This window comes from Camelus bactrianus, chromosome 25, assembly GCF_048773025.1.
Source record: "Camelus bactrianus isolate YW-2024 breed Bactrian camel chromosome 25, ASM4877302v1, whole genome shotgun sequence".
Lineage (NCBI taxonomy): Eukaryota > Metazoa > Chordata > Mammalia > Artiodactyla > Camelidae > Camelus > Camelus bactrianus.
This window is the reverse complement of record NC_133563.1, coordinates 34,532,327-34,604,415: the sequence shown is the minus strand read 5'-3', so window position 1 is coordinate 34,604,415 and position 72,089 is coordinate 34,532,327. Positions and strand designations below refer to the sequence as shown.

Below are 72,089 nucleotides of genomic sequence, written 5' to 3'. Positions count from 1 at the left end.
TCAGAGTAAGTCAGGAAAATACTAGATTATAACCTATTGGAAAAAAGAGGAAGCCATGGGTGTATACTGATGTCAATAGGTAAATGAATAACATTGCAAGTTTGATGAAGAAAGAGGTCTGAATATTAACGTACCTCCCCACAAAATATTTATTAACAAAAAGGAGAAATATGTAACTGCACAATCAAGAAACCTGCCAGACATCACACCAGTCCAGTGATCCGTGTGAAACTCTTTCGTCACTGGACAACACAGAATCACATGCTGTGTAACAGGATGCCCTGAGTAGGACTTGACTTCACTTCAGTGACATTCCTGCCAAAAAGATGCATAAACTGAATCTACACCTGAGAAAATCCCAAGTGCAAGTGGAGGAGCACTCTTCTAAAAATAAACACACACACACACACACACACACACACACACACACACACCCCGACCTACGATTTTCAGAAACGGCAAATTCGCGAAAGTCAAAGGAAGCCGAGAAACTCTTCCCGACTGAAAGAAGCTAGGACGTGACATGGCACCTATGTCATGCGCTGTGAAAATTAATAGAGAACCCTCATTAATACTGGGTCAGGAGGCCAGAAGGGGGAGCGCTCAGGCAGGTACCACTTCTTGTCAATACAGGTCCTGACAGAAGAGACCTAACTTACTACCCGCCTGCAGGAGGAAGAAAACGTTCCCTTTGCCTGGCAACGGCTCAGCCAATGAGAGACCGTCACAACTCAGCCAGTAGAAAACCACTATACTGCAAATTCTTAGTTTCCTCCAATGAACTTTTTGCTTAGAACAGCTCCTCCCAACTTCCCCTTCTCCTCTATAAAAGTTACCTTTTTTTGTGTGTTTTGTTTTTGTTTGAGTGACTTGCCATAATTGCATGTCCCAGATTGCAATTCTTTACTGTTCCCCAAAAACCCCATTTTTGCTTGTGACGTAAGTGGCTGTTTTTGTTTGTTTAAGGTTAACAGTGTGATTCTGGATGAGAAGATTTTAAAGAACACTGTTGGGAGGATTGGCAAAACTTCAGTGGAGTCTGAAAATTGAATGGTCTATTAGACGTAGAATGGGTCAGTGTTGCTTTCCTGATTTTGATCCTTGTGTTGAGGGTATGTAAGAGAATGTCCTTATTTGTAGGAAGTACATGCTAAAGAATTTAGAGCCATGGAACATCAAGTTTAGGAAAAAGAACATTATTTGTATGCACTTGCAAAGCTTCTGTACACTTGAGATTGCTTCAAAACTTAAAAATAAATTAAAAACATGCAATTTTATTTTAATTTGGTATAAGACACATTTCACATTGTAATACTAGTAGACAATCTTGTTCAAATCTATATTCTTTAAATCATATTTTATTTTTTGACCCAGAGATAGTTAATCATGAGGACAAATTTGGATCCTGATAAAAGCAGAAATACCGAAGTCTTTTGAGAAAACGAAAATTATGCTTAAAAGAAAAAATAAAATCCTCAGAGAATTCTCATTAAATTTTTAAGAAATTTAAAACAATGAAAATGAGCAGACTTCTATTAAGTATGAATCATATAAAATCCACCTACAGGATATTACAGATTCTTGATGAAGGTTTAATTACTGATTAAACCAAGAGACTGCAAAAGAGAACAATTCATGCCGTAAGTCTGACTTTCCCATTATAAAGTGAAGAAATGTATCCTTAGATCAGGCCAAAAAAATTAAACCACCTGGACTTTGTGACTTTAGTGGATTATGGTCCTGGAAAATGGCTTTCACATCCTTCTGATGGTGTGAGGAAGTTTCTAGAAAATGCAATCAAATTCTGATTAAAATTAGTGACAGAAAATTTCCATTTGTCAACCATGCCAAAAAGTCTAGTATTTAATTTTTTTTAAAAAAAGTGTTTTATTCAAATATAGAAAGTAACTGGCGTTTTAGACTAAGTTGAAAGACGATACATTTTGTTGTTCCTTTTACGTGTTTCACAATAAATCTTCAAGATTGACTTTCATTAATGCAGATTTTGTGATCCTAGATATTTGTGTGAAATAAAACACCCATCCAATTGCTAGACTAGAAAAACAAAAGACAGATAAATAGCAAACAATAATATTATTCAGCCAAGACAAGTAAATACTGATGCAGAACGTTGAATAATTCAAAGAATGACAGTCCTTAGCAGAGCATAATGAGGCTTTGTACGGCCCTGACAGCCCAACGGTTACAGACAACAATGGACAACTTCTAGGCTCAGTAGAACTGATTCTGAAATCTGACGTCAGAATGACCAAAGCTATGAGACGTGGGCTGGGAAGGGGGGAGGAAGGAAGGAAAGAAGGAAGGAAGGAAGGAAGAAAGGAAGGAAGAAAGGAAGGAAGGAGAGTAGAGAGAGGAAGAAAGAATGAAACAATGATTTCTATCTAAAATGGAAAATGCAAAATAGTATTAATAGTTTAGTGGTATTAACGTGAGACAAGAACTCACATATAAAATTTTAAAAGTAAATAATTTTCCATTCAAGCATTGTTGGTAAAGAAACTCAGAATTTTGGCCAAAATTACAAGCACTGTTTGGGCCTCACACAGTTGCATATTTTCTTATTAGAAGGCACCGCCCCAACTGTACCGACAGTGATAATATTCTTTGGAACAGTTAAATGATATGATATTTTCTGAATCTCTCCAAACCTTTTGGATGAAGTGTGTCTCTGATTTGGGGTTTCTTTTTTTGTTTTTTTCCTAGGCAAGCAGTCAAACAGTGAGGATGGCAACTAAAAGCTATTGAAGAAATAAGATTTCTCTTAGATGAGAAGTGAGAGAGTAGAGGAAATGAGCTGGCACGTGGAAGACTGGAGAGAAGGAGCCAGGTGCACCTGGACAGGACGAGCCAGGGAGGTTCAGGAAGCCAGCGCAGCGTGGAGCTCGGGGTGGAGGGGCGGGGATGCAGACCTCGCATCCTCAAAGCGAGGCCAAGAAGAAGAGAAAAGCTGGGGCTCCCTGAGAGTGAGAGGCACCCCCGGAGGGTTTGCAGCAGAGAATCAATGTGGTCTATTTATATTTTAAAGGATTCCTGTGCTGACCACGCACTGAGCACACTGAGCATAGGACAGGGGAGGGTCTGGAGTCCAGCATGGCTTGTGGCTTTGTTGTACCGAGTCTGGGTTCTCTTATCTCAGAACTCCCTGTGATGTGAGAAGGAAAAAAATAATAATAAAACAAAACAAAACATTCCAGCCCTCATTAATGAAGCCATTGTCTTTTCATCTTAGTCTTCTGCTGCCTCTCTCCTTCCCGCCCCTCCCTTCCTTCTCCTTCTTCTCCGCCTTCACTTCCGCTCCGGCCCCTGACACCCTCCTAAACTCCAAAAGGAAGAGACAACTGGCGTGAGGCTGACAGAGGAGGCAAGTGTCATTAACAAGAGAAAAGTAGCAGAAAAAAAAATTCTGGGAAGGGAGATGTGAGACAGGGATGGGGCGTCTCGGGGAACTTTCCAAGGGGTTGGAGGGGCAGGAGGAAATGAAGGCGACCCATGTGTGAGCGATTACAAGGAGCTCTGCCGTCACCCCAGGGGGTCCTCCTCTCCCACCCACCCGTTCCAAGATGTCTGAGGTTTCTGAGAAGGCAATGAACAAGACTGAACTCGTTTCTCAGGATGGTAGCTGGGAGTGTCAAGGGCAGACAGCGGGAAGTCAAGACCGGCATTAGGCTGTGGGAGGGCAGGTCCGGAGCCCCAGACACCATAGCATCATTGCTGGCTCCATTTTAGTTAATTCGAAGCTAGAGAAGCCCCGAGAAAGAACACCGATGGAGAGCTTGGCTCTGGAAACCATCCTGACCGGACAGCTCCAGGTCCTGTGCTGCTCTGTGACGCACAAGCTGTGTGGCTGTGGACCAGTTACTTAAACTCTCTGCGTCTCATCTGGGGATGATGATCCTAAACTCGAACAGCTGTTTGTGAGGACGGGACCGGGCACAGATGCCCCGAGCCCAGTGCCCAACACGGTAAACGTGACTGTGAGGGAGCTCTTCTTAGCCAGCGAGGAGGTGGACTCTTTCCTGTCCTGCAGAATGTGTCTCAGATGTCTCCTGTGCCGGGAACCTTCCCCTGAACTTTGCGTCCTCAGATAAAGAGTCTCCTTTCCTGCACCTTGTCTTCGTTTGTCTCCGCTAGCAGATCTATGCATTTGTTCCCGACTTTACAGAACTGCACTCCACAGGGTGGTGCTGTTTGTTAGACGATTGCATGAGGGAACCATCTGGCTTCCAAATTCCCCCACATCCATGTAACATCCACCTTATTTCTCCCTATGCCTTTAACTTTGCATTATTTTTCTGTCTCCCTCCCTGCTGTCTCCTCCTCTCTTCCTTCTCTGTAACCCCTTCCTTTCTCTTCTCTTTCTGTTTCTCTCTCTTCTCCTCCCACCCCCAAGGACCGAATCATAAAATGAGGCAATGCGTCAAAATGATCTTAAATAATGGGTGGTGATCGGTGTGAAACTGTCTTACCCCACACGCTGCATGCCCGTTATGTGCGATTAATCAACAGCATAGGACTGCTGGGAGAACGCAGCTCCTGCCAAAATACTCTTTAATTTAGCTGAAACAGAAACAAACAATGTCCACGGTGCTTATTTGCATAATAAAGAGCTATGTAGGGGTGAGATTTTAAAAAATGCATCTAATAAAGAATGCCTTCGTGGGACTCCCAGTTAACCAGATTCGGGTCTAATGATAATAAAGGAGAGAAATGGGACCAACCGCCACGTGGGATCCTTTTGACAGCTGCCTCCACCACTGCCTGCAGCTGGAATGCCTTCCCTGGGCTCCGCCACTCTGATGGTCTAGGGAGCCTCATCACGGGGGCGGGGGGCATCCAACTCATCAAGGCAGGGAAGAGAGACTGGCATTTCTAACTACCGTCCCAGAGGAGTCTCCCTCCACAAATAGAATTCTTGAGCTATTTTTAGGAGATGAATGTTTAATGAAGACCAGCTGTGCAAAATGTTAGCATGGGGCAACGAAACTGAGATGGGATTTTCATTCAAGAGGAATAAAAAAACAAAAGACACATCTTTTAACAGTCGTCTTCCATTAGGAAAGTTTGCACCATGCCATTCTGGAGCCATTTAAAAGGATGATGTCAAGGGTTGAATTGCACCACAACACCCTCCCCACTCCCCCACAAAAAAAGTGTGTTGAAGTCCTAACCCCTGGTATCCATGAATGGGACTTTACTTGAAAATAAGGCCCTTGCTGATGTAATTAAGTTAAGAAAGTTCATACTAGATTAGGGTAGGGTTTCATACGATGACTGGTGTCCTCATAAGAGGAGAACTTGGACACAGAGGAAACAGACAGGATCCATGTGAAGACAGAGGCAGAGACTGGGCTAGTACACCTGCAAACCAAGGACAAAGATTGCCAGCAACCACCAGCGGCTGGAAGAGAAGCATGGAACAGACTCTCCCTCAGAGCCTCCAGTAAAAACCAACCTGGCTGATACCCTGATATCAGCATGACTTCCAGATTTGTGACAGAATAAACTCTGCTGTTTTAAGCCACCTGGTTTGTGGCACTCCATCATGGCCGCCGAGGGAACTAACACAGATGGGTAACCTCACACATTCAATTTAATTTAATAAACGTTTTTGGAGGCCGTACAATTTCATAAAATTATGAATATATTCAAATGGGTGTAGGAAGAAACATTCCTATTCAACTGGAACCAACGCCCTTATTTGATATTAAATTTGAATCAGAGTTTCAGAGAGGTTATATGCACCTAATAGTCCACATTTTGCAGGTATTTTCTGGGCTCTTAGAATGTGCCAGACTCTGCTGTGAGCTGGGGAGACAGCACTGAGAATCCTGTCCTCGTGAAGGTTACAGTCTGGCCAGGTTGTAAGTAACTACCGTGAAGTGTGGGGAACGTCATTCTCAGGGGAAAAAGAAGTGGGTTATAGAAACAGACAACAGGGCTTGTATTCAAAGACAGTCTCCTTGGTAAACTGATTTGCAAAGTTTAGTGTGACCTCTAGGATTCAGGCCAGAGCCTCAGTGACATCCAGCTGGGTACAGACTCTGACGCCCCAGGGAAGATCTCTGAGTAAGGGGTGCCCTGAGTGACAGACTTCCACCTGTACATGCCATGTTCCCAAGGAGAGCGAGTGACTCTGGTTCTCGCCCCTCTGTCTTGCTGTTTCCAGATCATCATTGAAAAACTGGACCCTTTCTTTGTACTTTTTTGATTTTCTCTAAATTTCTAAAACCTTATGTGTAATATTATTTGTGAGCAGGAAAACAAAACCAAATAAAGTTGATAAAAAGTTTTGGTAAAAGAAAAAAAAAAACTAACAGAGACCTGATGTTGCCTTTTCACACTCACCTGCTATTTTTTCTCATGTAGCAAAGTAAAAACGCAGGACCTTTCATATCACCACTCATTATTTTCAAATGGAATGCGATACAGTACAAGCTGTTTCCCCGGGAGCGTCTTCTACTATGCAGCAATATTTTGAATGAAAGCATTTTTAAATCATTACTTTTTGCCCCCAAACGGCTGCTTTATATTCTCTATTTTTTTAATATTCCGAGAGATGGATGGCTTTCTAACTTTTTCTGAATTTATATTCTTTTGAATGTATACAATTGATGGCCGGCAGAATTCCCATTAATTCTCAACAATCACTGAGTCATTGAGTCATGATGGATATCTATCAGAGGTCCTGGAATAAAGTAGGGGCTCAATTAATATTCTAGAAGAGGAGGGAGGAAGGAAGGGAAGGAGGGAGGAAGGAAGGGAAGGAGGGAGGAAGGAAGGGAAGGAGGGAGGGGGAGGGAAGGAGGGAGGGGGGAGGAAGAATAAACGATGAAAAAAGTGGTTAGATAACATGAGATATCAACAAAAGGTTTTGGAAAGCATCCACAAAAGCATCCAAAAACAACAGAGTTGTTCCTCATGAGACTTGCATTCAAGCCTTACCCCTGACATGAAATCAACAACATGATAATGGGAAAGCCTTTTGGTCTTTGACTCTGTTCTCTCCTTAATGAAGTACAGATAATAGATTAACAATAAATTTATAGACATGCTGTGACTATCTTGAAAATGCTTGAAAATGCAGTTTTTGCAAATTATGTGTTAATATTATAAAACTGATTTATCCAAATTGGTATTTTCCTAGCCCAATGCCTGGTATGTGGTAGCTGTATACTCAATAATTGTACACCTAATAAGTGATTGAGGGGGTGAACGAAAACTAGAGAGATGACATACGTTGCTGAAGCTTTAGAAACAAAGAATGTTGAAGTCCAGATCTCCGGCTAGAGTTTCAGTGTTCTCTCCTGTATGTTTGAAGTCTGTGATCTCTGTTTATATCCGGATCCTTTTTGTGTGGAGACTTTCATGCAAATATTTGGAAGCCTGAATATCAGATTCAAACTTTTACCTTTTACATAGTCCTCATTAATTGCAGTTCTCATTAATTTCAAGTCAGAAAAGATGAAGAGATGCTGTTCAATTGGGTTTCTTTTCTATAGAATATATTCAATAACGTTCATCTAACTTTAAGCTCCATGTTTATCTCATACCATACCTCCCCACGAATTTAAATAAAGTTATCAATTCAGTGTAATTAAACATTCATTTATTTAGTACTTACATTGGACCATCTATTCTGTTATTAATTAAGCAATTAATTAATTAATTATAATACATTTATGGAATACGTACTATATGCTGGGAGCCCAATGGAAAAAGCAGGCTTGGTTGTGACTTGCATTTGACTTAAAGTCTAGTAATGAGAAACAATTAAACAAATAACTATTAGAGAGAAACTTGTAGTCCCTGTCCCACTGTCTAAATTTAGGTTAAAACCTTGCTTATTATTTTAAAACCATTATATTATGTCATCTCCTTATTATCACTTATTTTTTTTTCCTTTATTCAAACCACACAGCTCACATTGGCATGGTAGAATGAGCAGTTATTTGGGATCTAAACATAATTGATGTTTGAATCATTACTGATGAGGTTTTTTTTTTTCTTTTTTAACTTGGGCAAGTTAATTCACCTCTCCAAGGCTTGTTTTTGTCTTTGTTTGAAATAATGCCTTCTTGCCAACTTGAGAAAAATGAATTGTTCCCTGAGTTCTACTTAAATAGTTGTGAATGTCCCTTAAAACATGGGACCCAACCAAACATGAGTGTCATTTAATATCATATATAGCGTTTAATTTTGTACAGATTCTTGTCTTCTCTCACCCCCTGCTCATCTCATGAAATTGTGACCTACATTTCCCATAGGCATCTCCATGTCTTTCTACCTTTTCTTCGCTGCTGGAATGTTCTGTTCATTCCTTCCTCCACCTCCAGAAATCGCGTCCATCCCACAAACACCGGCTTAGAAGCCACCTTCTCATCCATCTGTGCGGGAGGTCATTTAATCCTCACAGGAACACTGTGAACTGGGTGTCACTGCCATTTCCTCATCTTACAGATGAATGCTGAGGCAGAGAGATTAAGGAGCTAGTATAAGGTCACGTAGCTTAGATTAGTATTGGAACCTGACCTACAGTCTGTTTCCGGAAGGAGCAAGCATAATGAATGATGGAACTGGTTGTGACTAAGCTGAAGTGACTTTAGGATATAGCTGTTAAGAAACTATGTGGTCAGTACTCAATCTGAAAACAGGTCTGAGAGTTCCAGCTGAAATCCAGTCCTGTCTAAGTGAGATCAGATCAGATAAGGAAGGGTATGATAAAAACGCACTCTGTGTTTGCTTTAAAACCATGATTTCACCAGTAAGAGCATAAACAAGGTCATAAACATCTACTAATAGACCATAAGATCCTTCTGTGCACTGCAAAAAACCCCAAATAAATGCCTGCCTTACCTGTGCCCCTTATAAGCAGAAAACTCTCTCTTTCAGGAACTGATACTTTAACATGCTTATGGCCAATTTTTTAATCAACCTCCAAAATTAGTTTTAAAGGTGACCAATATTTAATACTTTTCACCTACAATTACTGCATAACTAGAATTTCCTGAAGACTCTAATTTAGTATTCTAACAACAACAACAAAAAAATTGGAGTTGCCATGCAATGCTTTGTGTGAGATACTGCAAACTTCCTACTGTGCATACACAATCAGAGATAATTAGGATTCTCATAATTTTGCTCTGCAGTATGTCATCGGTACTGTCTTGGGTTGGTCAAGAGTTTTGATTGCTGCTATTTTGGTAGTCATTAATAGATATGGCGGATGACGGCTGGGTTGAATTTTGCTGATCATTTCATTCTTGTGTAAATACTGTGTTTTAAGGCTCTGGGTCTCATTTGTTATTTTCTATGTCTTTATCATCATTGAGTTGCTTCCCTTTTTCCCCCCACATCAAAAGTGGAGAAGAGTCGAGGAGACCTGTTTCTTGGGGCTGATGGGCCTGTTGACTGTTGTCAAGGCCATTTCTCTTCCTCCTTCTTTGCAATGGTGCCTGTAGCTTAAGGCTGTTGTCAGGGTTAAGCACTTGCCAGGATTAAGCACTTGCCAGGATTTTGAAGCCTTCCATGAGAAACACCCAGTTAATATATTCTTTTACTCCCTGGCGTTGAACCGCTGTTGGGAACCGACTCTCGTGACCTCTGCAAAGAGTGTAAACACTTAACGTGACTTTCTCCCACTGTTTCTCATGATCAACGGGACCCTACATAAGAGTTCCATTCTTTCTTTGGATGCTTATTTTCAACTATTTGAGGACATAAAATGGTCCCCCCATTTCCCAACTCTTCATTGTTTTTGTTTCTAAAAGGAAATCAATTTGTGTAAACAAGGAGGTGGGAACAAACACTTGCCAAGCTCCCATTGCCTGTTAGGCACTGTAATTAAAAAAAAAAAAAAATCTTCCTAATGTATTTATTTTCTCATTGAGTCCCTACAACAACCAAATGAAATAATTGTTACAACAACTCAGAAAAATGAGGCAAAGAGAAGGGAGTGTCAAGGTTTTTCATTCAGGTCTGTCTGACTCGAGTGCCCGTGATCTTTCTTTTCCACAGTGACAGGAAGTCAACAGACCAGGAGCACCGCCATCCACTCTGTCCCATTCGTCATCATCACACGTGCGGGGCACCAGTTTGTGCAAGGCCCATTTAAAAACTCATTTCAACTGAGGAGAAGCATAATGGGGGTGGAAGAGGTCAATTCAGGCAAACAGATGAGGCAAGCATCGCCTGTGATATTTTAAGACGATAATTAATCACCCTTAATATCGCAACCATCTAAATGTTGCAGGCATTTGCTCTCCATCCTTATCTAATTCTGATTACCTCTCATAAAGAGATTCATTTTGAAAATGACCGTTTCCTTAATGTAGTGGAAAGACATTTCCAATTTTATTTCCACCTCCAACACATCCCTGATGAGTCTGAGATTTAACTTAGTCAGTTACTGAATGGGGTAACCAAGATGGATGGATTGGAAGAAGTGGTTCCCTCACCATGCCTTTCCTTTTGGCTTAATTACTAGAATTAGTCATGAGCTCTCCACACATGTGAAAAATGAAAATGCGGAAATTGGCTCCTGGCCAAAAAGAAATGAAGCAAAGTGTAGATGGAATTGGGCAGAGGCTTGAAAGCACCCACTGTGATGGTAAGTTTCACTGAGGCCCTGAAGGAAGCACTTGGAGGTGGGACACGTGCTTCCCACTTTATAAAACAATTAAAGAAGATGTAATACACACACATACACACACACACACTGGAATACTACTCAGCCATAAAAAGGAATGAAATAATGCCATTTGCAGCAACATGGACTGGCATGGAGATTGTCATACTAAGTGAAGTAAGCCAGAAAGAGAAAGAAAAATATCATATGATATCACTCACATGTGCAATCTAAAAAAATAACACAAATGAACTTACTTACAAAACAGAAGGAGACTCACAGACATGGTTACTGGGGGTGAAAAGGGGGTGTGGAGGGATAAATTGGGAGTTCAGGATTTGCAGATACTAACTACTATATATAAAATACATAGACAACAAGGTCCTACTGTACAGCACAGGGAACTATATCCATACCTTGTAATAACTTATAATGAAAAAGAATATAAAAAGGAATATATATATATGTATAACTGAACCACTGTGCTGTACACCAGAAACTAACACAACATTGTAAACTGACTATACTTATTTAAAAAAAAAAAAAGCAGTGTTTTTTCCCAAATCTGTTCTTGTTGAAACCCCACCAGTCCTTCCAAATTCAGCTAGCCAAGGAGCTGGCTCAGATGCTCAGCCTGATGGGGGCTCATGGCCTTTTAGAAACAATACACACAGAACGTGTCACTCTGTATTGTGGGTGTCTGTGCGCCATTCTCTCCTTACTAGTGCTGTTTGTCACCATATCATCATTCCTCCCACTACATGGCCATCGTATAAAAAGCCCAAGCTATTCAACTTTGCTCTCCTGAGTCCAGCATGGTGAAGCTGATTTCTCAGTCATGGTTGAATTGCTCTATTCTGATGATTACCATCCTATCTGCCTTTCTAAGCCAGCCTGCAGATATGTCCATCAGCTCTACAAGAGGAGGGCGTGAGGGTGTGGTGCCCAGGTCGGGGACCTGGAGACAACGTAACCCAAGGAGAAGCCAGTGGAGCCTTAGCTAATGTACAATCAAAATCAGGGGGATGGAGGAGAGGACGAAATACGGTGCAAGGGAGGGGAGAGAAGTGGTTCAGAATGAGGACCACAGGTGTCAAAGGTGGACTGGGTCCTCCTCTTTCAAAAAGTTCCCTTCCTTGTCACGGGTGCAAATTTTATCTCAGTTAATGCACCAATCAGTGTTTCTTGCTTAGCAGACAGCGAGCTTCGTGAAGCGGGGGCATTATTGCTTAGTGATTTCTTGTCCAAGTGTCCAGTACAATGCTGAATGCACACAAGGATTGATATAGAAAAATTTTAATGCAAGCAAACACTATTACGCACATGCAAAAACAGTCATATAGCTTGAAAATATCCCGACTCTGTTTCCTTAGATGCTCTGGTAGCGCCTTGCATATAAAATCCTTTCTTGAAAAACACAGTAGTTCTCTAGAGAATTCAGTTAGAATTAATTATTATCAACAAATAGAACCTTCAGAATCCAAGGTCCCTGGACCTTCTGCTAAACCGTGGCTAGAATGCCAGTCCAAAAGGTATTCAACAGAGAAGCACTTCTAAGTCTGTACGCCATCCCCATGCTTTTTTGGAAATTACACTGAAATTTTTTAGCCAGTCCATATTTCTTGAATACTATTTATGACATCAACAGCCTATTTCTAAAGTTTCACATGCTATTTCTAAATCCATAATTTCACCATCAATAATTTATTTCTAACATTCATTATGTTAATTAGCAAAACTGGTGTTGACCAGGGTTGCAGATAATTGAAACCCCCAGTTGCCATCTGTGGAGTGTATTTATGATTAAGACAAGAAATAACTTCTACAATTTAGTTTAAACTATAACATATATACCACCAAACTTCATGATAAAGGATTCTAAAGAAAATCATTGACTTTCTAACACCGCTAATCCCATCCTTTTGTGGGTATTTGGAATTCTATCTGAGCAGATCTTTCTGTGCAGCTGACTAAAGCAATCTTCACTTGGTGGTCACAATTTTAATCCTTAGATTTAAAAATGCATAGGTTCCAGACTCACTCCCTAAGGTGAGAAGTAGCAACTTAGACCTTTAGACGTATCACGCCCACTTTTGTTTCCTAGGACAGTGATGAGGGGGAAAGATGCTAAAGGTTCTAGACCCAATTCCAGTGTGTGTTGGGAGTTGGGGGATTTCCAAATCATTAAGCAATTTTGGGCGCCAGTGGGTGACCCACAATTCAACTCGCTTCTGACACTGTCTCCCGGGAGAGAGCCCCAGATTCCCACAGGTTAAGGGCTCAGTCCTACAAGACTGTCCCCCTGCATTCAGATGCCAATCACAAGTCCAGGTCATCACCTGTGCTTCTGACAGACCTGCTTCAGGTTAGAGAGGCTAACTAGTGAACTCACTTCTGCTTGTAATCAGATGCGTTTTTATGGGAAATGTCAATTTTTAAGAAAATAGATGAATTTTACAGCAGCAGTGGGGGGGGTACCCCAAACTGTACTTGCTCACCACCTCCTTGCACCCTTAATTCCTTACCCCTGCAGGGGGCTCACTCAGGAACCTCCGCAGCATCTTACGGCTCTCGAGGCTCTAATTAAGCACCTTTGCTTTGGAATCAGTTTTCTCAAAGAGTAAAAATGCATTGAAAACAAGACGAGCCTATCCCACTGCCCTAGTCCTCCCAGCCCAGTGACGCCTTTCTAACAAGGATAGAGGACAACAGCATTGTAGTCACCAGCTCTGCAAACAATGTTCGAGCACTTACTGTGTATTCCACACTGGGCTAAACTTTTACATATTTATTTTATTGAAGCCTTACCACAGGCTTGTAAGAAAGACACTGTTTATATTCCTAGCACAGAGATGAGAAGACAGGTCCAGGAAGGGTAAGTAACTTGCTGGAGTTTCTGCATCTTGAAAGGACAGAGCTGTAGACCGAGTGGTTGTAGAGACAATGTGCTGCTGGGGTCAGGTTGGTTGCCAGTGTTCCCTCTTCTTCAGGACCTACCACTCAAGAACAAGGCTGAACCTCTCACTTCCTGCAACCCCTCGCCTCCCCCAGACCTGGAGGAGTTCTCAAAAAAGGAGGAATGTTCTAGGGGAGAGAGCTGGGCTGGGAATTCCTACAAAGACTCTTGGCCCTTGCTGTGTGACTTTGGGGGATGTATGCAAGGTCTCTGAATTCCAGCTCCTCATCTCTTATCCAGGAAAATACTCCCTCTACCCTGGAGTGTTGAGGGCACTGAGCAGGATGGCTTGTTCCAAATGTCCAGCTCATTTGCAGCCCATGTTTGCCAATGAGAGCCCCGCACCCTCTGCCTCTCAGCCTGGGCACTCTCCCCAGCCTCAGCTCATTAGTATGTGCTCAGCAAGCAGCTCATTTGGATGCTGCCACCTCAAATCAGATAATAAACCGCACGACACCATCTCCATCGCCACCTGTGCTTTGCAGAAATCACATTCCGTTCAATTAAGTTAAGTGGACGCTGAAGTTGAGTCACATGCTTCTACCATTTGCCTGATTTGAAGGAAGAAAAAAGGATGGGGTGCGGGGGGCATGTGCATTCTGGCCTCCGGGACCCTGAGGTGAGGACGCAAACAGGATGCTGTTTCAGAGGGAAGTTTGCAGCTCTCCTGCGGTCTTGAAGTTTCAGTCCTTTAAGCCTGTTCAGGGTGCCAGCCCTGATGGTGAACTTTTGGAAAGCTGGGAGAACGAAAGTAGCCACCCTCGGTGATATCGCGGGGGCCACGGGGGTCTGCAGGGGGACCACCCTGTCAGTTACCCGTCAGCAGGCCGGTCTTCCTTCCATATCGTCTTTCAGCACCCAGGACAGTGTCTGCTCCACATCTCCACCCACTCTTCTTTATCCATAGCGAAATGGGTGAGGTTCTGCTTGGTGCACGGGGCGCCGATGGCTGCCCTGTGGTGGCGTAAGCTACACTCCAGGGCTCCCTCCAGCATCTACATGCTGGACAATCTGAAGCTGCCACAAGTCTCTGAATATCAATGCTCTCCTTTTCCAAATGCGTGTGGCAGCTGTAAACCCTCACCTTGCAGTGGGGTGAACGTCAAATCTAAGAGTGTCTGTGAAACTACCTTGTAAATTGGGGGGCACTGCACACTGCATGTCTCTTTTTTCTTTCAAAATATGGAGCTTTCATCAAGAAAGGGTGTATTGGTTTCCCACGGCCGCTGTCACAGATTGTCACAAACACAGTGACTTAAAACAACAAAAATGTATCGCCTTTCAGTTCCGGGGTCAGGTCTTGTCAGACTGTGGTCAAGATGTCTGAAGACACTTCCTGATCACTCCATCTTGCAGTTAATGCCATGTGTCCCTCAGCTCGGCCACCCAACCTCTGGAGCCACCAGCCCCCACTCCGTCCCTGTGTCCCAGTTTTAGAAACTGTCCATGTGTCCCCGTTTTAGAAAACAATTGACCTGACTGGTGAGAGACACTGTTTGCTCTTGCAAGAAATGACACACAAATCTAGGGTGCTTTTGAGTGTGTAGTTACCCTTGGTGTGGAGAGCTACTGAAGAGGAAAAATGTCTGCAGACTCATTCCATCACTATAAGGCCATGCGTGACCAGCATCATCTCCGTCCAGGGGAGTCCAGAGGACAAGTGACTGGGCCAGGGTCACCAGGGAGTTTGCCACATGTCAGGGCAGCTCCCGCTTCTGTTCCCTGTGCACGTCCTCGAGGGGTTCAGCTGTGACAGAGAGGCCGTCTCTCCCACCTGACAAGAAAAGCTGCCCTCTGTGTCAGGGCTGCTCCCCTCCTCAAGACTGGACGTTTTCCAGAACTGGTGGTCAGGAGGCCTTTTTAACGGGAGCAGGACAGTCGCAGAAATGCCAAGTGCTGACTTGTCTCCTCCCAGAACCCGGAGCAGCACCTTCCAAATGTCGGCAGCTCAGGAAAGGACAATGTCCAATAGTATAAATTCCCTGCCCACCTCCGTTAAGGGTAACCATTTCAAAGGATCTCAATGAAAATGGGAGGTGAAGTTTATTTCCTTTATGTTTTTAACCCCTGTTTGCCAGAGATGCTTGCTGTGTGTACCCAGGACAGGCTCCCTTATGAACTGCCTCTGGGCTTTGTCACATGCTGGCGCTGGTTCATTGTTTTAGGAGCGGCTCCAGGAAACCCTTAACTTGTAGACTAATAAGATAAGGTTTCTCTAGGTCAGGCTTACCTGACTTTGCCCATTTATTATCTCGATGTTCACAGAGCAGCACACAGAATTTGTAAAAAAGCAGTGGTTGTTCATCGGCTATTAGTCCAAAAGATGTAGCAGAGAATAAGTGAATGGTAATTTCCAGGAACAGGAGGTCTAAACAGAAGGCTGACTCGGCTTCCGGCTGTTCTGCAATGAAAGCACAGCTCCTGCGTTTCTCAGTCGTCTTGAGGTGATGTAACAGGGCGTGGTCATTGGATACATTATTCAGCCTTTGGAAAGAAAAAAATCACTGATCTTTCCTCCCTGCTATGGGTGAGATGTTTTTTTCTTCTTCAGCACACTTCAGTACCAGGAGAGCTTCTTGTCCCTCTGCCAAACAAGGACGCCGCCAGTCCTGATGGGCTGTTCGTGACTTGACTTGTCACACCCTGGAGACAGCATCCCTGGCTCCCTGAGGTCGGCCCCGATCCACCCGAGCCAGAAGCGATCTCTCCCACTCTCACTAGTTCATTCATTCATTCACAGACTTATTAACCAAATATTTATTGCAGCTCCACTATGTGCCAGGCATGATGCCAGGCATGGAGGAAAAATGGTGACCAAAATCATACATAACCTTTGCTTTCATGGAATTTTTGGTGTGGTTATCTTGAGGCTGCTGATATGCATTGAAGTCTAGAAGGAGTCAATTGTTTTAACGTCTCCCATCATCATATGATAGTAGTCATCTCAGCCTTTGCTCATTACCAATATATGGTTTCATTTTTGCTAGTTTGCAGCTGGCACATGGAATAACATTGTGATGTTAATAAGAATTTTAGTAAGACTTGGCTATATGTTTTTATTAATTTTAAACCAATGGTGTCAGGGTGCTTTGTGAAGAGGCAAGTCTGTGTTTGGCATCCAGAGTTTACCTATGCCTCCAGAAGGAAGCCCAACATAGTTGGAAACAAACAAACAAATAAACAAACTTTTCTGGCTTGCAGCCATGGAACAAAGGTGGTAGAGAATGCTGGCCATGAGGAACATAAGACTATCCTCGCACAGAACACAGACAAACCCAATTAATCATCTCTGTTAAAAAAAAAATACAAATTTTGTTAGATACCCAAATGTTTGATGTAAAGCCCCAATACTAAATTTTGTGATTAATTTTGGACATAAGCAGAATGCAAGGTCTTCAATGTTTAAAATATGGTTTAATTTCAGAAATTCATATATTTACTTTACCGAAGACTTCCTGTGTTCTAAGCACTATACTTTCCATTTGACACACAGAAGTGAGGCAGACATGTGTTTCTCAAATTTCTCATCCTCTAGAGAGATACAAAATTCCAACAGCACTGACTCCGTGGTGTGAAATACGCCATCATGCCCACACACACCAGAGCACCTCGGGAACAGAGGGGGAAACACATCATCTCTGTTGAGGAGAGGAGGCCCAGTAATTCTAGAAAAAGACAAATTTAGTTGAGAAAATTCTTAGGGGATGAATAAGAATTTACTATGAGGTTGAGGATATAACAGACGTTTCAAGAAAAAGTAATGACATTTGTGAAGGCACAGGAATGCGTAAGCTGCCTTTCCATGACTTTACTTTCTTCAATATGGCTATATTGTAGAACTCAAAAATAAAAATATTTAGTGACCAGTATGGTGAAATAATTACGTGGTAGTCTATAAAGACACTTCTTTTGAATCTTAAGGAGCTGGAATTTGTCATGATGACGACTGTGAAATCTGAAGTAGCTTCAGATAATGAGGTTTCTATTTCAGGAAGATCTTTATCTTTGCAATATTGAGAATTAACTGCAAGTGGGGAGGTGAATGAGTAGAGAGATAAGGAGTCACAATAATATCCCAAACATCCAGCAAAAAATGATGACAGACCCATGAGAGGACTGTGACAGTGAGATTGGAGAGCTGTCCGTTATAATTACGAGATGTTAGGATGCACTAGTCAGTTTTTCTAGGCTATACTTCAGTAACAAAGCACCTCAATGTTCAGCAGCTTACAAAAATAACTTATTTATCACTCATGTTGGTGTCTATATTTGGGGCTTTGCTCCATGGCCTCATCCTTGGGCACAGACTGAAGGACAAATCCTACATGTCACATCTATTATTATGGCAGAAAGGAAAAAAGAGAGAGTGGCCAAAACGTTTAAGGGCTCAGGGCTTTTGCACAGGTGTGGTATATGTCATATCCTTTCACAGCCATTGGATAAAACAACTCACATGGCCACGCCCAATGGCAATGGTGATTGACAATCCTCTGGGGAAAGTGAATGTTTGAGAACAAAATTTAATCTGTCACAGAAGGCCAGAGGAACAGAATTTAGAAGTTCATTTGTTGGAGGGCAAGTGTGGGCAGGGCTTGGAGAAGGATGATCAGAGAGATGGAGAAATCTAGAATGACTCCTATGGCCCTTGTTGGGCACTGGCTGACAGAGAAGTGTGCTAGTCATTAAGATGCTGAATGTAACAGTTAACCAGACTCAGAATCTGTGTCAGAGTAGATTGGACAGGGAAGGTAATGAGTTCAGCCTTGAAAAAACTGACTGTGATTTCAAGGCGGAGTGGTTCAGGATGCTTTTGTCCTTTGGGTCTCAAGCTCAAGCGAATTTAAATCTACTGACAGAGGTCATCAAAGTTTATCAAAAGTGATAACTACCTGCTCTTTGTTTACAATTCATTGAATTTAATTTCCGTAGTATTAAAAGTGGTAAAATCTGTTTTTAGAATTTAGCCAATTTCTTTCTTAAGAAAAACAGCAGAGAAGCCGTAGCTTGGCCTAGTCTAACAAAAGCCCCATCCCGTTCTTTATTTATGATATGTATTCTACACGCTTTCAGACCCACTCCAGGCGGAACGTGGAGACAGGCGCCCTGATCACTAGTCCCTGTAAAACTTCCCCCTAAAGTCCTGCTGAGATATAATTGGCATATTGTGTAAGTTTAAGTTGTACAATAAAATAATTTGATATACGGTTGACCCTTGAACAGCACAAGTTTGAACTGAGCAGGCCCCCATTTTTTTTTAAACTTTTTTAACTTTTATTTTTTTGGTGAGGGAGGTAATTAGGTATTTATTTATTTATCTGGAGGTCCTGAGGATTGAACCCGAGGCCTTTTCCATGCCAAGCATGCGCTCTACCACCGAGCTATATCCTCACCCTCTTGGGCCCAGCTGCACGCGGATTTCTTTTCAATAAGTATGTCCTACAGCACTACCCGGCCCATGTTTGGCTGAATGAACCCACACACGCAGAACCACAGACTGAGGCCATCTGTAAGTTACACTCAACGTTTCACCTGCGCGGCACGTGGGTGCCCCAAACCCTCGCGCTGTTAAAGGGTCAGCTGCATTTTTAATTGTAAAATGATTACCACAATAAATTTACTTAACATTCAACACCTTACGTAATTACAGTTCTGGGCGGGTGGGGGTGAGCTGCTATCAGGACCTCAGTTTCTCCATCTGACATGTCAGAGCTCCATGAGGAAAAACACTTAATTTAAGCTGTACACTCATGTATCAGTAGCACGCAGCACAGTCTGACAGGCAGTCAGCATTAGGTAAATATTTGTTGAATTAATTGGATTGAGAAACCCTCGGTGCTATGATTTGTCTTATTTATCTCAGGGCTAAACATTGAGGCTTATACTTGGTGGTGGGTGTATTGATGAGAGTTGCTCGGGGCTTTAACTCTCGTGCTCAGTAAACAGCGTGCCCTGGTAAGAGGAGAATGCCTGAGAAGGTCTTCAAGGGAGGTGGGCTCTGAAGCATGGGGGCGTTTCACCAGACAGCAAAGAGTTAATAAAAATGGGCTCGTAAGTATTTGCTGGGTTTGTGCACATTTGGCACAAGCCACGCTCACCTCACGCACTGCCTGGTCAACTGAACGCACTGAGGGCTACAGTTTTAAATAACAGAGCTAGACATTTGGATTTATGAAGCCAGTGTGCAGTGGGATTGCACGGAACGCTTAAGCACGCAATTTCCCAGGTCCACTTTTGCATTTTGATTTTTGTTGCATTCCTACTCCTGCTTTGTCAATAAAGTTTCTCAAATGAGTGCACTTTTATTTCCCCAGGTTACTACTCTAACATTAAATAAAACCTGTGCCGGACCTAATCTTTGCAGACCTTAATCTCAGCTGCTTGGGCTTTTAATTATGCCACTTGCCATTTTATTTTGCTGAGCCTACATGGTGGAAGAAAAATGGGGAAAAAAATGACGAACAGTAAAAGGAAGCATAAGCGCCTGTTCAGGTACATATATACGTGCGCAAGGCTCACCATCTAATTAGCCCATGTACCCAAGTCGGTGGAGGTCTGCTGCTGACCTTGGTCTCTCCTGGGCTTAGGGAATCGGTGCGCACTTCATTAAGCAGACCTGAGAAAATGCCACAATCCTCATCCTTTACGGATCCCTTTCTCTCAGCACCTTGATCTGTTCCGCATCATTTGTACCTCCAAAGTATCTCTACTAGAAAGGCACTTCTCTCCCTCCCTGGCACTACATCCTCTTCGAAGCATTTTCCTTAGATAATCTGCCTCTCTACGTCCTGGAAGGAGCCGTCAGCATCCTCCACGACTTTCCCATTTCACTGGGTGGGTATCAGTGACCTGAACTGGGGGAATACGATTCACTGATTAGGCTGGAAATTTGTGTTTTTTTCCTCTCTTAGCAATGGCAGAAATGGGATATTGAAACAGGTTTAATTAATCATAGATTCCACACTAGATGAAAAGACTCACGCAATTCAGGGCTGCAGGCAAAACTGGGGTTGCCAAGGCGGGATGCATGCCAAAAAAAGAAGAGGAAACGGTTGCAAAGAGAAAATTATATGCATCATACATAAGGAGAGCTGCAGTGTTAGGAGGACAAAAGCATATTGATTTTCCATTGTTGCTGTAACAAATTACCACATATTCCGTGGCTTAAAAGAGCATCAAAGGGTTGTCTCACAGTTCTGGTGGTCAGAGGTCTGACACGGGGCTGACTAGGCTAAAATCAAGGTGTTGGTAGGAGTGTTTTCTGGAGGCTCTGGGGGAAAATCCACGTTCAGTTCATTCAAGTGGTTGGCAGAATTCCACTCCTTGAGGACGGAAGGCTGAAGCCCCTCGTTTCTTGCTGTCTGTCAGCAGGACAGAGAGATCTCGGCTTCAAAAGCGTGTGGCTTTCGGTTCCTTGGCTCGTGGTCTTCTTCTTCCATCCTCAAAGCCAGGAGTGGTGAGTCAAGTCCTTCTCATACGTCAGATCTCGCTTCCCCTCCTGCCCCATCTCTCCTTTGCTTTCTCCTACGGCCACATTGGTCCTACTCCAGCTTCATGGCATTGGACTGGGCCCATCCAGCTCATCCAGCACAGTCTCCTTGTTTTATAGTCTTCAGCCTTACTTATAACTGCAAAGCCCCTTCACAGCAGTACCTAGATTAGTGTTAGACTGAATAGCCAGGGGATTGAAGCTTCAGAGGACCCTCTTTAGATGCCTGCCTCCTGCTGTGAGAGACAGAGTGAGAGAGACACAGAGGCAGAGGCAGGGAGGCAGATGCTTAGAGGAGTTGGTGGCTTCCTGATAACATTTCAGTCCCTGGTTTAGATCCTTCCTAAGGCTTTAAAGCATTTCCTTTCCTGGGTTTCCAAGAGATGCTCCTCTCTCCTTACAGTAACCTCCCTGCTTGCTTAAGTTGACCTACAAAGGTCCTGTTAACAAACAAGCAGAACGCCCCCCATCTAAGGCCTTTTTGTCACAATCAAAATTTCCCAATGGTAAATAACAATATAGTGCTTAAGAAAATGTGTCCTGGATTCATTATGCATGGATTCACGATCAAGCTTCCTGTGTACTGGAAGTTTGATTTCTCAGAGCCTCTGTTTTCTTATCTGTACAATCCAGATTAGGCAGAGGTTGACTCATTGATTTCCCATAAGGATTAAAGAGATAAGATGTGCAAAATCACCCCTGGCAGCAACGCAAAATAAAAGCAGACGTGGTAAGGTGAGTCAGTCAAGCTTCTACATTAATTTTTTTAAGTGACCTCATACTTGGTCAATAAGAGATAGAGCAGGCAAGCTTGGTTTCCCCAAATTCTTCAAATATGTAACAAAACATTCTTGTACTGTATCAGTTTTCTTTTCTCTCCTTTCAAACCCATTCAGACTCCAGACAGATTCCATCCTCGTCCACCAGTGAGTGGGACTAGCGAGGCCAGAGTCTACTACGCAAAATGTGTCTTGTCTTATTAACATGATATTAACATGAGGGGTGACATTTATTGTGGAGGAAAGGGGAAATTATGGGTTTTGAGCACTGGGGTCACGAGATACGGTTTTCTGAAACATCTGCTTAGTGTGGAGAATGTTTTAGAGAAATAACACTGGACAGGACCTGGGAGACCAGTTGCTTAGATGGAGGCATGGAAGAAATGACCACAGGTTTGCAGGTTTGATGGGAACAAACATGGAAGAAGTTCCTTTCTGGTAGAGGCTCTTGTGCCTATGGAAGGACGTGACATTGTCCAGTGGAAACAGAGGAAACATTCTAGGGTGTTGGTGGTCAAGGTGTCACCAGATCAGAGAGTTTGAAATGGTCATTGCAAAGAATAGTTGGCATGAGTGGGAAATCCCATTAGGATTTCCTGGCATAGTTGAATCGCAGACAGCACGGAATCTCTCAGGGCCATAAGGAGGAAATAAGCATCACTACCAGAAGTCAGGAGACACTGCTCCAACTCCACGGGGCATGGCAGACTGGCTCTAAAAAGATGGGAAGGAGTTCGCTGCGTGAAGAAGGAAACACATTCCAGATAGAGGACCTGGTGTTAGGACCACAGTGGGAAGGCTGCCCCGGCCAAGCCTAGAATGTGCATGGGAAAAGGCAGCAGGAAGGAGTCAGAGACAAGGATCCAGAGTCAATTCCAGACTTCTCTCTGCCTTCTTAGAATTACGGATGCTTTTCGTAGACACAGAGATGGCAGAGGGATCCAAGCACTGGTCGCATGATTCTTTGTCTCTTCATCTTTTATTCACTTATTCCACAAATATTTACTGAGTCACTATTAAGCGCCAGATACTCTTTTTAGGGACACTGATAACATTTAGAAAGGTAAGTGTAATAATTCTAATAATTATTATTAATAGCTAACTTGTGGAGGGCCTGCTAAGCACTAGGTACTGTGTAAATTTTCTTCTAAGTAATACCACAGAGCAAGAAGCAATGCTAATGGCGTCCTTTCAAACAAGAGAACAGAGGTACGGATTAGTTGGGGGACCAAAACTAAAGTCGCATCGCTGTGGGTGGAGGCTCCAGAATCTGAGCGAAGGCAATGTGGGGTCAGAACCTGAAATCTCAGTGGCCTGGCTTTCTGGAAGAGGACCTGAGGGAGGGACTACAGGCGGGCGGGGGCTTCTGCTAAGAGTTACTGCTCTGGGCTTTAATTTGTTGTTATTTTTCTGGTGGGAGGAGGGAAGCAGAAGGATATGAGGGGGCCGTCAGGAAAAATCTTTGCAGTGTCGGAATGGTGTTTTATGGATATTTCTTTGTCTGGTATATATGGTCTCCATCTGAATGGTTCAGTTCCCTCAATGGAAAAATCTATGTGGTTTTACACACAGTTCTCTCAACGAGCCTGGAGATCTGATGGACTGTAGCCCATAAAACACTTTGTTATCGCCTGCGGTTTCATATAGCTCATTAAATTAAGATTTCCAAAAGAGAGTGGATGTCCAGTTTACAGCAATAAATTGAGATTGTACATAAGAGTTTACAAGGGTTAGGAAAGCTGGTTGAAAAGCTTGTTGTATGTGGGTTTTTATAACTGGAGCTAATAAAATTGACATAAATCAAGAGTTAATAGGTATTCCCTAGGGAGAACTTCCAGAAATTAAATTAATGCTTAAGCAATATTTGTAGGCATTTATAAAAGGTTTTGAAGATGAAAACTCTTCTAATTTTTCAGCTGCTTTACTATGTGAGATGAGATCAATTTCTTACAAAGTCTTCAGGATAAGTTAAAAATGAGAAGGTGGTATAATTATTACTCAGAATTTCTTCAAATTGGATTAATAGTATGATTCTTTATTGTTTCATTTCATGATTTTGTTTTTTTACATCCAAACACTTAAACTTAATGAAATGCAAATAAAATATTTGACTGTCCCTTCTCTTACTTTCTATCTATCTATATATATATGAGTAACATATGAATATCTATAGGTAAGGCAAAGAACTTGCACTGACTTGTAAGTGTTTCTTTGTTTTCTACTTTTCATTCCTTCTATATCTAACTCCCAGTTGATCTTTTACATTTGTATCAGGAATTGCTTTTCCAACAAGCTTTCTTGCATTCCTATCTGTTGTTGTTTTGCCCTAATAGTCACCACATTTGTATTCAAAATATTTATCGACATAGTAATAACCTCCCAGCCACAGCCCCCAGCAATGGACTGCACAGAGTGGATCCTGGATGGTTCTTGCATTGTTACTGCTGCACTGAAGTTAACTGAAGTGACCTGGCGGTGAAATAAGTAGCTCACAGATGTAAAATTGTAATTAAAGTTTCAGTCTTCAAGCTTTAAATTCTCTGCTATGAAGCAATGTCAAGGCTCCTACTCAGGGCATGTCATTAGTTACCTAGTGAACATTTATGTGATTATGGGTTTTGTTAACGTTCTTTGCGGGAAGAGGTATAAAGCAAAAGTCACTATGTTACTCTTCTTCACGGGGCTTACACTCTAAACCCAGCCAGGTTCACTAGGGTATATTCATTGGACAGGAGAGAATATTATATTTCGAGAATCCTTTTCAAAATTGAATAATAAAAATTAGACAGGCAACTGCTCAAAACCTACTTATTGCTCAGTAAATTTATATTATCAATTTCAAGTAACATCTGTGATACCCAGCTGTCAAAGCACGATGATCTTTATAGCTCAACGCAGTTTCTCCTCCCTAATAATTAGGGACTTACATATATTAAATGTGGATCTCCTATGTTTCGCTTGGGATTTACCTTTATATTTCACTGCAAATGCATTTTTTCCCAATAGAATATTAGTTGATAAATGTCCTTTTAGGATTAGATTCTCTAGTCTAATTATTATTCTTCCAAGATCTTGGATCTGTAACTTAATCTCTCTAAGCTATCAGCTTCTATTTTTTTATTATAGCATAATACTGCTAAATTCCTTAAACTCCTACTAACTTTATAAGGATTATCAGAAGATAAATATTAATAACAATACACTGAATTAGCTTTATACAGTACAGGCCATTTTTGCCTTCCTTATCTCATCTGATGGCAGTTTTTTGGTTTTTTTTTTTTAACTTACATTTTTGTCCTGGGTTTGTAATTAAACACTTCTGGAAATTCTGTAAATATAAAATTATCATTATTTACTACCAATATACTCAAGAGAGGGGCTAAATATTCTATCATATAAAACATAAATCAGCAAAGAAAACAGATACAAAATCAACTCTACCAAATAGGTAGATAAGTTATCAACTAGATTTGCACCCAATTGAAAAGCTGTTTGGAAGGATAATTAAAACTTACCAGGAACCAAAGAAAGTCAAAATTATAGCAAAATTATAGGCATTTCATAACCTACAGGCAACCTAGTTTAAAGATGCGATGGTGCTATTAATGAGAGTGTAATGAGAAGTCAAATAAATGAAAACAAAAGAATACATGATCCCAGCAAAAGTCCCGATAGGACTGTAACGCTTAGCATAAGAAGTTTGGTAAGAAAACCTGAAATATGAAATAAAGTACGTATAAGATCATCCTGGAAATATTCACACGTTTAACCTTTGTTTCTTCCAATTTAACCTAAGGGAGTAATACAGATCTGCGAAACAGTGAATACATCAACATACTGGAGGGAAAAGAAAATTTTACCTCTCTCCCTTCTTAATGTTTTTCTGGCTGGGCCTGAGAATTAAACTGACATAACACAGATTAACCAGGGAAAACACACAGATTTATTATAAGTTGTACCTGACAAGGGAGCTCCCATAAGGAAACGGTGGAACCTACAAGCTTTCTCTACTAGGCTGAACAAAGAAAAGTAATTGTGGAAAAGCAACTAAAATTTGTGGGGAGACTAAAGGAAGACGCAAATCATGCCAACAGGGTCGTACAGAATTCTCTCGGCCTCAACTTCTCATTCTTGATGATAATGTTACTTTCCTTCTAGTAGAGGGAAGGCATCATTTATATGAGTGTTTTCATCTCCTCTTCAAGAGGAAAAGAGGAGATTAGACTGTCCTTGCATCTGCTGTTTTTCAAGTGCCTTTAGCTCAAAATAATCCATATACAGAGGTGGCGTATTTTGAGATGGCCTGTTCTGCCTCCCTTGGATGCTTACCACTGCATTACCTGTAGATAGCAAATAGGAAACAATGCAACATTGGAGTATTATGTGAGTTGTTATGATCCATTATCCTGGTAAAATGTTATAAAAACAAGAAAATGTATCATAGTGCTTACAGAGGACACAGAGCATATGCTTCTCTGCTATTTGTAAAAAGATGATAAGGGAATGCTATGAGCAACTCTATACTCATGAATCTGATAAATTAGATGAAATGGGCTAATATGTTGAAAGACAGAAACTCCCAAAACCTGTACAAAAAGAAAAACAGACCCTAAATTCATCTACGCCTATTAAAGAATCTTCTAAATCTTCCAAAAAAGAAAATGTCCAGTCCAGATGGCTTCACTGATGAAGTCTATCAAATATTTAAGGAAGAAATAATGCCAGTGCTCCACAATCTATTTCATAAAACAGAGACAGGAGGAGCACTTCCTAATTCATTTTAAAGGACTACAATTATCTGAATACCAAGCACTATAACCAGATACAGATATTACCAGGAAGGAAACCTGTAGCTTAATACCTCTCATAGACACAGCAAAAAAAATCCAACAGAATAATAGCAACTTTAATCCAACAACTTATACAACTAAGTATACACCACAACCACGTGGGATCTATCACAGATATGCAAGATTAGTTAAATATTTGAAAAATCAACCAATGAAATCCATCATGTCAACACATTAAAGAAGAAAAACCACTTGATTGTATCAATTGATGCAGGAAAATCATATGACAAAATCCAACACTGATTCATGATAAAATTTTTTAGTACTAAAGGGAAACATCCTCAACTTGATTAAAAAAATCTATAAGAACCCTACTGTTAACAGCATACTTAACTGTGAGAGACAGGGCACTTCTCCCCCAGCATCAGGAGGAAGTCAAAGGTTGCTCTCTCTCACCCACTAAATAACATCCTGGGCATTCTAGCTAGCACAGCAAAACAACAGGAGAAATAAAAGTTGTACAGATTGGAGAGGAAGAAATAAAATTGTCTTTATTCACAAATGACATAGTAGTCTATGTAGAAAACTCTGAAGTACTACAAAAATTTCTGGATAATACTAATAAACACATATTACAAGTTTACAGAATACAAGGTCGATATTAAAAAGTCAGTTGTTTTCCTGTATACCATCCATGAGAAATTGGAATTTAAAAATTTTAAAAAGTGACATCTTCCACGGGATGAAAAAATATTAGGACATCAGTAGGAACTCATGTTTAGTTTAACACAGAGACAACATAGATATAAATATAGAAATATTTATAGATATATGTATTCATGTGGGTTAGTATACAGCACTCACATTTATTTCATTGTTCTATCAGTCAACAAAACACCAGTAGCAATGAGCATACCTAGCATTCTGATCTTGGTTTCTAACATTTCTCCATGAAAAGAAACCAAGATTCCTTGGGAAAATGGCTGATTTGAGAATCTGAGCAGTGTACATCCAGAATTATAATGGAGCATGTTGTAGTGAGGAAAAGTAAGGATGCTTAACAAAACAGAAAAATTTTAAGTGTTGGGCTTATTTCAAAAGATCACATGGTGTTTCTGGCATAGTGTGGGTCTAACAACAGAAATTGAGGCTTTGTGGCAAGTAGGATACAAAAATATATCTTCTTTTGCCCCATACAATTGCAATTAGCAAGAGAGCTTCTCATGTCTTCAGAGACAGAACACTGTTCAATATGCATTCAAAACGTAGCAAACAAAGACAGTGGGAATGCACTGGAGATAATTTTCACAATTAATCATCCAGTGTCCTCCTTTACCCATGGTGTTTCAGGATGGACTGTGTGAAGTAATTGGCATCAAGTACGATATCGTATCCATTCTGGAGTTTTTAGTAAATGTGCTTTCTCATGATTGGAGAGAACACATTTTGTTCCTAAAGAAGTCATCACTGTCCATGTGAACAGGCTGCTAACTGTCAAAATGCACAATGATGTTCATTACGATGTTTCTAGTAATTTTCCAGGGTTTCCATGACCAGCTACACAGATGAGGTGCCTTCCACAACAGAAATGTATTTTCTCACACTTCGGGAAGCTTGAGCTTCAAGATCCAGTTGTCAGCTAGCTTGGTTTATCCTGAGACTGTTCTCCTTGGCTTCCGGATGATCTCCCCGCAATGTCATCACAGGCTTTCCTTTATGTGTTCACACCCCTGGTGTCCAGTTCTTCCCTTTTATAAGAACACTGCTCCAATTGGATTAGGGCTCACCCTAGTGGCTTCATTTTAACTTAATCACCTTTTTAGAGGCCCTATCTCCAAACACAGTCACATTCTGAGTTATCGGGGGTTAAATCTTCAGCATATGAATTTGGAGGGGACACAATTCGGTCTATAATGATGCTGAGTTTAATAAAACAATAGAGATTTTCTAAATATGCAATATAAGGGAAATGATCAAAACATTATATGATATGCACAAATTGAACATAATACAGCCATAATATGTATCCATAATAATAAATTGTTTTCATGATGACTGTACTTCCATGGCAACATAATATTATCCAATATAGTTGCCAACTGGAATTTAAACAAGTTTAATAGCACAGGAAATAGCAGTACGCAAGCTTGGGTGTAGAGAACGCCCAGACTCTGTAAACAGAAGTGCAGAAAGAACGGTGCTTCACCAGGGATTATAGTTAGTTATTCAGTGTAATTGGTTTTTATTTCTTTCCAAATGTGTGCATCTTGCAGATTTTTGGTAATGAGTCTGTATTATTTTCATAATGCCAAAATTATGCTCTTTAAAACAATATAATAAAATTCATTAATTTAAATAAGAATGAAAATTATCCAAACACCCTGGCTATTTTGCAGAGGCTCCTCAGGGTGCGCCACCGTCTGGGCCTCAGAGAAACAGGAAGGGGACAATTGTGTTTTCGGCCCACAGCACTGCTGTGATTCATGCTCTTTCGGAGCCATTTTCTTTGCCAAGGAACGCAGATGAAATGCCAGCGAAGATGTTGGTGCAAGGAACTTCACATTGTTATCTCTCATGAAAGAAGTGATAAAATAGGGGGGGAATCGACTTTTTTGGTACAGTCATCCCTCCGTATCTGATGGGGATTGGTTCCAAGATCTGCGGATACCAAAATTCACAGACGCTTGAGTCCCTGATATAAACCTATGTATATCTTCTTTATACATTAAATCATCTCTAGACTGCTTACAATACCTAACACAGTGTCAGCGCTGTGTAAATACTTGTCAGCCCACGGCAAATTCAAATTTTGCACTTTTGGAACTTTCTGGATTATTTTTCAAATATTTTTGATCCCCGGTTGCTTGACTCTGCAGATGTGGACTTGTGGATCCAGAATCCAAAACAAAAGATACAGAGGGCTGACTGTAGTCTGGATATGAATCAAAAGCTTGCAGCCACCCAAGGAACCTCTATTTTATTTAAAAGAAAAAGAATTTTTAAGAAGCCAATTGTTGGTAAGAAGAGTGAGCTTTGTGGCATTTTAACCTCCTCCAGCTCTGTCTTAACAATCTTATGTAAGTGATAGCCATGAACACAACAATCGAGTTAAGGGAACATATTCTGAGTTCCCTGGCCCGGAGGGGAAGAAGGGGCCTCGAGACTGGAAGGGGGCAGGGCACAGCCATTCAAAGAACAACACAATTAACACCAGGATGGCTGAGGGTTCAACCCCCAGGAGGCCTTGAGGCTCAAGAGGGTGGGAGATTTGACTTCTAGCAGAACTTGAGCTTCATTATATGTCCACTGTAATACATTAGCATGGTCAATAACACGCCCACAGTCGCCATGGCAGTCCCAAGGCTGGCCACAAAAGGTCAAAGAGTGGGAAATGGCCAACTTCCTGGGAATTCCAGCCCCTTCCCCAGGGTAGTTAGAATGGTCCTTCCACTTATTAGCATAAAAAGCCACTGAGCTCATAAAAACTGGCAACACAGCACCTTGCTGCCGTCCCCCTCTCTCCCTCTTCAAAAACAGCCCGCACTCTGCCTATGGAGTGTGTACCTACTTTTACTCTAATCTGAGCACCCAACCCCCACACCTCGTGGCCTTCCCCTTGCCTTTTGATGTATCTCTAAATAAATCTACCTTTACTCAACTGTGGCTCGCTCTTGAATTCTCTCCTGCGTGAAGCCAAGGACCCACACTTGGCAGGGCACGTCCCAGGGGCTCCACCGAAGCTGGGACACGGCCCTCCTCATGCCCCACATCCGCTTTTCCTCCATCAGCCTCATTCACAAAGAAACGTTATATAAACTTTTTGTTCTGACCTGTCTGAGGGCCCCTCGTTAAACTGGCTCAAATGGACTGTCATTATTGGGAATAACTTGCCACTGGCTCAGTGCCACGGGACCTGTGGAGTGAGAGGGGGCATTCGCGGAAAACATTTATAGGCTGCTGTCCTAGCTGCCTTGCCTCGGGGGACACACAGCACTCGGTGCAACAGCAGATGAATCAAAAAGCCTGGGAGGAAAGCTCAGGGGAGGAGGTCTCTGAAAGCATTTTGAAATGTTCCCAAGTATCAGGAAAGACTTGAGAAGACCTGAGGCTTGCACCTTCTGCTCACCTTGAGCTCTGCGGGAGCAGGGAGTGAAGGCTAAGATGTGGGAGAGGACGCGACTGCGGCTAACCTGAGAACTGGACCTGGGCAGTCAGAGGCTCCTGGGCCCTCCCCGTGAGGGAGCAGGAAGTGAACTCCCCTGACGCTAACACTGCTTGCTGAGTCTTTCTGACTAAGAAAGCTTGCAGTTTGCTTCCTCTCCCTTACTGCTTCAGTGCTAAGCTACCCCCAGACTTCTCCCTGACACTTTGCAATAGTTTTAACCCAGAGGCTGCTCTCCAGGAAGAAGGTAATGGGCCGATAGTCTCAGAAGGATGGACAGGCCCTCCCGCCACAGCTCCCCCAGGACGCCAGGAAGACTCACGGAGGCTGAGGAGAATGTAGCAGCACCATGCAAAGTGCCCTGAGATCACCTTTTCTGTTCCTTTTTTTTTCTATAAAACTTCAAGACCCAACTCCGGGATGGATTCACAGTCTCTAAGGCAAGAGCCTGCTGTGACACCGCTTTGCCTGGCAAAGAAATAAAGCTGTTCTTTTTTCCCCAAACTCTGCCTCCAAGTCTCAATCTGGCTTTCAAGGAGCAGAGGCCGACTTTGCAGTAACAACCTTGGTGACCCAGCGTGGGACGCGACCCCCTTACCTCTTTCTGCCCCGGGACTCCTCGGGTTGATCGATGTCCTGAGGGCAACCCCTGCGCCGGCCTCCCTTGGGACGGTGGAGGGTTGGGGGGAGCCCGGGCCGCCAGACCTCCAGGGCAACCTGCAACCGGAGGGAAGATCTGTGTCTGAACCACTGGGCTGCCGTAAACGAAAGGCGGGCCTCCGCGGCGGAAGTCAAGAGCGGAAGTCCATGGGAGGCGGAAGTCCGTGGGAGGCGGAAGTCCGCGGGAGGCGGAAGTCCGAGGCCGGACGGGAGCAGAAGGGCTGCCAGCAGCAGCAGCAGCAGCAGCAGCAGAAGAAGCAGCAGCAGAAGAAGCAGCAGCAGAAGAAGCAGCAGAAGCAGAAGCAGAAGCCCTTTTTGCTTGGAGACCCTTTTCCTTCTTCTTCCAGCCTCGGTTTGGACCGCTGGTGCCGGAAAACTTGGGAGGAAGAAGAGCGCTGCGGGGCCGTCGCGGCCCCTGGGCCAGCGCTTGGGTGAGCTGCCCGGGGGTGGCCGAGGACCCCAGGCCCCTCGGGGCTCCATAAGGCTGGGGAGGCCCAGGTCGCTGGGGCCCTTTCCCTGAGTGAGCTCCCGCTTGATAGGCTCCGGCTGGGTAGCGGTCCTGGGCTTAGTGAAACTAGGAAGCTGTTGTTCTGACTTTGAATTTTGCCCTGTGCCTGCTAGGAATTTTGAGGCTTCCACTTGCTGGCCGAGGTTTGAATTTTGTGTTTGGTGTGCAGAAAGGTGAAAATGGGCGGGACTGCTTCGGTTCCATCAGACAAGTCAGACTACAGACTACGTGCCTTTGAGATGCAAATGTTCTGCCTGGCCTTCTCTGAGAACCCTGATCTCACCATCTTTTTAAAACGCAGATCTCGAGAAAGGGAGTAAATAATTTGGAACTTGACTTGTTAAAGACAAAAAGAAGTCTTGTCTCTTCGTAAATATTCATAAAAATAACTAGAGCCCTTTGTTTTGTTTGTGTCACAAGTGTATGGTATTTTCGAAATTAATTTCTAATTGGCTTAAAGAAAATCAAGTACTTATATGAATACTCAGAAATATAAAGAAAACTGATCAAAATAAATTTCAGGTTCACATGACTGGGAAATATTCAGTACTAAATCGGTATCTGGTACTAAAGCCAGCTTAAGCTTATTGGTTTAACTAATATAGACATGTCTTTAGAATCATTCTGTTGCACCTAGGCCGACTGGAAGTGGAATAAGACGTTATTATATCTGTTGCAAATTTGTCAACAAGGAAAATAACTCAATGTGAAAAAACTTTCAAGAAAAGTAAAAGTAAATAAAATAGGAGTTTTTAGGTAAATTCTATAGGAATAATTATGTTTTGGGAATGCCTACCTAAAATTGTCTCTCCAGATTGTGGTAACTTAAAACTACATTAAATGAAAGAACTCGCTAACTGTGTCATTTATAAAACATTGAAACGTTAATTGTTGGGCCTAAGTTTACCTACTTTGCCTTCTTAGGAGGGAAAAACGAAAGCATATGTTTCCAGTCAGGAAATGCTGGTATGACAACCAATTCACAATTACTTGCTTCTTGGTTTTTGCCAAAGTTAAGGTTTTTAAGGGTTAAAATGATAATACAAGTAATTTTAAAAGCTCCTTAAATAATAAGGGACAAACTCATAGAGATACAGAAAGTGATGGAAGGTTCATAAAAGAGGAGCCCCGAGAACAGTTTTATGTGTAATCTGGATTGGCTAAATTTAAAATAAATTTAGTTAAACAAATAAATTTTAAAAAGAAGCTAATGCAAAACTGGAATTTGATTCTCTCTGCTAAAAGGACAAATTTTTCTTAAAATGTTAATCTGTTTTTGGTAACAGATTGTAAAGTTTTGTTTTACCCCTTAAGTGATCTAGTCCATATTTGCCTTTGAAATATTTTATTGTTATCTTGGGAATAAGTATTGTTTCACAATGACCTGTGATCTTATCTGACCAAGTGTTTTAAAACTTTTTTACAAGCTCCCCAAATGCCAAACTTTGATTAAGTTTCTTTTGGCCTCCAGCTAATTTTGGGATGCTTCAGAGGGCCTCGGAAGCACCCCAAAGAGAGGTATTAAACTAATTAGGTTCATTTGGTATGCTAAATTGCATGCAAAGTGTTGTAAATAAGTAATAGATCTTCTTAGATTATGTTGTATGGGAAAATGTTATTAATATAGATATTCTAGAAGTTATATGGAATTCCTAAAAATTTGGTATGTCTGAAACGTTACCAGTTATAATTCTGGTTATTATAACCAGGATTCCTCATCGATTACAGCGTGACCAGGTGTATAACCATGCTTTCAAGCCCTTTGTCATTTATAGACGGTTATTGTTTTACTCTGATGTTTTTGCAAAATGCTTTCTCTTCAGGAAGATTTATTTAAAAAACTTTTTGATAAGTACAAGTTTCTGATCACTTTTGAATCATACTGCTAAACTGGGTAAGAAATTTAAAAGGTCTAATGGAAACTAATTTCATAAAATTCTTACATGGTATGGAGTAAACCGATGAATATGGTTGTAATTTTTGGTTCTGTCTGAAATGTTACTGGTTTTTAATCTGTGTTTTCCAGATATTAAAAAAAAAAGTCCTCAAGCTAATTATGACTTATAGCAAGTTGGTAAACTATACATTTATCTTTTTCTCTCTGCCTGATCCCTCGAGAGACTGGAAACTCTTGGGTTCCCGGTACCTTTATCAGGTAAATTAAGATTATCTCCTAACAAGTGGAAAAATCTCAAGGCATTTTAGGGACCTCAAAAAAAAAAAAAATAGGAGAAATTTTATTTGGCTATATTTGATTAAAAATGAAGATCATTATGAAAAAAGATCACATTTCAGTGGATATTAAATTCTAGTTTTGTTAATTGAGGTCTGTATTTAACTAAGACTTACTTCCCAGACCATTCCTTGCTGTTATATTGTTGCAAAGTTTAGTTGAATTATTAAAAGAACTCTGGGTTTGTTTCTGAAGCAACAAGAAGGAATTAGCTGTGACTCCCTTTTGCCTGGCAAAGCAATAAAGCTGTTCTTTTTCTCCCAAAACTCTGCATCCAATTCTCAATCTGGCTTTTGGGGTGCAGAGGCTGTTTTTGTGGCAACACCCATCTTTGGAATGTACGCTCTGCCCACCATCCCCACTGTGGGACTGTGTACCTGACTGAACTCCATGAAGGCCTCTCTATAAAGATGCCAGGGGGCGGTGTGGAGATCTACTTGTCTTGAGTCTGGTCTGCAAGTTCCATGCTTAGTCAACCTGCCACCTAACTGATTGCCCCTTTCTTCCATCTCTCCTTGTCTTCCATAGATGGGGACCAGTTTGTGAACCAACAATTGATGAGCTGGAGAAATAGGTCTTGGGAAAGAAGCCTCTGAGGGGGAAATCCTTGTGTGGGGGCCGTCAGCCTCTGTGTGGGGATGGGTGGCCCAGATGTCAGATGCTCATGGATGCCACGTGAGTGTGGGGACTCCTGGAAAATGCCTGCTGGTCTGCTGAGCTGTTTGCAAAGCCACATGGAGCAGCTGATGCACAGACAGGAGGTGAGGGCTGTGCAGACAGCTGGCCTCCATGCTAAGGGATGGGGTCCCTAGGAAAGCAGGGAGAGCAGAGAGGAGGGTGTTGTGGAGATTGACCTTGAAATGGACCACACACCCCGGGCTGTCCGACCCCTAATACAATGGAAAGAAAAAGTGCAGCCATGACAGCCCCAGCCAGTGGGCCAGCCCCCTATTCAGATGATTTATTGAATTTTTTTTTTACTTTTTTTTTTTAGGATGTTTATTGTGGCTTTATTTGTATTTTTTTAAACAACTTTATCGTGGTGTAATTTCTGTACAGTAAACTACACATATTTCAGATGTGCAATTTGATGAGTTTTGATAGGTTGTATATACCTGTGAAACCACCGCCACGAACATTTCTGAAAGAAAAGGTAGCTGATAACCAAAGAATTCTGTGTCTGCCAGATCTGCCCTTGAAAATACAGGGAGCGTTTAAGACATTCTCAGACAAAAAGTGAGTTTTTTGTTACAATCAGACCTGCCCTACCACCAGTACTAATGGAGGGCTTACAGGCTGGGAAGAAGGGACACTGAGCAAGAACTCGAGTCTACATGAAAAGATAAAGAACACTTGGAAATATAGCTGTGTAGTCAGGTTTTAAAAAGAACAGTATGAATGTATTTTTGCTGCTAATTTTTTTTGGTTCTTTCTTCTCCCAAAACTCAGGATTTCAAATTTTGTGCTCACTTTACTTCCGACTCATTATAGGTTTCAAATATTGTGAATCCTCTTGTAAATCCTAAACAGCCCTTCTGTGAATCCTGTGCTCCAGGTAATTTTAATAATCCATTTCCTTTATACATTTTTACAACCTGGTTTCTCATTGTTCGTGACTTTGCTCCAACCAGGGTGAACCTAATAGACTCATTTGGGAGGTATTACTGGATTGTTAGCTCAAGAATAATGCTGAGGTCCTTGTGCAGTTTTCAGAGTTTTTTTAATTCTTATTTTTTCTTGAAGTGTAGTTGATTTATAATGTTAGTTTCATGTGTACAGCAGTGCAATTCAGTTATATGTACGCATACATATATATATTTTTCAGATTTTTTCCCATTACAGCTCATTACAAGAAATTGGATTTAGTTCCCTGTGCTATACAGTAGGTCCTTGTTGTTTGTCTATTTTATATATAGTTACGTATATCTATTAATCCCAAACCCCTAATCTATCCCCCCAACCCTACTTTCTCCCCCTGGTAACCACAGTTTGTTTTCTGTGTCTGTGAATCTATCCCTGGTTTGTAGTTAATTTTTTTTTTTTTAGATTCCACATATAAACAACATCATGGGACATTTGTCTTCCCTCTCTCTGACTGACTTCGCTTACAATGATAATCACTAGGTCCATCCGTGTTGCTACAAATAGTTAGGAATGTCTCCAATTATCTTATTTGTGCATATAATGCTAAAAAGCAAAGCAGGCAAATACATCTTTTTGGGTGAATTTTCAATCATTGGGAAGTTCTAATCCCTGGCCCTCCATCACACAAAATGTGCAAACTAATAATTGAGAAATTCGCATGTACAGTAGGGAAGTGACAGGCTGGGTCACAGGCTGGGAAGGGTTAATTGTGTGGCGTGGTTCTAGGGGGCTATCTCTCCCTTGAGGAACAGTTGAAGAGATGGATAACATTAATCTTAGAAAAGAAGAGATTAAAATAGTGCTTTTCAAAATGGCTTCTAAATTACTAAAAGACTTTGATTTTGTGACAATGAAAATCCAAAATCACGAAGCTGATAAGAAGGAGAGCTCCTGTGGCTGAAACAAGGTCAGAAACCATAGGACCAGAAACCAGTCTCTGGAGCTTAACTCTGAGACCCTTTATCTTGGGATTCTCCCTGGGGTTGTGGAAAAGCACTTTTCTAAAAAGATAGTTTTAGATACCTTACTATATAAGGTACTATAAATTTCTTCGTAAGGAATAAAAGTAAGGATAAGTTGCATTGACCTGAAAGAGAGTTTCAAGACTACTTTTTAAAAGTATAACTGGATTACAATAGAGCATATGGTATAGGATGTGATAATTATTTTAATGACAATGATGATTTCTACCAGTAATTGGATTATTTCTGTGGTTATGAATCAAGACTTATAAACCTGAATCCTCGCTGTGTGCCCTTGGGCAAATAACAAACTATCTTTGACTGAGTTTCTTCATCTATAAAATAGGCATACAGTGTACCTTTGTCATCAGTTTTTATGTCACATTACTAAACAATTTAGTATGTGTGTTACATTTAGAAGATCTTAGCACCCAGGTAGTACTAGTTATAGTTCTGACACATAGGTAAATAAGTAAGCGAGGCACTGCATAGACAAAGCAGACAATCATTGAGCAAAAAATTACAGAAGATGTTGTTACGTGGAAGTTAATGATTTGTAAAATTGAAACCTTAGAGGTTTAATGACTTATGAGGGTTTGTTTAAAACAAACCTGCTTAGCTAAAGAAACAAAATTTAACATTGTGTCTGATAATGAATTGTGGCATTCTTCATCAGTACACTGCTAATCATCTCAAGTGTCTTCAGAAAAATTGATAGAAATTTGATCTTACGTAATTCTTAGGTTTAATTTCCCAGGAATATTTTGTTCAAATGAACCTCTGGAGTTGAAGTCCTGATGTATCTGGGTTTGTTTCTCACACACGGTTCAAAGAAGACCAGCCGTTGTGGCGAGTGGGTCTGAGCAGGAAGGAGTCAGAGTCCAAGTGAAACGCCACAATCAGGAGAACGCAGGTACCAGCGCAGATGTTCCCAGGTCCCTGGCAGTCGTCAGATGGGTCCCTTAAATTACGGAGAGACCTTGTAAGATCAGTAGCGCAGGAGCTGGGTTTAGGGTCCTGATGGTCCCCACGGGTGCCCTCTATGGGAGAGGTCATTTTGGAAAGTTTATGGAAATAAAGCTTCCCTGTCATAGGACGCCCCTGCCCACACCTTCCTTCCATCGTGACGCATTGATATGAAAGAGAGTGCACACGCCAGGTGTTTTATTCTCTTAGGAATATTTTCCTGTGAAGTGGCTTCAGGGTAGGAAGCTCAGATTGTAAAGCCCCCGGGTAAGAAATGCCACTTGCCGCTGCCCCTCGCCCCCACCGTCTGCGGGTGAAAAGCAGAAGGTCCTTGTGACAGGCTTCTAAGCTGCTGCTTTTTGAGTGTCTGGAGACTTCCCGCCTGGCTTTCCCAGTAGTGCTATTAGAGCCTCAATTCTAACAGATGGATTCTTGGATTAATAAGTGGGAAGGATGGGCTGATGATGTGTTGGTTCAGAGTGTTTTATCAAATATAAGGCGTAAAGAGTTGGAAACAAGTGTGGTAATATTTCTGACCTAATTATTATCACCTTAGGGGACACAGAAGCTATCAGATGGTTTAAAACAAATAGAAACTTTGATTCTTCATCAAAGGTTAGCAAACTCTGATGGACTAAGACAATTGTCCTAACTTTTTTTTGAGAGTCTGTGGTAGGAATAAAAAAGCAGTATTGAATAGTGAAAACAAAGCACAACCACTGTGTCTGTGAGGGAGATTGTAACCATGTGGATGGAAGAAGTGTTTATTCATTGATTTGTTGGGTTGAATGATGGATTTGTATATTCAGTCACTCAGCAAATGGTTATTAAAGCCTGCAAGTTTTCCTCAGCCTCCGTTTCCACAGTCATCTAAGCTCATTGGTGTTTGCGTGTCCTGTGTTCTGACAACAATGAGTTAATTACAGTTCCTAGAAATGCCTTGTTATTTTTCTGAACAGCTAAGTACATATTAATTTGGAACCCTCATTTTTCTACCTAGGATTTTCTGAATCATTTTTTATGGACATGGTTCAAATTTTACCCCTGTGACATCACCTAAGACTGGATAAGGTAGTTAGTGTACCTTTGGAAATGTTCCTGAAACCTCTGACTTTGCAAATGCAACTATGATAGAGAACTTGAGAGGAAAGTCATGTAAGTTTCCTCTGTGCCAGCCACAGTCTTGCAGAGACACTTGAAAGAAGACGGAAGAATCCATGATGGAAAAAATAATTTTGGAGGAAAAAAAATAATTAAAAAGAAAATTACAAAGTTCAGCTTAATGCCCCCCAGGATTTTAGGGAAGGCGTCGCACCTGTAACACAGAACTGGACTGCTCAGCAGAACAGGAGGCAAACGTTGCGAGAAGAGGAGTGCTGAGTCAAGGTGAATGGGCAAGGGGCTGGGGGTGGAGGGAAGGGGCAGAAGGCAGAGCTCAGCGGGAAGCATTTGCGCTCATCAGCTCTCCAGCCACCCACAACCCAGGCTGGGATTCACAGACATTCTACCTTTCACGCCCATTGATGCCCATTTAGACTGTCCAGGAGATGGATGACTGCACTGACTGCCTTGCACACTGGATTTATAGGGAGGATTTAGTGGAATATTTCCTCCAATAAATCACGCTATAAATATTGATTGTGGAGCCCTGTACTTACCTAAAAGTTTTATGTGAATTATTTAAAAAAAAAAAAGCAGTGACTGTTTCAGTGGAAGGGTTTGAAAAGGAAGGATCTCGTCGAGGAAACAAATCTACGGCGTGTTCTCCAAGGTGCTTGGCCAGCATGATGTGGTGAAGAATGCATATGTAACGGCACTGCCGATCGGGACCGATTTATTAGCTGCTATACAGGTGCTAAACTGCCTTAAATCAATAGTTTGCAAGACAGCTGAAGGTTGGGCATAATAAGTCATCATCTTAATGAAATACAGATCATTCCAAAACTATTAAACAAGCGGTAGGTGTCGGGAAAATTGTTCACTTTTCAGAGCTAAACAAAACCGTCTATTCCAGACGAGGGAAATCAATAGACGTCGGTGGCCTGCCTTGTAGCCCGAACATTTACATGAGTGGACGGTTAAAATCACTCACTGATACCTGGCTGGGTTACACAGCCTTCACTGTTGCTTAATTTCTGAAAACTAATTTTATAGGACATACACTGAAGGAGGAATACACTTCCTCTCCCTCATCTTCATTTTTCTCCCCTTTTCTTTCTCTCCTTTGTCTTCGCTGCCACTCACAGAGCATCTATTATGTGATAATAGATACTGACCTGGGTGGTTTGTACAGGTTAATCTAGGTGATGCTTAAAACAGTGCTGAGACAGAGGTGTGATTACCTCGTGCCACTGGCTAGGTGTAGGCGTTGAGGATAATTATGTAATCTGCCCATTGCTGGACATTTACGAAGAGAGCTGGGCATCAGATGCAGATACTGAAATGGGCTCTGGTTTCCTCTGGGAGATCTTGTGAACATCACACCAGCCTCTCCACATGGACACCAACTTGCCTCATGTTGCTGAAGTCCCTGTTTGCAAACGTCCTCTTCCTCTATGTGGCTGCAGTGGTGAGTCCTGTTTGAGAGCAGTCACCTTCCAAATGGGCATTTCTCGACGTGGCTTGTCATCAAAAGAACCGGAGGTCAAGTTCAGTATTATGCATGCCTCAGCCCACGCCAGACTCATAAGGGAAACTTAAAAGGAAATCTGAAGACTTTTTTTTCCTTCCCGTGGGGATTTCAAGGTTGGGAGACACTCGGGTATCACAGATCTTAAGTGCCTTGCTGAGATCCTTGGATTCTGAAATCTGCTTCTGCTGTTAAATTCTCACATCCTCTAATAGAGAAATAAGGGGGAAAAGCTAGTTTTGTCTCTGTTAGTGTGACCTTTCTTTCCTCCCCATTTCATTGCCTTGCTCTCTTTTCCTTTGACTTTTCATTAACTCCATCAGTATATCCATGACCTCAATCATATTATCGACATTTTTAGTAGACTTTCGTGCAATCATTTGCTCGTGTGTTCAACACAGGTGTATCGAGTGCCCATTGTGTGACAGATAAGATGCTATTTAATCATCATGGCAAAATCCTAAGAGGTACTTTGACATGATCACCTTTTACGGATGGTGAAATGGGAATGTTCTTTCATTTAAATTAAGTGGAAGACCCAGAACTTGACTTAATTTCTTATGGCTGGGAGTTTGAATTTTTTCCAGAGGTTTCCATATGTGTCAGTTCACCCAAATCCTTAATAACTCCTAATATTTCACTCTTATGACTGAGTTCACTTATTCATTTATTTAAAAAAAATGTTTTAAGATGCCTTTTTTTGCACTAGGTGTCAGAGATAAATGGTGACTTCAGAAGAGACATAAACCCTGGTTTCCTGAAGCTTAGAGCACACAGAAGAGCAGTAACCAAATAGTTATCCAACCAGCAATGATTCTAATAGATGATAAAGGTTACGAAGAAAGTTATAGATTGCTGAGAGAGAACATGAGAGGAGGCAGGACCTTGTTAAAATAGCACAGTTTTCCTAAAGAAGTGATGTTTGAGGTTGATTCTTGAAGCCTAAAAAACTGGCTGAAGAGGGGAATTTCACTGAGCACTCAGAACAGCAACAGCATGAGCAAAGGCCCTGAGGCAGCAGGACATAGGGCATCAGAAAGGAAATGAAAGGGAGCTCAGTGGCTGAGCAGAAAGACTGAAGGGGAAAATAATTAAACAAAGGGCTAGAGAGATGGAAACTGCAAAACTACTGTAGGATTTTCAGGTTGTGTGTCTTTATTCTTAAGACAGAAACACGAAAAGTTACTGAGCAGCAAAGTGGTATTGCCAGAGCTGCTGAAGCACAGGAGGCTGGCCTCCACCTCCTCCTCTGGGATGGAGTGTGACCTTTTGTAACCTTGAGAGTCCTGCCTGTTTGACTTCACCCCACATTCACCTAATTGCTGCTCACCTCCATGGATTTCACACTTGTCTCTGGCATCCCTGTTAAAAGGTCAAAGAAAACAAAACACTCCTCGCTCTGTCCTATAAAATGTATCTGCAATCTACAGGTGTAAGGAAATGACTATAATCTAATGTGATTATTAGAAGCTTTGACTTTCGAAGGAGAGTGATGTATTTCTCTTGGTCCCAATGTCAATTAACCAAGCATGGTGGATAGGAAGCCATCCAGGGTTCATGTGAGAAGAGATGGGAGAGAAACTGGAATAGTGGGTGAAAGGCGAATCTCAGCAACACGGAGGCTGTGTGTGGAGGGAAGACCTGCATAACTGCAGGCATCAAAGGACCTGAGGTGTCGGGTGAGGCTGTGCTGCAAGGAGAGGGCTGCAGGCAACCAGAGAGTAAATGAGGATGATGAAAACGGAGGTGGAGAGACATATTTGGCTTCAAACAGCATTTGGAAACTAGATCTTCCTGCAATCAGATGGCATAATAGGGAAGTTATAATAATGCAATTCAAGGTAATGCATAATTTTAAAAATTTTGTACAAATCCACACCAAATATTATAAAGTATGAATTCAAAACACATTTATCTTTCCTGGCAAACTGATGCTCATTTTTTAAAATTAAGTAATGAGCAGTATAATGCAATTTGCTCCTGTTTTTGAATACCAGAACGCTCCAAAATAAAGTTAGTGCTTATCAGTCGCCTTCCAGGTCCCAGAGTTTTTGAAGAGCTAATTCCTTTGTCTCTTAATATCATTATTTAAACAATAAATTTTAGCCTTTATCTTCTTTTTTTTTTAATTCAGAAAGTCATGTGATTGTTAACGCATGCTGCTCCAGATCCTGTGTGCACGGTGATGTCATGTACACAAAAAGAAAGCTGTTGAATGAGCTTGCATGTTTACTGTTTACCAGTGCGTTTGTCCATGTGGATGGACGTATCCATAGAATTTGTTAGAAATAAAGGGCAGGTATGGAATGACCTAGCATCAGCCAATGAATGGTGATGTGTTTTTAAAATGGGCTTTAATGGGTGGAGAGAGGACCTATTCTGGCAGGGGAAGTTCTTAGCTCTGTGACCTCAGGCGTGTGCATTCATGGGGGTGGCAGTAACTATTACTAGTACGATGCTGGGAGGATTGAGTGATGGGATGACGCCCGGTAGGCTGTCAGCAAGAGATGCTGTCTTTCCTCCTTAATAATTCCACTCCAGCTAAAGTATGTAATGATTCTAAGCAAGATAATAGCCAACAGGAATTAAATTTTATTTCTACCAAATGGTGTTGATGAACATAGAAGAATAAGATGCTAATGAAAATCTCCTCTAATTTCTCAAGGCTGCTAAATGAAGCTGGAAATAGCAAAGCGCCAGCATTCTCTCCTTTCCTGGAATACCTCCCACCCCAGCTTCTGTCCTTCGGCCTCACATGTAGAGTTCCGGGCCCAGCTGGCGCTCTGAGGAATTCAGAAAGAAAGAATGAAATGATTAGCATTGAACAAACAGTGAGCATCATGAGTATGGAAACTCCCTGCCTCGGAGAACTTACACCCTGGATAACAAATGAAGACATTTTGGCACTTGAGAAAAACCTAGCCAAAAATAAATCCTGCCAGGCCCAGTTGGTTCAGAAAATAAATAGAAATTCAGGGAGGGCCTTTTTCCTTCTTTTCTGAGCGAGCTTTCATTATAATTCTCATCACCATGAGCTCTATTTTAAGAATATCATCAGAATTTCTGTAAGCAGGAACGCCTTGCACCAGTGTCCCCACACCGCTACAAGGGAATGGTAAAAAATGGAATGTCAGTATGTGCTTTCTAGATAATGAGTTTGTCTCCTGACTTTGTGCACAGAATTCATTATATCTGGAATGTTTTTTTCTTCCCTTTACCATGTGAACTCCTATTTGCCCTTCAAATCCCAGCTCATCTGTCCCCTCTTCCGAGAAGTCACCCAGCTCCCTTTGGCACATACAAGCCCTCTGCTCTTTGTTTGGTGTTGTCTTTATGCCTACATTATAAATCAGCCTCTGACAAGCAAGGTGCGAGCATGTTACTTAGATTGCATCATTTAATCTTTGTAAGAATGAACCTGTTATCACCTCTGTGGTGCAGATGTTGAAATCCAGGTAACCTGGATTAAGGTACTTGCCTAAAGTTACACACCTGGCGGTTGTCGGGACCTGGACTGGAATCCGGAGATACCTGGACTCAGTCGTGGGCCCTTAGCCTACCCAGCCTCACTCCCTTTTCTCAGAATCCCTTTCCCAGCCTTGATGGGGGTGGACAGACCACCCAGATCTGTTCCAGTACATGGGATTTTGACCCAAACAGGTACTCGATCACATCAGTGCACTCTAGGTGTAGATCACTGATTTGCAGAAAGACAGGCCTGCATTCACTTTCAACCTCTGTCCCATAGTTTTGTGACCATGGCTAATTTAGTTAAACTTCGAGCTGCCATTTCTTTCTGCAGAAAACAGGAGGGGAAAAAAGCACCTCACGCACACAAAGGTTTGCCTCGTGACTTTGTGAGAGTTAATTGAGATAACAGCTTAAAGTGATTCGTAAAATGCCTACTCTGCAGTGTCAGTTCATGACAGCTATGAAGATAGTAGTAGTTATTATGAGTATTGTCATAATTATGAGATGTCAAAACCAGAAAGGAGAATGAATTAGGAAACCTGAGTCCAGTAAGACGGTCTGAGCCCTTGTCGTTCCCTCTCCTTGAATGCCATTAATGCCCTCATCCACCCAGCCGGCACACACTGAGCAGCTGCCACACGCCAGGCACGGTGCTAGTGCTGGTTTTGTCATCATGTAGCTTTGAGTTCAACTTCCACTTTCCTTAGGGAAGCGTTTCCTGTCCACACTCTCTAATAACTAACTCAGACTAGAAGATGCATTCATATAAAAAGGTAAATAGTACATAGATAAGAGCAAGAAAAAGCAGTTTAAGAGCAAAGGAAGCAGTGAGCTGAAAATGTCACAAAACTTCCTGTAAGGAAATGCCTGAAGAAATAAGCGAACCAGAAAAAAAAAAAAAAAAAGACAAGAAAGTGACATGAATTGATGGATGGCTAAGGGATAAAAACAAAGTGGTGTAGAGAAGCAAAATCCCATTTTATTTGTTTGTTTATCTTTATTTTCTATTGAAGTGTAGTGTCAGTGTCAGTTTCAAGTGTGCAGCAAAGTGCTTCAGTCCTACATCTACATGCATATGCAGATTCTTTTCCATTATATGTTATTAAAAGAAATCGAATATAGTTTCCTGTGCTATACTGTAGGTCCCTGTTTATCTATTTTATATACAGTCATGTGTATCTATTAATCCCAAACTCCTAATTTATCCCTCCCCTTCTCTTTCCCCGTTGGTAACCATAGTTTGTTTTCTATGTCCCTGAGTCTGGTTTTGATTTGTAAATAGAATTTGTATCATTTTTTTGAAAATTCCACATATGAGAGATGTCATATGACATTTATCTTTCTCTGTCTGACTTACTTCACTTAATAAGATGATCTCTAGGTCCACCCATGTTGCTACAAATGGCATTATATCATTCTTTTTTATGGCTGAGTAGTTCCATGTTTATTGTATAAATAAGCCACATCTTCTTTATCCAGTCGTCTGTTGATGGACATTTTGGCTGTTCCATGTCTTGGCTGTTGTAAATAGAGCTGTTCTGAATGTTGAGGAGCATGTGTCTTTTCGAATTATAGTTTCCTCTGGATACATGCCCAGGAGTGGGATTGCTGGCTCCTAGGGTAAGTCTACTTTTAGTTTTTTAAGGGAACTCCATACTGTCCTCCATACTGGCTGCACCAGTTTACATTCCCGTCAACAGTGCAGGAGGCTTCCTTTTCTCCACACCCTCTCCGGCCCTGATTCTTCATAGACTTTTGAACGATGGCCATTCTGATTGGTGTGAAGTGATACCTCACTGTGGTTTTGATTTGCATTTCTCTGATAATTAGTGATATCAATAACCTCATTTTTATAAAATACCCAACTCCTTCAACATACTGCCTCCCCTGCATGTCTGCTGATGCTCACTGAGAGCTGCCCACCAGGATGGAAGCTGATGTTACCATGCTTCGTTTTTAAGTAGTGAGGTTTGCAGGGATTTATTTTTCACTTTCATCATTTTTTATAGCTTTAAATTTTTTAATAGACATGTATCACTTTGTATGAAACAATAAACCAATTTTCCTTTGAAATGGAAACAATGACCAGATTCCAGCAGTGACTCATTCTGCGAGGTGCAGACAAGGACTATCGGTATATTCTTCTCTGTAACTTTATGTATATTTTTCAACTGAAACTGAAAATGTTTTCAATCAAAAATTACAGAGCAAATGCTGAGTTATCTGAGGCAATCTTACCAAGCGGTCGCTCTCGGCCTCAGGTGGGGCTCCGTGCCAGCGCAGCGGGCAGGTCAGGGAGAGGCGCAGGTCAAGTGCGGAGAATAGGGATGGACTTGCACACCTTGTCTATTGATTCCTTCTTGAATTTACAACATGGCATTATTGTATTTGTTTAAATACCTGTTCAACTGGCATATACGACCCTCGGGACAGGAAATTTGTCTTACTTCTTTACTTTGTATAGAACCTGACACTTTGTAAGTGTTTAATAACAGTCTCTTGAAAGAAAGTAACTTTTCTTAGTTCCAACCAGCTGTGAACTCTTAGCCACGCCATATAACTTCACCTTGTTTCTCTCGATAAGAACAATCTCTATTATTTTCCCCACCAGCAACATGATGTGGTCTGCCCTGCTCCAAGAATCATATTTTCCGATGACAGAAATCCTTAGCTACCTCAACTCCAGTGAGACACTTGCTTTTCCTCCAAACAGAAACAAGGCTTCAGAATCTCATCATCTGCTCCATTTAATTACTTGCCAATTCGCAGTGTTGAGTTTCTCAGGATGCTAATGGAGCCCCCAAGAAAGCGGAGAGAAAGGTCTAAAATGTCCTGGTATTTTAATGGGGTTGGGGGTGGTGAATGTTAGATATAATTTAATCTATAGGAACTAACAGCTTTTGAAATAATGATGCCTCTTGACGATCAACTTGAAAGCTACTCAGAGTAATTGAACGCTTATTCCAACTCAGAGAAGTGTTGCTTATTTTTGTGTTCGTGATTTAAAGACTGGAGCAATTGGCTCACACATTAAGAACACCAGTGGGTGACACACACTTCTGTCTTAATTTAGTTATCACTTTAGAAAAAATGTTAAATGCACATAAGCTTAAAATGAGCATGCACCCTGCTCTAGGTGTATGTATTTATATTAAAATTGTATATGTCTTAATGTATTGCCATATATATTCATATAAATAACCACATAAAATATTTTAATTAAAAAAAAGAGACATATGAATGAACATTATAAAATTTTCTTCTGACAGACTAACAAAACACGTGATGGTACTAAAGCCTCTGCGCTTCCCCCGAGCCTCCCATGGGGATCAGAGGCCCAGTGCCACGTGTGGCCGTGTCCAGCACTGTGGACAGACCCACATCTGGTTCTAACCAAGCAGCAGTGAGGAAATAGTGCCGTGTTTGGGAGACGAATAAAACTAGCAGACGGCTGAGCGGTTTGACTGCAGCTAAGGGGCACTCTTCTTTATGTAATAATATTCTAGTCTGTTAAATTTAATAAATCTCTTCTTGATAGAGTGCCAGGCACTTGCAGTGGTGGGAGGGTCAGTCCACATGGCTTCAAAGGGAAGAGTTTATCTTTGAAAAGGGCTCTCGAACGGCCCTGATACTCACAACTCCCACTAAACACTGGGTCACTTGTGTGTACTGCGTAAGTCCTTTTAGCCTCCTCTCCAAGGCACTCAAGTCCTTGTCCTTCCGAGTGCCTCTTGGGGTGCTGGCTCTGCCTTCTGGAAAGCAGTTAAGCATGTTTCTGCACCCGACGCCTGTAGATGTTTCCATTTCTTCACAGTAGACCTCTTGCATGTCTGTCATTTGCCATGTGCTCAGTGGGACTCGAGAATTTTAAGAGGAGGGGGAAGGCGCTGTTCCCAAGAAATGCAGGGTCAAAAGGCAGTTTGTGAAATTACAAAAAAAAAAAAAAAAAAAAAGAATAGGATGATCTATTATCAAATTATGCATTAAAGCTCAATGTGTTATCAAATAGTTTAACATCGTTTAACTTTTCCAAGTTAACAACTTTCAATTTATTTAATCATTCCTTCCAGAGCAGCATGATCGCAGTAGTTTTTGTTTTAAGATACATCCCTCTCTTCGTCCCTCCCTCTCTCTCTGTCTCTCTCTCTTTCTCTCTCTTTATCTCTCTATCTATCTCTGTGTATAACAGATAAAAGAGCATTTATATGTGCCAAGCAGCACAAAAGATATTGGCAACAGAGACAAAACACTAATTCCTGTTTTCAAGAAGACACTGTGTGACAACAGCTATGATATTAGCATTAGGTAGAGGAAGGCTTTTTGGTGGGTTCCCGTAACAAGAGCACTCAGTTCACATGAAAGGTAGGAAGGGAAGGCTTCCTGGAGGAGGAGAAACGCGACTTACCGCTAGGTACGCGGACGCATGAACAGTAGCGGTCAGGAGGTCGAGGAAATGGGCGCAGCTGAAGCGGCGGCTGCGCAGTGACTGTCTTGTCTGATGTGAGCTTCAGGGACCATGCTAGTGACTACGAACATTTAAACTCAACTCAGAACGGACAAACAAAAACACTGCAGGTCCAATCAGGTCCGCAGCCACCAATGTGTGACATGACTTCGAGTCTGTCAGACGGAAAAGGAGGCAGAAAGGTGGACGGCAGGAAGAATGAGAGCCAAGGCCAGCAACTCAAGGACATTGCTGTATTTTTGCCAATAGCAGAGAATTAATACGCATGTACTGAATTGGAAAAAAACAAACAAACAAAAAACAGCACCGGAGCGAGGCCTGAGCGGGGACAGGGAGCCAGCAGGAGCCGGGAACAGCCAGGTCTGAGGACGCTGGTGGACGTGAGTCAGGCCGTGAAGCCGTACACGCCCTCCGGGTGTCCAGCTCTCCCATGGCTTCCTCCCCTCTGAGAAAACCGGGCGCCGTGCCATTTGCGTCTCCTTAGTGGCTGCCTCTTCCAGTCCCGTTGTTGCCCCAACCTGCAGATCTCCGCCAGCTCTTAGGTGCGTCTGTGCCTCAAAGAGCCACAGACAACAGGCAGGCACGACCTCAGACTCCATATCCAGTTTGGAGTTGCCATTGTAAGTTTCCGACAGCGTGTGAAAGGAACCCAGAAGGAACGAGTACTTTTTTTCCATCTAGTTTAAGCATTTGGCACTCAAATCTCTCTGAAGATTACACCCTGGTGAGCTAGGCTTGTCCACCAACAAACTTCTAGGATTCATTTTGTTGGCTGATTGAAGACCTAGAAAAATAGTCCTCAATTGCTTTCACTCTGTTTCACAGTTGATGGAATGATGAGCTGGTACCTCCCACGGCCTCCGGTCGGTGCACTGTCCTTTATTTAAAGGCTGTGGTACAGACAAGGGAGGCCGGGCACACTTCCTAGCGTGCTGTTTGCGGGTACCATGGAAAACAGCTTGACCCAGGAGCAGGGTTCCGTAGTTTATTTTATCTGGGCTCATAGATGGAGAGTGCCGGCAGAGGCCTTACCATCTGGTTAGGGACTGAGTCCTGGGAAATGACTCTCTATACATCCGTTAAAAACTAAAATAAAGCCCCGATCATCTGTTCAGGAGGTGAATTGAGGGACACAGAGGCAGGTGTGGTCTCTGTGTGCTCGAGCTGTCCCTCCCGGTCAGAGGTGAACAGTGGTGAGTTGGGCTGGTATGAAGAGAGATGAGACGGACGTGAAGAACAGTCCATGTTTGTCAAGAAAATGAGCCGAGCATCATTTTTAAGGCAGCAGAGCCAAGGAAGCATACGATGTAAGGAGGAGGTAGACTCGAAGGCTCCCTCTCTCCTAAACTATATGACGACACAGGTGCAACAATAATGAACGCCCTGAGCACTGAGGAGGAGGACAGGTTAAATACGTCCCTTGTCCTGGATACTAACCCCAAATGCATTTGTCACTGACGTAATTGTACCAGGACAGCGAGGAGGGACGAGTCCTTGCCTGCGGGCTCAGGAATCAGTTTCCCCTGCCTCCCTCCTGGAGCTGCCTCAGGTTACACTGGTTGCCTGGGGGCATATTGACAGGGAGGTAATGTGTGTGCCTCTGGCAGGAACTAGCCTCAAAATGTTCAAGCATGCAGATAGCTAGGAATGAGCAGAGAAAGGGGAGGCATGGGCTAAATGGCAGAAAACCATACATCTTGTGAACAGGGGGCCTGGGGCAGAAAAAGAGAAGCAGGATCCTCTGAGCTGATAAGCAATCACATATTTGGGGGTGACAGGTGTCCTGGAGGCAGGCAAAGCAAGGTGGGAAAAGGCAGGAATCCCCGGGCGTCTGAATATAACCTTTTGCTCATTATGCCCTCATTACAATAAAATTAGCCTTGCAGATTAGAAGTACCCATCATGCTCCGACACCGTGACACTTCCCATCCAGGCTAAATAAGGACACAAATCCCTCCTCCCTTCAGGAAGGTGGAGTCGGGATGAAAATCTGAATACGACCCCCAGTCCCTCCCTCCCCAATGAATATTCCACCCGTTTATTTTCACACCTTATGTAACCAACGTGCCAAAGAAACTCAGCCCAGCTGCTCACCGGAGCCTGCCCACTCTCCCCTTGAGAGTGTACCATCCATCCCTTAATAAATCCTCACTTTACTCTCTTGACCTCTGTGTCTCAGCTCCGAATTCTTCCTGCAACAAGACAAGAACATGATTGCCGGCAGCAAAGTTACCCTCCGGCTTACTACTTTTAGGAGCTGGAGACGTAGTAGTTTGTATCCGATGGGGAAAGAGGGCGAGGGCCGTCCTTAGCAGTCAGGGAGACTGTGGCCCGTCACTGGGGGCGGCCGCGGAACTCTGTATACTTGGATTTACTTCACCTTCTCTGATCAGCCATGAGAACAGCACTTCGGTTGTGGTCTCCTCTACAGTCTGTTACGTTCTGGAGAAGGGCTGGGAGCCGTTTTTCTGCACCCGGACTCTCTTTCCTCCTCTCTGTCCTGACAGCGGCAGCCCCCGTTGGTGGGGTGGTGCATCACATGTAGATTGCCTGTAATTCTCACAAAGCCTTGCGGAGCATCACTGTCATAGGAATGAGGAGACTTGCGGGTTAAATCCAACGATAAGCACATAAGGGGGCCCAACGGCCATCAGTTATTGATCTATACCAGGAATTCTGTGTGCGTTCTTGGTATCTTCTTCACACTTGAACTACACCATAGGTTTAATTGTTCCCATTTTACAGATGTCAAACTGAAACCCATTAAGACGACGTAAGTAAGGCTTTACAGCTATTACAGATTAGGTGCAGGACACAAGCACATGTTCATCTGGCTGCAAAGCCCATCTGCTGCTTTGCCCTTTTTGCTCAAAGTCTATCTTCTGACCGCCGTGCAATATAGCGCAGCATTCTGAATAACGCCTCTATGGCTGAGCAAGTCTGCTATTTCAAACTCCCAACAGCTGACTGAGTCCATGTTAGTTTTATCAATACTCTAGAGAAAAAGAGTAGATTTGATTGAATTCCAAATAATATGCAGATGACTATCCCTAATATTATTGGTAGAGTAACTTACTCATAATAAAATGAGGATAATTCATAAAACGTCCATAGGTGGGTGGGTCTGTTTTTAATGCACATGTTTGTGCTCAGTGAGGTCCCAGTAGAACACACGGACAAGTGTTACTGCAGGGCGGCTGGTGAGGGGTCTTCACGAGGGGGGGCACGTCTAAGGGGGACTCACGGGGGAGGGTGTTGCGTCCCTGGGCTGCGCTGTCAGCCCTGGGCTTGGAGGTTCAAAGGGAGTGAGAAGTCACTGAAACCCGGACAAAAAAAATAAAAAGTAAAAATAAAACCGAACAGGAGCGGTGGGAAGAGGCGCCCCGACAGCAACGAGGACCTTCCTCGCGGGACTGCAGTCGCTCAGAACCTTGGCCTGATGGGGAAAGAGCCAGGAACACCGACACAGGGACCTCGATCTCCGACCACAGGTGCAGGCAGGCAAACAGTGCCGAACCCTGGGTGCGTACGCACGCACTCATGTGGCAGACACACCAGGTCCTCGTGTCACAGTCCTTCACACTGTGAGTGACAGATACCAGAGGAAGGAATGGCTCCCTCATTCAGTTACTTCTTTCACTGCATGTTCAGTGAGTGCCCACCACGTGTCTAACTTTTTCCAGAACTGTCTCTCTCGGTGACCATTGTCAACTCAACATGTAAATGCATCCTTTTTTCCTTCAAGTTTTATTGAGCTATAATTGACGTATAGCACTGTGTACTCTTTTGGGTGGAGGGGGAGGTAATTAGGTTGTGTTTATTTACTTACTTCACTGGAGGTGCCGGGGACTGAACCCAGGACCTTGTGCATGGTAGGCATGTGCTCTACCACTGAGCTGTACCCTCCTCCCCCCTAAATGGATCCTTTTAGAAGGGAAACTCCTAGATAGCACACTTGTGTTCTGTTCTGCAGAGCGTTCGCACTGCGTCTGGAACACACCGCCAAGTCCTCACGCGCCCTGCAGGCCCCGCCGGGCACAGCGCCCCGTCCCCGCTCCTCCCCTCATTCCTCTGACTCCTTGCTGCTTCGGCTGCAGATATTCTTCACTTTTTAGTCTTCTTTGAACACAGGAATCCCATTCCCACCTCACTCCCACCTCACTCCGTGGTATTTTCTCTGCCTGCAACATTCTCCCCCAGAACGTCCACACGGCTGACCGATGGGAGCCCTGTTGCTCCACGTGGGTGTCTGTGCGTCGCTCACCCCCACAGAGCGTCCTCCCTGACCCCACACCATTCACAGTGCGTGAGGGCAAACCCCATCTCCCGCATCTCTCTTCTCTTGTCCTTCTTTATTTTCCTCACAGTTAGTAGCACTGAGAACGTAATGTGTATTTACTAGCTGTCTCTTCATCTATCTACCTATCTGTCTGTCTGTCTGTGTATCTATCTACCTACCTCTCTGTCTATTTGCCTGTCAGTCTGTCTGCATCTGTCTGCCATCCACTGATCTATCTATAAAGATGGTTCACGTACCTACGAACATCTCCCAGAGGATGAGTCCTTAATTTGTTGTGTTCATTGCTGATTCTCAGCCTCTAATACAGAGTCAGGCACATAAAAGATGTTTAAAATATTAGTTGGAATAAAGAAAGGAAGAGAGGGAGGGGGCAGGGAGCCTTCAGTTAACGGACGCAGAAAGCGCCTTTAATAGGTCAAGTTCCTTGCCTGCACTTTGCTGCTCTTTACAAAATGATCTCACCCCCTTGCTTAAATGAAAACTTTGCTGTCTTCAGAGGAGGCAGCAGCCCTCAGCAGCGGGGGTGTTTTTCCTCTCATGTCTCCCTTACCTGAGAGCCAGGTGCACAGGGTCACGCTTGTATCCTGATTGTTGCCCTCGCCCTCTGGACCCACCTGCTCCAGGTGTCTGAGGTCGCACCGCCCAGCCACGGCCTCACCATCTCCCTTTGTGTTAGTGGGATTGGATCTTTGAGTCTCTAGTTCTGGCTCAGAATCTCCCCCTGCTCCCTTTTTTTTTTTACCCCATCTTTGCTCCGTCAGTGGCACTTTCTTCCCCGGCTAACACAGTGTCAGCAGATTCTCAAGTTAGGAAGCCATGGACTGATGAAGCTTTAATAGAGCAAGAAACAGAAAACGTTGTTAAGAAGAGTACAGATTCGCACATCTGATTTACTCAGTAGCTGGGGCCGAGGACGGGCAGTCCTGCCCACCAGTAAGGTGTGTTATGAGCCGTGTAATATTGGTATCAAAGAGCGGAAACCTGAAAACCGGGGGAGCAGGTGAAAACATTACACACTTTTAAAGTATTGTTATAATTCCTAGAATAGGAAGTGGGCTATGAAAACCGTAGTTCATTGCACTGGGATAAATAACAAAGAATGATCTCGAATGTTTCTTGTATATAGTGAAGTAGGCTTCCCTGATTTTTTTCCTGTGAATTTAGGTGGCTGAAAGACTTTAACTAAAGTGCATTAAGTATTAGCTCAATCCTGGCTTTATTGTCAAATCGGAGCCGCCATCAGAGCTGGTGAGAACATCTCTTTGCAGCCAGGACAGAAGGGACGTGTTCCTCCTCACTGTTCACCCTCTGCCTGACTGTCTCTGGTTGTTATTCAGCTTCAACCCCCCCCCCACCAAATTCCAGGCATAACTGACTGCATTTTTTCGAGTTTTCAAAGAAAAGCCTTCTGGACAAAAATTTTTCATTAATTTATTTTTAGCCAGAGAGAAACAGGTGATAACCTTCAAAAAGAAGTAAATGGAACTGCTAGGGGGGAAAAATGAAACACAAGGGAAATAAGTTAGCCATTTTCCTGTCCTACCAGTTCTCTGAAAGTTTAACATTTTTTTTCTGTGATTTTTTTTCCCTCTGTCCTGTTAAACATCATGAAAGGACATTGTACCATAAGTGCAGGCAGGGAACAGAGTGTCTCATTAAACTTGGGCACCGAAGATAAACTCTCGGGGGTGCTCCGGAGACAAAGGGACTGCCTGCCTGAGACACGCTGTAAAAGACTAGTAGTTTGAACCACAGTTCAAAATATATCTTAGTGGAGTCATCTTAATTACATTCCTTACTATAACCTTATTAGGAGCTAATATGTGCTGAGCCTCTTAAAACCTCAGACACATGTCCTTTCCCTATGGATCCTCTTGTCCTGGAAAGTGGTGGGGTGGGAGGGAAGCGATTGTGCTTGGGTGTCTCCTTCGGGTGAGGATGTCTACGTAGCTGCCTTACTTCCCGCCTCTACAGACCCGTGATGTTCATGTTGACGTCCCTGTTCTGTAGTTGGGGAAACCGATGTCCAGAAATGAGAGGAAATACAGTCTAAACCAGAAAGCTTTTGATAGTTCCACTTGGGTTCAGTGAACCATAAAAAGATACAGATACATCGCTGTGGTCTCTCTGAGGAAGGAGAGATGACATTTTCCTCTTGTGGGGTGGCAGGATTTTAAAAAGCTTCATGGGAGAGACTGCTATTTAGACAGAACTCAAATAATATAAAGGGGTTTGAAGAGAAAGCTGGGGAGGGAGGGGGTTTTCTAGGGAAGAAAACGGCACAGGGAGAACAGGGAAGAAAGGAACATGGCGGCTGAAGAAGGAATGACGTCAACGCAGAGATGGGGTTGAGCAGAGTGTATGGTGCCCCCGGGTCTGGAGAGGAGGGTCAGGTAAGACCACAGAGGGCAGAACTACAGTCGGAAAATGTTAGTTATTCCTCTGCAGTGTGCGAGCTAAACAGTGGTGTGTCCAGTGTTTGCTTGGAATATCAACCTGTCATCAATGCAAAAGACACTCTGAAGGAGAAAGTCCCTGAAGCAGCTCCTTGGGAAATACAGTGGAGATGGACCATTTGGAACATTCTGGAAGCAGAAAGCTTGGGTGGCATTCTGTCTCTAGGGACGGATAGTGTCAGTTGGGTCCGTATCACATGCCACACCATTTCATTCATTTCAGGTTTTAACAATCCTTCCAAACCCTTCAAAATCCTCTGAGAATGTAGCAGTCTGGGAGGTGCTGCCTTCCTGTTTGTTGAGGACAAAACTGAAACAATCGGGAGCACACAGCTTGGGCTCTTCCGGAAGAGGGGTCAAAGGTGACAGAGGTTTGAGCTGGAGAGTCTGGGTGTGGCTGAGACGCGCGCCCGTCGACGCCCCCGCTTGCCCTTCCTTCCCGAGCGCGGGGGCGGGCCGCACTTATTAAGGTAATTATCAAAGTCTAACTCTGACTTCAGAAGAAGGGGAGTAACATATTTTAAGCAAGGACATAATCACTTTTTTGTAACTATTGCCAAGGGGTAAAACAATAAACCTAGAAAATGCTCTTAAGAGCGAAGAAGGAAAAAAAAAAAAAAACTGATTCCTTTTACTCACGTAAGCTATTTCCAGGTAACTTTTCCTTTCAGATATTTCATTTGTAAATGACGCTCTCAGTAAATACTGTACGATTCTTTACACCCGTGGACCACAGAGCTTATGCATCCGCATCCCGCCATGGCCTGGTGGCGGGAGGGCCTCTCCCCTCGCCTTTGGTTTTGCGCTTGGCCGTTGGCTCATCTGGCCAGCGGTCACTGCAGACACGAGTAAGGCAAACAGAGGCTTAAAATGTGCTTGCTGGGTGACACCTAACTTTTTGTCCCTCCGTCCTTTCCATGAAAAGATCCTGCCGCATTTTGCCTTTCGCCCAAGAGAAGACAAACAGGTCGTACCTGGACCGATTCATAGCCTGGAGCCGCTTCCATGGAAGGCAAAAATAGATGCCTTTTTTGGTGGTGGTCAGTCGGTAGGAACAGTGTGACACAACTTAACCAGCCCCGAAGCCTGCACTGTCCTGTGGTCCTTCCATTCATTGTGTACTTTTTTTTTTTTATCCCCCAAATATCTTCCACCCTAAGAAAGGACCCTTGGTGCCGCCCTGTCCGTGCCTTCTCTTCCTTTTGCTGCTGTTCACCCGGCACCTGGCAGATGCCAGCGATGGCACCGGGTGCGGTGGACACTGCGATAAATGCAAGGCGTCTCCCCAGCATCTCCCAGTCCCGAGGAACCTTTACATCAGCGACTCTGGACCAAGCAAGGCTTTCCTTCCTGTTAATACCAACTCCATTCACCGTGAAGGACCAGCCACGGTACTTTTAAACTGAGCCTTGAGTCGACTGCTTATGACCGCCTGCATCCTCGGACCGCCTTTACTGTAACTTCAGAGAGGATGAGGGCGCAGCTCCTGGTGGCGCATGTGGGACCCACCTCAGAGCTGCAACTCACCGCCGACGGAGGAGTCCTGCCACCTGGTGATGAGAGCGCGGGGCTCACGCGCCGCTCGGCTCTGAGCGGGAGTGGGCGTAGTTGCCGTTTAGCGGTGCGTGAACACGGAGATGGGAAGGCAGACGAACTGAAACACTGGGTTGCTACTTACATCTTAGCTTGCTGCTACGTTGAGTTGAAGAAACACCAACTATATTTCCCTGAGGAAACTGTTTAAGCAGCATCTCTGTGCTCCCACTCCTGGGCTGGCATCCTGAGGCTGCTACCTGGCCCCTCCCACCAGCTCTGCTCTCTCACAGCAGAGGGACCTTGCGCTCCACACCCCTGATTCTCAGCTTCTTACTCGGCTAAGAACCACCAAGTAACTGAGCATCTTTATTCAGACAGTCACCTCGTGGTGCTTTCTTTCGCTAGTTTACATGTCCGTCTCTCCCCCCCGTCCACATGCAATGACGCCCACCCGGCTAGCACTGTGCCTGCCATGTTAAAGCTTCAAACAAATGTGCAAATGACAAAATATGACAGGAAGAGATGAATAAAATTAGTGGGGAAACACATTCATTTCTGAAAAGGTTTCACTTTAACTTCTATTGAAGTTGATTTTCTTTCCAAACCACTTCACGAGGAGGAAGACGAATAGGAAATGAGTAAGTAAGAAAGTAAGTAAATGAATAAATGTTTTCAAACACAATTATAAAGTAAGACATTAATACTAACATAAACTGGAACTAATATAAGCTATGTTTCTTCTCTTTCCTTTATGCCCTCAAACCACAAACTAAATTACACTGTACTCTTTAATCTCTGGCATTGTCCAAATTGGGGGAAGCAATTTGGAAAGGCTCATACATAATTTATTAAAGGTTCCCTGAGTAGTGTGTTTGCCCTAATTCAATAACATCACACTATTATAATTTGACTTTTAATATATTATGGTTATTTATGAAAATTTTAATTAGTCTCAGAATTGCTTTTTGCAGGCTCTAAAATCCGTTTTAATAACAGAACTCCATTTCAGTCTTTTGTGTCTTTGCAATTGTAAGTCTCTTGTGTTCCTGTACAAGCCTTTAGAAATTGCACTCGAGTCCACAATGTCCACGTGCACAGATACACACACACACACACACTCACTCCCACATGCGCTGGGCGGGAGGCTAACGTCCGGGGGGAGGAGGGGTACACTGCTGCTACCTTTGTGGAACGCTCCCTTGTTAAAATTCTGTTCCAGGACTAACTGTGCACATCACATGAAATGTTCAGACCTTCTCTGAACACACTGATATTCTTGGGGAAAAATTATTTTTTCTTTCTTTCTTTTTTTTTTTTTTTGGTCTCCACAAGTAAGTCTGAATTTCACAGCAGGAGTCAAGATGAAGCCAGACCTTTGTCTTCAGAAACCTGTGATATCCACAAACAGGGCAATGCAAAGGCATGGCATTGGAGTACACAGTAGAAGCCCTGCTGTACGAATGGAATAGTCTCCTTTCCTACTTTATACATCAGTGGCGTCAGTATCTAAACTGCAGTGTGTTTACAAAGAGCCAGCTTAGCACCCGCCACATAGCAGGAAGCTGGTATATATTTTCTGAATGACTCTATGAAAAGCTTGCTTTGCTAGAAAATTCTTAAAAATGCATTTATATGTTTGTTTCCAAAGGTCTCTTCCTTTACTGCTTAATGCTTACCTTCAAAAACATAGCATCACTCACCCGTGTTTATAAAATGAAATTCAAACTTCCTTCAGACATGATCTGGCTTCTGTTTTCTCTCCAGCCACCTTCCACCCACCAGGTAACTTTGTAACCACGTGGATAAACTCCCGCTCGTTCCACCCTGCAGGCATCTCTAAATTTTCTCAGAATTTTCTACTTCACCAAAAAGCTCTCCTCTCTTTGCTAGAACTCAAAAAAAGCACCTCTTGTTTCTAGCACTTTTGCCGGGCTTCTTGGCAGAATCAAGCAACTTGGCATCGGTGTGGCTGCAACACCCTGCAGACATTTTGTCTCTCGTGGTGGTTTCCATAGAGTTGCACGGCAATTCGGAAGCAGGGATAAGCAGCGAATTAGACACCGAGCGTCTTGAGATTCACAGACATCCACATTTGTATCAGCAACACCTGACATAGTAATTTTACACAGTAATTATTTGATAAATGATTGCCGGGTTAAAGTTAAATACAGACAAGTGTATACAAAGTTTATGGTTGCACTGATAAATGTAGACTTGCAACATAAGACCCACAAGTAGTTCTTTGGACTAACAACAAAAAGGAACTACAAACGAAAGGAAAACAGATGTATGTAAAGACTTGGCAAAGTAAGCAAAACAGGTGGATTTTGAAGAAAAATCAAAACATGGAGATGTGACCTCCCAGGGGTGAGGGTCTCCGACTTTTTGTTTGTTTCCCCAAGAGTCACCCCAGCTGGCAACAGGTGGCACAGCTGTGTTGACCAAAACTCGAAGAGCAACCATGTACATCCAGACAGAGGAAAGAGGAAAAGTGGACGCTGGCGAACGGAGCATGTGGAGATTCCTGATTATTGATCATTAAGAAATGGGTCCCTTAAATCTATGAGCCTGCAAAACTTTCAGGTTCATCTCTGAGTTATGCACGCGTGACACAGACCCAAAGCCGCCTAACAGAGAGCTGTGGAGCTGAACTGAAATCGGAACCACTGTTCAATCCCAAACGAAGCCCAGAACGACACGAGCTTGGAAGGAGACAAACCAGAGCCCCACAGGCGTGGAGAACTGAGCTGACACAGCAACTGAGCACAAGACGGAGCAGCTCCTCCCCGTCCCGCGTGTGGGTGGAGAAGACGCAGAGCAGCGGGGCTAGGCTTAGAGACCTGAGCCGGGCCTGGGGCCGCCACAGACGGAAGACGGGACAGCGTCTGCTGTGTGAAGGAACTGGGGCTGACTGTCTGCTAAAACAAAACATCCGCGTTCTCCACAGGCTTATAATAGGACCCAGGGTCCGCAGGACATAACGTTTATAATGTTCACATTAAATGTAAGTTTACTTAATATACAAAAAAAAAAAAAGAAAAAAATTCTTAAGTGAAAAACAACCAGTAGATGCTAACCCCAATAGGACTCAGATAGGAGAATCATAAAAAAAAAAAAAAAAAAAGACTTGAAGCCAGCTATTATAACAGGGCTCCGTGAAGTAAAGAGGTATCTTCAATGTCAATGAAAAAGAAGTTCTCAGCTCAGAAACCAAAACTTAAAAAAAAGAAAAGAAAAGAAAAAGAAAGTGAAAATATTGAACTGAAAAATACAGAATCTAAATAAAAATTCCCTCAATGGACTCAATTACATAATGAAGAGAATACAAATAAAAGTCAGTGAGCTTGAAGACAGACTAAGAGGCATTATTCACTCTGAATAACAAAGGAAAATATTGGGGAAAAATAACAGGGAAATTTTCAAAATGTTTAACGTACGTGCATCGAGATGACAGAAGCAGGAGAAATATATGTTGATGTTGAAAAATATTTGGAAAAGTGTACAGCTGAAAATTTTCCAAATGTGCCAGATGATTTAAATTTATAGTTAAAAAAGCTCAGTAAACCTCAAACACAATAAACTCAAAGTTAACTATGTTTAGATAATCATATTAAAATGCTAAAAATTAAAAATAAGAAAAAAATCTTGAAAGCATCTCGGGCAAATGACTTAGGACACAAAGGTGACTTTGAACTGAGTGACTGTGACATGCTCATCAGGAAACACAGAGACCAGAAGGCAGTGAAGAAAAGTCAATACTCAAAGGAAGCAATGTCGCTGCAGGACTCTCTATCAGTTCAAAATGCAAAAATATTCTACCAGAATAAAAGTAGAAAAAAAAAAAAAAAAAGACAGTCTCAGATAAAGGAAAACTGAAGAATGTATCACCTATAGACATTTTCAAAAAGAAATTCTAAAATGCCTTCAAGCTGAAGGGAAATAACCAGACGATAACATGAATTTGGGGGATGGAGGAAGGACAAGAGAAATGGTAAACGTCTGGGTAAATATGAACAACTATATATTTCCTCTTGTGTTCTTTGACATATATATATGCATATGCATCTTAAAGCAAATACTACAATTTCCAGGGGTGTTTTCAAAGCGTATAGAAATACCTCATATGACAAGTATAGTATGAGCAGAAATGTTTGTGATGGGGGTTAAAGCAAACCCATATCATTTCAAGTGTTCAACACTTTCTGTGAAATAGCACAATACTGTTTCTAATTAGAGTGTGAGAGAGTGAACAGGCGGGCGTAATCCCTAGAGCATCCAATAAAAAAATGCAGAGGTAACCAAAATGCCCACAGAAAACTTCAAGTGGAATACAAAATATGATTCAGATCATCCAGTACAAAGGTGGCAGTGGGGAATAATGAATTAAAAAAAACAGCAAAGTGAAAACATATAATAAGATGGCAGACTAAAATCCACCCAACTGATAATTACATTTAGTTTTGTAAATATTCTAAATAAAAGGCAGAGATAGACAAAGTGGAAAAGAAACCAACAAACAAGACCCTAATATAAGCTGCCTACAAGGCATATTTTGATTTCAAAGACACAGAAAGGCTGAAAGAGAACGGATGGCAGAAGATCCATCACGAACAGTAAACACAGCTGGTTAATCTGGTATCACTGAGCTCTCCAGAGACAAGGAGGAATACATCCTGAGGCTAAAAGGGACAACTAATCAGGCGTTCACAACCATTGTAACTGTCCATGCATCTGGTAAAAATAATCTCTAATTATATAAAGCAAAATTGACAAAAGTAAAGGGAAAGGCGATTCCACAGTTAGTGCAGGCGACTGCAGTACCACCCTGCTGGCAGCTCATGGGACAACAGCAACAAAGTCGGCAGCGACGTATACAACTTGAGGAAACCTAACAAATGCCTTGGTTTAACTGAATGTACGAATCCCTGCACCAACCAATGTAGGATACACATCTTTTTAACGTGCACACGGGACGTTTGCCACTATGGTTGCCATGATGGACTATAAAATTCATACAAAATATATTCTTTGATAAAATAGAGTTAATTTAGAAATCAGTAAGCTGTCTAGAAAATCCCCAAGTATCTGGATGTGAAGTAGCACATTTCTAAAGAATTTACTGATTGAAAATAAAATCACCAGAGAAATTAGAAAATATTTCAAACCAAAGGACAATATAACTCAAATGAGGGAAACTTAGAGCTTTAAAATGCTTAGACTAGAAAATAATTAGAATATAAAATCAATGCCCCAAGGATCCATCCAAGTAAAAGGAAAAAAAAAAAAAAAGAGAGAGAGAGAGAGAGAAAGAAAACACGCCTGAGAAGATAAATAATAGAAAAAAAATTAAAATCAGTGAAATAGAAAACAGAGAGGAAATAAAGTTACCATCTTGAAAATATCAAGAAAATCGCCAAACAACTGATCACAAAAAGGAACACAAGTCATCAGTGTCAACAGTGGGACAGAGTTACTGCAGGTCCTAAGAACAGTGAAAGAACGAGACGGTCCATCAACAGACGCGTATCGTCGCATTTCACAGCTGGGATCGTTCGGACAGTTTCTTGAAAGACACAGCTTAAACCCAATGTGACATAAGAAGAAACAAAAAATTTGAAGTTTTATTGAAAAAGTTGAATCTTTTATCATAACCTTCCCCAAAAGACAACTCCAGTCCAGTTTGACTTTTCTGGTAAATACTATCAAATAATCAAGGATGGAGAGATAACATAGAAACAGAATTACATATGTATAATTGGCCTACGTATGTTTTAAAATGTTTTATAAATTGAAACATCTATAATACCCCCAAATTAAACTATTTTCACAATATAATCCATATATATTTATAAACATTAGAGTGCATAATTGTAAAATCTAAAATGTGAATGTATACCATTTTCTTTCTTTTTTTGACCACACCCACATCCCTTCTTTGCAATTTTTATTACTAAGATTTTTATCTATATTCCCCCAATAATTTCTGTACACTTACATATGCCCTGCTTCTAAGTGAAACCATCCTAAAATCCTCCAAAGTGTACAAAGCTAGTGTTTCTCAGTGACCACTTGGACTTGACTAGTTATTTCTAATAGTAATACAGGCACTAAAAAATGGCTCACTTAAACGAATAAATTAATACTCTATATCTTGATTATTTCCATCCAAATTCTATTAGCCTTCGATACTTAATTTAGATGAGCATCAAGCTTATATGTGAACATACGAATAAATCAGTGACCTAAAATTGTATCCTATCCAGACCCTAGATCATAATTTTGCCGGCGCTTCCTGGCACTCCCACCCCACTACCCAGTGCCCAGGTAGAGCTGTGCCTTCACTGAGAATGCCAGACACCTGCAAATAACTCACTTAAATAGAACTGGTGATGTTGCATTCTGTATTTTTTCATCTTGTATTAATGCTATTTCCTCTGGTGGATGAACCCTTTTCTTTCCTTAAAAAATAAAATAGATTAAAAAAAAAACCCTCATATTCCAGGTTTGTTTTATTTTGTTTCAATGTTTGTTTCCTGGGATCTTTATTATTTCTGCAAGTAGCTTGCTGCTTTTCTAGCACAGGGCAGACATAAAGCAAATGTGAAATGGATCTGAAGTTTAAAACAAAGGTCTCTTTCGAAAACTAGGAAGGGATGATTCGAGAGCTGATATTCTCCGGACATTTCAGTATGTTTCTTGAAAATTAAGCCCTCACTCTATCCTGTAACATGCTCTTTAAAGTAGATTTTCATAATTTATTTGCAAAGCACCTTTAATGTCAAGTGAATCCCGATATTCAACTTCACTATCATAAAAAATGCCAACTCTTCTTGTAATAAGGAAATCCAATTACTTAGGACTACGGTGTTTGGAAGAAAATGACAAAACCAACAACTGTTAGTGGAAATAAGGCCGGCGTTTTCTATAATCCCACTGGGGTTCCTGTAAGGCTCTATGGATGCCGAAGCGGGGAATCAGAAGAGAAAAGGCTTTGCGAAGCTTAGACCACCTTCAGTCTTTTCTCTGATTCAGTTTTCGGCTTTCAAGAACAGCATCGGAGGGAGAATATTCCTAATTGTAGTTTCTTTTTGATTAATTTGTCAGACTTGAAGGAAAGGAGAGAAATTGACAAGGATCCAAGTCAGTAACAGAAAAGAAGCCTTTTTTTTCAGCCTGTTAATTTATCAGAAGAATTTCAGTGACCAGAGTTCAGGGTTTTGATGCAAGAAGGAAAGTTAATTGAATAGTGCTTTGACCACAATATGTGTCCCCTTGGGCAGCTTACCCAGAGGCTACAACCCTCATATACCACATCAATAAAATGAGAAAAAAGAATGGCCACTTTAAGATGGCTTTGTCAGGGAACTAGAGTTAAATTCACTGTTGTATGCAAAGTTGCAACACAGAGTAGACGGACATTGCCGAATTCGAAAGGCAACTTCTGTCATTAAACACGACTTAGTGTGCTAGGAAGAGAAGATGTGTTTGTTAGAGTAAGACAGAGCTAAGTTAAGGCCCTGGGTCTGCATTTGCCAGCTTTTTGATCTTGGACAACTTATCCAATTATTCTGCACCTCAGTTTCCTGGTGTGAAAAATAGAGATGATAAATCTCAGTTCTGAGGTTGTCATGAATTAAATGAGTCTGTGAATGAAATGGCTGCTACACGGTCAGCACCAGAGCCAAAACTCACTCCTTTGTTACTTTAATGGCCTTCCTCATTTCTTCACCAGATGCAGAGAATGAGTTGAGAGTAATAGAGTAAAAGGTTCAGTGCAGAGAATAACACCCAGAAAGCTTTTCTTTAAAGGTAGATCTTATTACCGTGAGTCTGAGTGCCAACCCTCTTCTTTCTGAAAGGGCTCAAGCTCTCCCTTTCCCAAAGAAAACAAAATTACACCCACAGTACTGATTGTCTTACATTCTCAAAACTCAAGGAATTAACTGCACTCCTAATCTGACTTTTCTTTATTGAAATCATCCATAGAGAACCCTCAGCCTTAATTTCTCCCTCTGCTAGAGAATGTTTCAAAGACCTGGTCCAGGAGAAACACAGACCTTCCCAGGAAAATAAACACATTGTTCTTATGTGAAAGTCTCCAGGGGAAGTAATTCCGTCAACTTTGTCCCTGCAGCTGGCTCTAGGAAGAGGAACTGTCTGCTTTCCAGTCAACTAGCCCTGCAGTTAAATGACATTAAGATATTGACATCCTATAATTTGGGGACTCCAGGGTTCTAACTCTGTAATCATAAAGATGAAAATTTTCAGAATCTGTTAATCTAAAATTTAACATGCTGAAAGTCTGTGATTTAAGCTCTTATTTCTACAGCTGATAAAGTTTTGGGTCTTCCCGTTAAATAGAATCTACGTGTCGCACCTGACTGGCCAGAGACCCCTGTGCGTCTCCTCGGAGGCCACTTCCCTTTCCTCTCTAAAACCTAACAATAATAAACCCCTTCTCATTCCTTGTGATGTCGTGCTGAATGAGTCGAACAGCTACACATTATTTTTTAAAGTTTATTCTAGTTATTTATCCCTTTACCTAAGCCGATTTTAATTTGTAACATAGCATGAAGGAATGAATGCCTGATCCTGAGATAAATGGGGTTTTAACCTGATACAAAGGCAATACCTGCTTTATTAATATCTACTTCCATGCCCTTCATCTTAAATATCACAAATCTAGGATCCCTTCCTCCTGGAAATTGGCCTAGATTAACCAGAGACATTTTCCCAATGCATGAATTCTCATTGAAAATTTTCCCTTTAACGAAGCCATGATATCGTAACTCTGTAGAATCTTTTGAGTAGGCGGTCAGCTGTTTCATTGGTTTGTTTAGACTGCATCTTCCTGGATGGAGAGACCACAGCTGCAGTAAGACAGGTGTGCAAACCTGTGTGCACTCAGGGTGGACTTGGAGTCTGAGACTGCGTACAACTTAACAAAGGCACCACTAGGTGGCGGTGTTGCCCCGCATTCTAGGGCAAGGGCAGTTCCATGCTCCCCAGATCCACCATTGTTAGGGCAAAATCAACAAAGCCTTTCCAAACAGGTGCGTTCATTCTTGCCTAAGCAGGTGAGTTGATCAGTAATTTCTGCTCTGATCAAGTTGGCATATTTTCACAAAGGATATTAGAAATGAAAATACCTGCCCTTGCCAACAACGCACAGGGATTTTCCCAAGGGAAACACCTCCCCTCAAATCAGTAGTTTGACAAGGAATTGTCATCTGTTTTGTAAAACAGGGTACAGAACAGCAATCTCTTGGTCTTCACATTGTCATTAAGTTTTACTGTCATTTTAAATAGGGTCTTGGCTATGTCTGAGCTTCAGTCTCTGCTATAGTAGAGATGAGGGGTGTGGCGTGTTACAGTGCTAAGGTGACACCTTAGTCTGAGCAATGCATCTCTTGGGTGTTACATGCAGGATCTGCAGTCCGGTGTTGGGTTCCACCGGAGCACGTCTCTGTCTCGGGTACCCCGCCCCAGGGACTACGAGATACGGGGTGTGGGGAAGCTTCTTGTGGACAGAGCCATGGTACAGTGCTTCTGCCTAGATGAATCCATCGTGAGGAAGGGGACACGTGACGGCACTCTGAGCGTCACCGTTGGACACTACTGCAATGCAAGCCATATGTGTAACGACATTTTTCCCCTAATAGTTATGTTTTTTTAAGTGAGAGAAAAAGGTAAGTAAATGTTAATAATGCATTCATGTAACCCAACAGACCTAAAGTGCTACCACGTCAGCATGTCATCAGTATAGCAGATGTATCAGTGAGAAAGCTTCCAGTCTTTGTCTTTGTGCTAAATCTTAGACATTAGTGTGTTTCATACTTTGAGCACATTCCAGTCAGGATGCTATATTTTCACAGGGAACATGTGATCTATATTTAGACTTCGTAGAAACTGCAGTTGCAAAAGCAGACCCATAGCCCCAAGTTGGTACAAATATAATGAAGTGTTTTCCAATAACTGAATGAGTATCAGATTTTTAAAAATTTAAATTAAATTAATTAGAATGAAATAAAACTAGAAACACAGTTCTTCTGATATGCACGCTGTTCATCAAATCCTCAGTAACGGTGAGAGGCTAGAGGCTGCTGCATTTGAAACTGAAGGCATCGTGCTTCGCTGAAAATAATCTCCATGATCTCACTGTAAGAACAGGAGACAATCATTTTATAACCTGCTACAGAATTTCCTGAACGGAGAACAACTGTATCACTGGCATAACTCATTTTCCCAGCATGACAACATCTTTTGAAAGCAGGGACCTTATATTCATCACTTTTTCAGTCTAGTGCTGTATTTGTCACACTTCAGAAATTTGGTAACTGTGTGTTGATTTAAATTGAATAATGAATCTCTTTGCAGACATAATATATTCTATGAAAATTAACGAAATTCATTAATTTTTATTACTCTGTTCCTGGCATTTGTCAAAGATGACTGCTTGTTGATTGGCATTAAACTTAACTCTCCTTCCGACCCCCGAAAGTCCCAATCTAAATGAAGTTCACAGAGATGACCATAGTCAGTTCCTCTGAGTGAGAAACATTAAAAAAAAAACTTGCCTTTTATTACATTTATATTTTTCCCCTGACAATTATCGAACTTTGCAAATCTCAACCTCATTGCCTTTGGAGAGGAGCCAACTGTCTTCAGGAAAGAGTACTAAAAATTAATGATGGTGAATTGCTGGGGAGAAAAAGTGGTGGAAAGAAGGCATATGGTTAATGATGACATATTATGGCAGAAAAATGCAGAAGTTTGCACAAGTGCTGGCGACAGAGATGGGGCTGGGGGTGCTGCCAGCTCAAGCGGGCAAAGCCAGGAGCCACAGGTCTTCTCGAAGCTGCTCGGGAAACTGCTCTTCTGGGTGACGGTGTTTGATAAGCGCCATCACTTCCTGGCTGGTTTCGCTCAGCATGTGTTGTAAACGGAGAATTGTGGGGCTGGGGACGGGTGCATCTTCTCTAGTTCTTTTAAATAGAATCTAGCTGCTCCTGAGTTTAGCACACACATGGAACATCTGAACAGCCATACACCCTGCTCGCCACCTTGGGTGCTGAGGTGGCTGCGTTACTAGATTTCTTGCCCAGAATAACAGAATAGTTCTTACTGTAGTCAGGAAATGACGGAATCTGAAGGAAAGGCATTTTCTCTATTCCAACACAGAAACAGTATCTGTCTCAATGTTTATCAAAGGAAGGTCCCCTCGGCATGCTGTATTCAGATGCTCTGTTTTCCAGCGTGGACTGAGGGCACTTGGAGCTTACTGTGAGGAAAGATGATGGGAGAGATAAATTTTAGTGCAAGCATCTGGAATTTTTAAAAACATCCACACCCATTTTGCCTTGTGTATCTTGGATTCCCCATAAATCTTAAGAGAGTGACTTTCTCATGATCCTTTAATGTTAACAGGATTTAATTTATCCAAGCCAAATAAGAGATTTATCCAACTTCTTATTTGGTTTGGATAAATTCAATAATCTTTAATATTCTAAAAAAAGATTATTAAAATTAAAGTGGGATTAGGGAAATAGATTGCAGAAACAGCTTTGATCCTGCCCAAATCCACAGTCAATCCTATCCGCTGGCTCCTTAGAGCAGACGTTCAAGGCAGGAAGAATAACCAATATATCAAAGAACATTTTATTGTTAGTCAGGCTTGGCAACCAAACACTGAAACAAAGATTTGAGTCTCAAAGCTTACCATGCTCTTTTTAGAATCTTTTTAGAACCTGGCTGTGGTCAGCTCAAACTCAAAGATGCGTGGGTAGAGGAAGAAACACAGAAACACAGACACGGAGACACACAGACCCCGTGGGTGGAGAATTTAATACATAGCAACTCCTGCTTCTTGGAGATACGGCCCAATCCGTGTCTAGATACAACCAATGCAGACATTTTGGGGAGAAGTGGATGAGAGAAGAATTCTTTCCCGTGCATTTCCACACGATTGATGACTGTAAGAGATGCCATCTTTATCTGAACCACACTCCAAATTGCCAAGACTTAGAGGAAAGGAGCAACTTCGAGGTCTAAGCAGTCCTGCCTGTGACTCCAGCCTCAGCTGCCTTCCTGAGATTGGGTTGAGGATAGTGGTTTCAACACTTGGATTCCTGCTATCTCTAGCCTGGCCCCCAGGGGTCGCTCTTCCTCCCTCATCTGTCCAGCCCGTTCCCACGCTCTAAACGTTTTCTCTTCCGTACTTGGCAATGCTGAGATGGACTGCACACCTCACCATTCTTTAATGAGTACCAAAGGCAGTACACAACAATAGTACAAAAACACGGCCAAGTTCTATCTGAAGTGAGCTTCCTGCTTCTGGAATTCCTACCTGACCCTTCACAGCACAGACGAACTCCTTGGCGACCTCCTTCATGGAGAATTCATTTCTCCCCCAGAGCACTTGTTTCAGCTAAATTACAGGCCATGGTGTAGCCTCACTGTCTCTAGTCACTCCCGAGGCCGCTGCCTCCTTTGGTGCTGAGCTCCGTCCTGCTAGGCTGTGTCCCACCGCACAGCAGCGGCAGGACGCAGAGGGACAGAAACCAGACACAGAACCCCCAGAACACACAGCGCACTCCAAGTCAGAGCCTTCAGCTCCTCAGGTATGTGACTCTGAGCTCATTTTATTCCTCTTTAACCATAATATCATTGTTCTCAAAAAGGGTTGGAAGAGTCCCAGTCTCCTCGGATCTAAAAAATAGTAAGTTACTCGTGTTTGTTAATGAAAAAACAGTCCGTACGAGTGTTCAAAACTACCTATAAACAGTATGCAAGTGTGTGTTTATTTTAATTTTTTAAAACTTTGAGATGATTGTAGAGTTACATGCAGTTGTATCAAACAATCTGGAGAGACCCCTTAGACCCTTTACCCAGTTTCCCCCGTTGGAACATCTGTGTGGTCACTTAAAGAATCTAAGCTCTGTGTGGACGGTAGGGGCTCCAGCCCCGTAGAATCGGAGCTAAAATGGCGTGAGTTAGGGTTCAGAGTGATGATTTTGGCTTTGGCATCTTTACCACTGTCCCTCACCAGAGGGCAATGACACTTCTGAAGAAAAAAAAAAAAAAAAGGACAATCATGTCCTTAAGACCATCTTGCTTCTCTCTGTCACCTGCACACGCTGGCTGTCCCACCGAAGCCATCTCATGATTTGTAGCCAAGGCTGGGGTTGACCTGTTGCCCAGGCAATGCTGGGAAGAGTATCTTTTCCGCTCTGAGGAATCTGACCAAGTGCTGTTGGTTCGGTCGGCAGTAGCAGAAGGAATGCGATTCTTCATCCCTGAGGGTTCAAGTCCGTGATCAGCTGGAGAGCTAGTTTTCCAGGTCCCTTCGGACGGCACACAGGGCCCAGCTTGTGGGCAAGAGCTCCTCAGCCCACAGGCTCCCCTGCTCGTGCCTTGGCGGGGACGAGGCGGCGTGAACTGCTAAAGACACAGCAGCGCGGGGGCGCTGAGCGTTAATGTTGACACGAACACACGGTGGCTCAGCTTCCGGTTTGGTGTATTTAAGCGACATGCCAGTTCTAGTGGACTGAGTGGCCAAAACTCATAACTCTCAGAAGCACCGTGCAGTCCTTCATTCCTGGATTTCCTTCCCAGTTCGCAGTGCTACTTTGAAAAAGACGCGGAATAACTTCATCCTGTTGGAAAGCCTGGCGTTGTCTCCACGCTGTGGCCCTTTCTCTGAGCTTCCAGACACCCTGCACTTAAACCTCACCGCACTGTCGTCGTCTACACGTGCGGTTTCTCCCGCTGCACCAGCCGCCCTTGAAGGACAGGGACCATACCGCACGCAGAGCTTCCTCTGCAGAACTCAGCAATATCCAGTGCCCAGTAGATGATCGGTGAATGTTTGTTAATACAAGGAAACAGATTAGGAAATTCTTACTTTCCTGCTTTCTTCCTGACTTAGGTGCCATTGTCTCTATTCTCAATGGAACATGGGGTGAATCTACACCAAAAGGAAACATTTAAATTAATGCAATTAAATTCACAACTTACTCTCGTTAGGCTTAGGAAAACAGAAAGTGTCATCTGCTAAAATTAACACTTCTACCCTGAGTGGCTTACTTGATGAGACGAAGTGTCTGCAGTTCGCAGGGGGGTTTGCGCCCCAGGGCTGGGCTCGGTTGACTTACCATGGCCTTTCCACGATTCCAAACTCCTGACACTTGGGCTGGATGCCACATACCTGGTCAGTGGGTGTGGCCATGAAAGTTAAGAAAGCTGAAAAAGGGAGGCTTATTCCTTCTTATCCATCATTCTTTCCTCTTTAAACATTTGAGCTGATGGAATGTATTAGCTCACCTCTTTCGTTTTGACACAAACTTTAGCTTCCACAAGTTGGCTTCTAGTTCAGGGCCTTTTTTACTTGCTTTATCCAATATGGGCGAGTGTTAACTCTTACTTTTCCTGCGGTTACATATGTCTGATTATAGCACATCTTTGACTTGGGCAGGAGTTATCTCCATTTTCTAGATCAAATTACTGAGGCTTAATTGATTTGTTCAGATGGCGAATAAAGGACGTGAATTTAAATCTTCCAGCTTGAAACACACAGCTCAGCTCCATTTATCCCAAGCCTCTCCACGTGTCTACAGTTGCAAGTAAGTGGGCAAGTGTGACAACATTGCAGCCTATTCCTGGGAGGAGGGGAAGGAAAGAAAGACGTAAAAGGCAATGGCTTTTTGGAAGTAGAGCTTCCCTCAGATTGATTTATAATAGAAGCTGCTTAACAAGCAAACTCTCCAGAAAGCTCACGGCTCTCAGGGCTTCATGCTCCATTTCAGCTCTCATTGAAAGAAACAGACAGTGACAAGCATGGCACTGGGGACTCTTCGGGAGCAATCTACGTGGCTAAAGGATGGGGTCAGTTTTCTTCATCTGGTGTTGCATTGTTTCCTTTCCCATCAAGACAAGATGACAAACGTCAAACGCATTGGGTATGTTAGAGGACCCATGTTTTACACCTGTTCCATCCAGGATGGCAGTCACTACTCACACATGACTGTTCACCACAAAATTTAAATGAATTAAAACCAACTAAAGTGAAAAAGTCTGTTCCTCAGCTGTGCCTAGCCACATGTTAGGGCTTCCATAGAGAAATGCTTCACATGAACTTTTCCGTCATCACAGAAAGTTCTGCTGGAGGGGCAGTTCCAGACCCAGTACTGTTAGTTACGAGCTGTTAAGATCCTGGGCCAGTTACATACCAAGCATTACATTCTATGTTCGTAAAATCTCTTATTTCTTCCCCACAAAATACACGTGCAAGAAAATCTCATGAGATTGGGAGATTCTGGGGATACAAATCTCATTTTATTTAGAAGCCCATGCAGACACGATGTACGCCGGCCACCCTGTCTGCACTTGCTAGAAGGGCGAACAAATGTATGGCTGTATTATTGGTTTTCCTATTAGTGCCAG

At 42.5% G+C, this 72,089-nt stretch overlaps 1 long non-coding RNA gene across 3 annotated transcripts; it reads left to right on the top strand.

The window, feature by feature from the left end:
- Positions 1 to 31,757: 31,757 nt before the first annotated feature.
- Positions 31,758 to 43,736, top strand: LOC123613555 (uncharacterized). 3 transcript variants are annotated; one of them, XR_006720922.2, is made up of 5 exons: positions 31,758 to 34,141; positions 34,748 to 34,980; positions 35,711 to 35,774; positions 37,583 to 37,738; positions 38,792 to 43,736. It is a non-coding gene; the product is annotated as an uncharacterized LOC123613555 (long non-coding RNA). The 3 variants fall into 3 exon arrangements; XR_012502317.1 differs by having other exon boundaries at positions 35,711 to 37,738; XR_012502316.1 differs by having other exon boundaries at positions 34,748 to 37,738.
- The last annotated feature ends 28,353 nt before the right edge of the window (positions 43,737 to 72,089 follow it).